Raw genomic sequence first — 70,651 nt, 5'->3', positions numbered from 1 at the left:
GTTACTATTTATTTGCATGTAATATCTTTTTTCATCTTTTACTTTATCCTTATTTGTGTCTTTGGATCTAAAGTAAGCCTCTTGTAGACAGTATATAGTTGGATCATGCTTTTTCATCCACTATGCTAATATCTGCCTTTGGAGGGTTTAAACCATTTATAATTAATTACTGATAAGGAAGGATTTACTTCATTTTGCTATTAGTTTTTGATATCTTTTATCTCTTTATGTCCCTCATCTCCTCTATTACTGTCTTCTTTTGTGTTATTTTTTGTAGTTTACCATTTTAATTTTCTTCTTTTTCCTTTTATGGATACTTTTTTTTTTTTTTTTTAAAGATTTTATTTATTTATTTGACAGAGAGAGAGACAGCGAGAGCAGGAACACAAGCAGGACGAGTGGGAGAGGGAGAAGCAGGCCTCCCGCCAAACAGGGAGCCCGATGTGGGACTCGATCCCAGGACCTTGGGATCATGACCTGAGCCGAAGGCAGACGCTTAACGACTGAGCCACCCAGGCGCCCCCTTTTATGGATACTTTAAAGATATTTTCTTTTAATGGCATAATGGGGATTACAATTAACATCCTAATACCCTAAAACAATGTAGTTTGATCCCCCCCATCACAGCTATTTTAGTTTTTATTCCTAAGCTTTACTGAAATATAACTGACATACATCATCGTTAAGTTTAAGGTGTACAATGTAATGATTTGTACACCGATACATGTACACTGTGAAATGATTACCATCGTAAGGTTAGTTAACACATCCATCACCTTATATAGTTATTATTATTATTTTTTTAAGTAATCTCTACACCCAACATGGAGCTCAAACCCATGACCCAATATCAAGAGTGGTATGCTCTACCAACTCAATCAGCCAGGCACCTCCTTTTTTTGTGTTAAGAATTTTTAAGGTCTACTATCTTAGCCATTTTCAAATACATAATACAGTATAACTGTAGTCACCATGCTGTACATTAGAACCCCAGAATAAAACCATCAAGTTTGAACTGATAACAACTTAGCCACAACAGCATACAAAAACTCTGCTCTTATACACCTCTGCTCCCCACTGTCATGTTGTCACAAATGTATCTTTATATGTTGTGTGTTTAATATAGATTTATAATGATTTTTATTGTCTTTTAAATAATTTAGGAAATAAAAAGTGGAGTAATAAACCAAAAACACATTAATACTAGCTTTTATAGTTACCAACGTAGTTACCTTTACTAGAGATTTTTGTTCGTTTATATGGCTTTCAGTCCCTACTTAGTGTCCTTTAATCTTAACCTGTAGGACTCCCTTTAGCATTTCTAATAGGGCAGGTCTACTGGTAATAAATATCCTCAGGGGCGCCTGGGTGGCTTAGTCAGTTAAGCGTTTGCCTTTGGCTAAGGTCATGAACTCAGGGTTCTGGGATTGAGCCCCAAGTCGGGCTCCCTACTCAGCGGGGAGTCTGCTTCTCTCTCTGTCCCCACCCCCTGCTTGTGCACATGCACGCTCTCTCTCTCTCAAATAAATAAATAAAATCTTAAAAAAAAAAGTCCGCAGCTTTTATTTATCTGGAAATATCTGGGAATATCATTTTGAAGGGTCATTTTGCCAGATATGGAATTCTTGGTTGACAGTTTTTTCTCTCTCAGCACTTTAAATGTCATCCCACTGCCTTCTGGCCTCCATGGGTTCTGATCAGAAACTGGCTGCTAATCTAATTCAGGATCCCTTATATGAGATAGGCTGCCTCTTTTGTTTTCAAGATTCTATCTTTGACAATTTGATTATAATGAGTCTTGATGTGAATCTCTTTGAATTTATCCTAGTTGGAGTTTGTTGAGCTTGTTGAATGAATAGATTCATGTCTTTCATCAAATTTGAGATGTTTGGGCCATTGTTTCTTCAAATATTCTTTCTGCCCCTTTCTCTCTCTCTTCTATAATGTGTATGTTGGTTTGAGTGATGCTATCCTACAGGTCTGTTAAACCCTCTTCACTTTTCTTTAACCTTTATTCTTCCTGATTCTCAGACTGAATAATTTCAATTGTCCTATCTTCAAATATGCCTGCTCAAATCTGCTGTTGAATCCCTCTAGTGAATTCATTTCAGTTATTGCACCTTTCAACTCTAGAATTTCTGTTCTAGTTTTTTTTTTTTTTTTAAAGATTTTATTTATTTATTTGACAGAGAGAGACATAGCGAGAGAGGGAACACAAGCAGGGGGAGTAGGAGAGGGAGAAGCAGGCTTCCCCGCCGTGCAGGGAGCCCAATGTGGGGCTCGATCCCAGGACCCTGGGATCACGACCTGAGCCAAAGGCAGACGCTTAACGACTGAGCCACCCAGGCGCCCTCTAGTTCTTAAAAAAAAAAAAAGATTTATTTATTTGAGAGAGAGCGAGAGCACACAAGTCGGGGAGGGGGGAGGAAGAGGGAGAAGCAGACTCCCCACTGAGCAGGGAGCCTGATGCGGGGGTCGATCCCAGGACCCCAAGATCATGACCTGAGCTGAAGGCAGATGCTTAACTAACTGAGCCACCCAGGCGCCCCTGTTCAGTTCCTTTCTATAATTATATAAATTGTATACTTATAATTGTATAAATTTAAAATCTCTTGATATGCTCATTTTGTTTGTACATTGTTTTCCTGGTTTCTTTTAGCTCTTTGAACACATTTAAGACAGTTGGTTTAGTTTGTCAACCATCTGTGCTTTTTCAGGGACACTTTCTGCCAAATAATTTTTTCCCGTTGAATGGGCCAGCCTTATTTTCCTTTTTCTTTGTATTCTTTGTTATTTTTTTTGTTAAAAACTGGACATTTGAATATTTATTGTGGTAACTCTGTAAATCAGTCTCTCCCTCCTCCAGGCTTTGCTGTTATTGATTGTTGAAGGTTACAGTCAATTGTTCATTTAGTGACTTTCCCAAATAAGTTTTGCAAACTAAAACTAGTCTGTCATGTGTGGTCACTGAGGTCTCTTTCTTTAGCTTGTGTTCAGCTAGTGTTTTGACAGAGATTTCCTTGAACACTAACAGTAAACGAAAAGTAATACACCTCTCCCAGCCTTTGTGCTAGGGTACTACCTTAACACTACATATAACCATCTTAGCTTCCAGCTTTTATTGCCTTAGATATGAGCCAGAGGTGAAGCTATGATCTTCAGAGGTCTTTTCTGAGCATATATCCTGTCCTGGGCATGTATGCAGTTTTCTAAATTCTCTGATATACAAGGGTGCTTTTGAATGTCCTCGTTTCCCCAGCTTTCCCTCCTAGGCTTTAGGTGGTTGACTGTACTGTTAACTGATGTCCCAGGTGGCTGTGGGGTTTTAGTTCCCCTACAATGTTTCTGAACCCAGGGCTTTTGTGCCCTAAGTTCTGAGTATGGCAAAACAGAGACAAGCATTTTGCATCAATCCTTTATCCAATCCCACGCAGGTTAGGACAAACAATAATTTTTGAGTAATATATTCTCTGCTCCCTTTGGAATCAGGGACCACGATCCCACACTGGGAACACAAGCTGCTCACTTTAAAACTGCCACTGAGCCAGGGAGTGTTTGGGGGCAAGAGCAAGTAAAAACACCACAAAGCTTTCCTACCATTTTTAAGTGGCCTTTTTCTTGATTTAGCATTTACCTGGTTGTTGTAAACCTGTTTTCTAGATTTAGATTCTTGACAAAGTTGGTCCTGGCACTTTCTGCTTGGTTATTTTTTTTTTTTTTTTTGGAGGACTGGGTATTTGGAGCTATGTACTCCACCATTTTGTTCCACGGTGGCTTTTTAAACATTACCATCAATCCAGTTTTTTTTTTTTTCTTTCTTTTTAATGGAATAGGGCCTGTCCTCCCACACCATTCTCTGCCCAGCATACTGTTAACCATTTGGTTCACATTCTGCCTCTGCCTGGGGGCAGTCAGCAGGCCTGTCTCTCAGGGCGACTTCTTGGGACCTCATCATGTCTCTATCTCCTAACACTCTCCTGCTCCAACATACCCAGGACTGCCTTGTACTACCTCTGCCTGCTGGGGGAGGTCATCAAGAGGATGTGACCACTGGTTGACTCATGAGCTGGATCCAGGTGACTGGAGGCTCCTCATCCTTTTCCCTGTCCTTGAACGTACATTCTGCTTGCTGTCCCTGCTCCCAGAAGCTGCCCCAAGGACACAGCATTGAGATAGTGATGTGGTGCTGTGACCATCAAGACAGTATGTGTAACTAAATCCAGTTAAGGCCACTATATCAACTTTTAAGATTTGGCAGGTGGATGCTAGGGTCTACTCGTATTGCAGCCACCCAAGACAAGCCTCTTAAATAAGTTCCCTTGATTATTAAACTGTCATCTACCAACCTGGGTGGCCTGCCTTGTTCTTCAGACTCTCCCCTCCATGTACAGAGGCCAGTTTAAGTTATACCTGGGAAGTTCGTGAGGTATGCGAACAAACACTGCCATTAGCCCAAACTTCTCTGGCCACAGAGTCTGACTAGGGTACTCTGCCCAGAAGTCCTGAGTATGACCACAGGTCCCATGTAGTTAAGAGTGTCCTCTTGTAAAACAGCCATCAAATAGCAGTAAGGAAAACTAACACTGAGTAACCATCCTAATCACTGCTGAGGGGTCCACAGAAAAGCCAAGCTAGTTGAGGGCTCTTCAGGAAAGGACTCTCTAGTAGAGCTCCAAAGTGGATGGGAGTGGCTAGGCTGTGCGAATGCAGACAGAAGGGAGTAGATCACGGCCTGAATTAGGGCTGTACCCTAAATGCAGGGGACTACCACCAGCCTGGTAGTTGGGCTGCAGGGCTCAGCTGGCAGCCATCATATCACACCCCTCTATGTCAGGTGGGGAAACACAGTGTCCTGCTCAGGCACCAAGACACCCTGGGGCCAGGCCAAATTCCTCTCTGATCTCTAGCCTTGGTCCTCAAGTCCATGGGGCACCCTATCCCTAATGATGACATGGATGCCTCCTGGGGGTAAGCACAGGGTGACACGGACAAAGTCCCTCCAGAATGAGGGCAACCAGTGGGGAACTTGCTCCCAGTACCTGGCTGCTGACGGTGAGGGGGAGTGGTTCCTGGCTCAGTGTAGCCACAGCAGTGGGGATCATGGAGTGCAGATCCAGCGTGGGTCACAACAGGAGCATCATTCACACAGGCCTGGGCTGCAGGGATCCAAGGGGATGGTCCAGGAACTGAGGGCTCCATTTCTGCCTCTTCAGAGCGAGCTCTGAGGCTGGGCATGGCTGGGACCTGGAGACCAGCAAGGATACAGGTGAGTGTACAGAGGAGCTAGCTCCAGGGATCCATACTCCCACCAGGCAAGGGTCTCTTCCACCCCTACAGCCTGAGACCTGATGTAGACCTGGTGCTAGGTCTCAGGGAAGGGGTAAGATGCTGACCTCAGGGCAAGGTGAGCACACAGCGTCCCATGGGCACCCCTAGAAGGGCCCAGGGCTGCCATGATAGGAGAACAGCCCCACAGAGCCTGCACCCATGGTGGGCCCACCCCTCATTCCTGACACAATGTCCTGAAGGTGGAACATCAGATCCATTCACAGTGGAGCAGCAACTCCAGCAGTTGGGCAGCTAGGGGCAGCCTGTGCCTCAGAGGTGCACATGGTCATCATGGTGTCTGAGTTGTGGGTCCTCCCCCCCCCCCCCCGGCAGCATCCACACTGAGGTCTCCACCATCCTGAGCCGTCTTCCCACTGCACCAGTGGCTCCCTCCTAGGCTCCTCCTTATCTCCCTCTTCATGTTGGTACATCAGGGTTCACTTTTGAACCTACACCAACTTCCTTGGTTAAGGAAGGCATCAACACCCTTATCCTGTGAAGATTCCCAAGCTTGGGCTCATTTCCAGTTCTAAATGCTCCTTCTGAGGAGATACAATACTCCCACTGATACATGATGGGTTCCCCACAAGGACCAAATTAGTGATTCCCCCACCCCTCCTACTCTGCCCTGTCTCTGCAAATGCACCATGCCCTGCTCAGTGGCCCACCCATACTGTGGCAATTCCCTTTGGCCCCTTATTCACACTGCACTACTGACAGAAGCACACAGCGGACACCGCCTGCCTACTGGGTAGTGCGTAGTGTAAGCCCTGACAGTTGTTTTGTTTTTTTGTAAAGCAAGTGCCTGAATTAAGCTTTGATGCCGAAGCATCCACTGCAAACAGGCATCCGTTTCAAAGATGGAATAAATGCCAGCCACTGGACTAGATAAAGAGCCAGGCCACCTCCCCTGACAGCCTCCTTTGTCTTGGAAATCTTGTTTGATTCTGATTACTGGCCATTTGGACCACTTGTTATTTTTCTCTTCCTGTGCTTTAAATTCCCACTCTTATGTTTTATTTATTTTATTAAGAAGAATTTCTTTATTCATTTGAGAGAGAGAACACGTGCGTGAACCAGTGTGGAGGAGGGGCAGAGGGAGAGGGAGAAGCAGACTCTCTGATGAGCGGGGAGCCTGACTCAGGGTTCAATTCCAGGACCCTGAGATCATGACCCAGGTCTGAAGTCAGATACTTAACCAACTGCCAGGCACCCCTCCACTCTTATGTTTTAAATTCACCAATAAAGAGTGAGCCCCTGAAACCCTAGGTCTCTACCCTTGACCTCAATCAAAGCAGAAATCCAGGCCAGTGCTCTCTCATTACTGGAAACCTCACTGTGTGGCCCCAGGTGTGCTAATTTGCAGGGCCTGTAAGTAATAAATCTTTACTTTTTGAAAATTTCCTAATGAAAATTTCCTTGTTGCTGAAGGGCATTTTGCAATCATCGTAAGAACCACATGGGTTGGTCCAACCAAATCACTGGTTTTTGACAGGCTGAGACCAGCACGAAACAGAGGCAGCAAGGAAGGAGCGGAGCCCTGGGGCAGGCAGGCACTTAAACCAGGCCCAGGGAAGGGGACTTCGGCAATGCCTGGTTAGAAAGGTAGAACAAGGGGCAAAGGTGTGGACAGAGCTCAGAGACAGGGTCACTGGGGTACAGACTATCAGAGGCCACGGCTCCTGACAGTGAGGCACTGGCCACATTTCTCTATTAGGACAGACGGAACTAACCTGACACGGATGCTCACAGGAACGTGCAGACAAGATTCAAAGCAGGTAGAGCACTGACTTAAGGTGTCTGTCAGCAGAACGAAGCAGATGTTGCTTCCATGGGGGGGGGGATGTCCGTCACTTTCCCTCTCCCAAAGGGACAGTCATTTGCAATATTCATTCACTTTGTTTTAAAATTCTTTAAATTATTATCACTGTCACTGAATGGGGGCAGTCACATGGCTCAAAATTCAAAGGCAGAAGACTTATGGTGAAACACTCCCAGCCAGCTACTCTGCTCCCCTTCCCAGTTGCTAATGTACCCTTCCAGAATATTCTATGCTCATTTTACATCTTGTTTTTCTCACCTCAGTATATGTGGCATCTTGCCCTGGAGGACACAGGCCGAATCTGTGGTAAGCAGAACGCCCCTCAACACCCATGTGCACAGCCCAATCCCTGGAGCCCGTGGACATGGTATGCCACACAGCAAAAGAGACCTTGCAGAGGGGATTATCTTGGTGGACCCAATCTAATCACACGAACCCTTGCTGACTCCGGGGTGCCAGGTCCCTGTGCAAGGACTGGGGCCTCAGGAACTAAGGACAGTCAGCAAAGAAACACACTTCAGTACAAGAACCTCAAGGAATTCGATTCTGCCAGCGAGCCTGGAAGCAGATTCTCTTGGCTAAGAGCTCAACAGGGTGCTAAGCAGAGACACCAGCCCACTGCAGGCATCCACGGGGTGGGCATGGCTCGTCCCTCAGCTCCACTCACACGGGGGAGAATAAATTCCTCCCTGTCCCCAGAGCCTCGTCGCCACCTGGAGGGTGACTGCACCACCCGGGGCCTCCAGGCAGGACACCTGCGCGGAACGACCACCTCATTTCTCACACAGCTCAGTACAGCTCCGACGTTCGCACCCAGTCCTGAGGCCCCTCCTCCACCCCGACCCCCACGCGCCAGACACCACTCACCGCACACCTGCCCCGTCGCCACGCGGTCCTGCGGCCAGGCTCCAGGGCGAGTCAGGATCCGCCGTCCGGAGGATGCCCCTCACGCCCGCTCCCGGAGGCGCCCTCCGAGGCCCCCAACCCCGCCCAGGCCGAGCAGCCCCAGCCCCTCTGACCACGACGCCCTGCCTAGCCCACTGGAGGCCGGCACCCACCGCGGGGTCTTCGGGGTCACGCGGGAGCGCGGTCCGCAACGTGCAGGCTTCACCTGCGCGAGCTCCTTCCCTCCCGGGGGTCGCTCCGGACACCGCGCGACGCCGCGGGACTACCGCGGCTGTGCCCAGAGACGGGCCCCGGAAATCCCTCCCCTGACCCTCCCCGACTTCCGGGCCAGCGTCGCCGCTCTAGGCGGCGGAGGCCCGGCGCCGTGGGGTTCCCTCCCCCTGGGGGCGCGGAGCCGGAGCTCCCTGGCTCTCACGGAGGTCGGAGCGCGCTGGTGACTAGATGTGGAAAGGCGAGGGTTAGAGATGCAGGAAAAGGAGAAATGCCGCTGTCGTGGGGCTTGTGTACACAGTTCCTGGAATCGGAACAGACTGCAGCTTGATGAAAACGTGAGGGCTCACGTGGGAGAACCGAATCCCTCAATCAGTGATTCGGCAGACAGATGGAAAAACTCAAATTCCTTAAATAGGTAATACACATTTCGTGGGATTGCTCATGGAACATTTACCGAAACTGATGATACACTTAGATATAAAGAATACGAATGTTTTAAGATGCATTTGACAGGAAGATTATCAAAATTAGAAATATATAATAAAAAGCTGACAAAAACCCCTTAAGTATTGGAATTTACGAAACACTGTCTACATAACCTTTTAATCAAAATGATAGTAGCTGGAAAATTACAGACTATTTATAAAGCAATCGAAAGCAAAACACTTCATTCTCACACCTATGGAACCCAGTATAAAGTGTAAAATATACAAAATTCACTGAATGTTTTTCAGAGAAAAATATATAATGTATTCATAAAATAAAGGAAATTTTCAACTTCTAATGTTTGTGGGCCCTGCTTGGGCTCTCGGGGAAGCTATACTGTAACATTTATCAGAGTCATCAAAACGTCAAAGCATGGGCTCAATTTCTACTCGGAGCACATTATATATCTGTGAGTAAGGGACAGGCGGGGCTAGGTAGGGAGAGATAGGTAGGGGGCTATGGGATCAGGCTTACCAAAAATCCCAGAAATGCTGAGGCGTAAAGAAACCAGAGGTAAGGGAACGTAACTAGACCACCTGGTTTGTCTTAAACACCAGAGAGGAGATATTCAAAGGAGAAGTAATCATGGTGCTATCAGTGGTGACATCAAGAAGATTTAAATTCCCTGGTCAGTTTTCTATAAAAGACCATAAAAGCCCTCAGTGGCAACCCGTTGGGGACCCCTCTCACTCTAGAGAGCTTTCTTTCTGTTCTCACCTTCACTTAATAAGCTATGACTTCACCCTTTTGTGCAAGATTCATTCTTCGACTCCTTGAGACAAGAACTCTGCAACCCTATAACACTTCCTTCATTTATAAATAACCTAAAAGGGAGCATTCCATACATAAAGAGAAGAGTAAAACAAAAACAAAACCTCCCTGGTTCCCATGAGATTAAGGTCCTACAGCTCTGCATATACTAAAAGCTTAAGATAACCGCTGTAACTCTCTGAAATGTCTTCTAGTGATTTGTTACTTCTTATGTAAAAAAAAGTATATAACCTTGCAACAAATGTTCCTCCCCCCTCTCCCACTCTCTTCTTTGTTGTTTCTGTTGTTGCTTTTTTTTTTTTTTTTTAAGATTTTATTTATTTATTTGACAGAGACATAGCGAGAGAGGGAACACAAGCAGGGGGAGTGGGAGAGGGAGAAGCAGGCTTCCCCACGGAGCAGGGAGCCCGATGTGGGGCTCGATCCCAGGACCCTGGGATCACGACCCGAGCCGAAGGCAGACGCTTAACGACTGAGCCACCCAGGCGCCCCTCTGTTGTTGCTTTAAGTAGTTTCCACGCCAGATGTGGGACAGAGCATTCTCTTCTTTATGGATATTCTGTACGGGGGAAGCTGTCCTAACTTGGGCTCAAATAAAACTCTCTTTAAGAGACTCTATAAGTTTTGTTAATATTGCATCAACAGTATAAATATATTGCCTTAAATTCTTTTTCATTATTATTATTTTTTTTTTTAAAGATTTTTTATTTATTTATTTGAGAGAGAATGAGAGACAGAGAGCTCGAGAGGGAAGAGGGTCAGAGGGAGAAGCAGACCCCCTGCTGAGCAGGGAGCCCGATGTGGGACTCGATCCCGGGACTCCAGGATCACGACCTGAGCTGAAGGCAGTCGCTTAACCAACTGAGCCACCCAGGCGCCCTCTTTTTCATTATTAAAGAAGACAAAAGGGTGTATCTTCAGAAGTTAGAAAAAAGAAAAATACATTTCTCTGCGCCAGCAATAACCAACGAGATAATGTAACAAAAAATGAAATGTACTCCGTGATAGCAACAAAAACTATAAAATGCTGGGTAATTAATAAAGAGCACTCAAGACTTCTGTGGAGAACACTCTGAAACTCCAGTAAAGGACACAGAAGATGATCTTAGTAAATGGAGAGACATTTCTTGCTTTTGGATTGGGGAACTTAATATATCAAAGATGTAAATTTCCCCCCAATATAACCTATAAATTCACTGCAATCTAGTCAAAGTTCTACTTGGTTAGGAGGAAACTCAAAATGTTTGTGGAAAAAGAAAAGTCGTTGAATAGCCAAACCAACCTAAAAAGGGAAAAGGAGGGTATGCTATTACTCTTGACAGAAGAATCGACTGACAGCAGAAGCGGGACAGCAGAGAGATCGGTGTCAGACTTTTGTGGAGGCAGAAATTCAACAGATGATAAATGTGGCACAACAATCAATGGCAAAAGAGTAGATTCTTTAGTAGAAGTATTGAGAAAGTGAGCTCACTCAGAGAAAAACAGAACCAGATCTCTCCTTAACACACACAATGGTAGTCTCTAAATGAACCAAAGACCCGATAGGAACAGAAATGAGATTAGCAGGAAAAATACACAGGAAATATTGTTGAGACCCTGGGGTGAAAGAGAAACTCTGATGATTAACCATCAGAGAAAGGCAAATTAAATGTCAGTGAGCTAAAACTTCACACTACTGGGCTGGAGAAGTTAGAAGCCTGGATATCACCAGTATTAGCACTTGAGATTCAAATATTTTTCTCTCATGTAAAATCACAAATTTGTATGGCAGGTTCCCTAGGCAGTGATTGGGGACCCAAGTCCTCCCCAACTGAGGATGTCCATCAGCTGACTTGAAGGAGAAGAGGAGAATGAATAATAGGGATAATGCGCTGTGTTTGCCCAGTCTTTCCATAGGGTCACCTGCTGCACCAGGATGCAGCCCCTGGTCAGGAGGAACAAGCCAAAGTCCTGTCCAGTCCTGAATGCAGCTCAGTCCAGTCCCTCTGGACAAGGTGCAGCCTCTCCATCAGGTCCTATCATTGGAGGGCAGGTCGTGTGCCCACACACACCCAACCCAGAGGGTGGAGAAGGAGAATGGGACACATACAGCAGCATTCAAACTCTGCTTGGCAGGGCCCAAAGCTAAGTCTGACATGTGGTTATTTAAATAAAACGGTGTGGTATTTGAATGAAAAGTTTTCACACACTTGTAAGCAAGCTTTGCAGTCATCTCTGCGCAGGGTCTGCAGAATCCTCCCATGGGCATCTCTGCATGAATGCTGGAGACCCTCTCCCTGGCAGGGAAGGGAGCTCTGGGATAGCAACCTGGTACCCAGACACAGATCTGGCAGGAGCTCCCTGGACCCTGGGCCACATCAGGTCTGACTTGGCTCTCTGAGGCGGCGGGATGGGGGGGTGTCCTTGTCCATAATATGCATGCCCAACTGCAAAGGAATGTGAGAGGCTACCCTAGCTGCAGCTTCCTGGCTTTGCAGGGGCTTCCTGATTGATAGCTGGGTCCCTGGGTCAGTTTCTTACATACACACTTCCATTCAGCTCCACATGGAAAGGCCCCATCTAGTCATGGGTTTAAGTGTGAGGACGCTTTTTTATTTGTTGGCCTCTATGTGCTCACCATTCTTCTTTCTCTCTCTCCAGCTCCAGGTGACTACCTTGAGGCCACTTGCACCGCCATATATCCCTCAAATATTTATAGAATGACCTTCCAGAAATGAGACACAGGCCCACTCTCTATGGGCTGGGCTGTCTTCATGTCCTTTGGATCTGTGAGGTCACAAGGGTTCTGTGCTTAGAAGGGCTAGCACTTGGTTTAATGCTGGACTGACCCCTGTCATATGGCTAAAGAGTATTTGAGAGGAATGTGGGGCACAGGATTGGCTGCCTCTTCAGAGCCTTGCTTTCTCAAAGCTTCATGTGGGGTTCAGAAGAGGATGGCATTTTCAGCCTTGTGGGGCCTTCTTAACAGACTCACAGATCACAGGCCACAGACAGAAGGAAACCCCCTTGTCCAGCTGTCGTCTCCTCCATCTGCCTTCCTCTAGCCCAAGTCTCTCTAGGTGGGCTCTGCTGAAAGTGGCAAGAAGTAACCAACACTCGCCAACATTCTGAACTATTTTCAACCATTTCCTCTAGGGCTATAGTTTTAGTCACATGCAATCTATTCCTAATATACCACAAGCAAGAGTCATACCAAACGCTTTTTCATGCATAGCAAGGGTCACCAGCTTTCCACCTGTAAAATCTCTGTCCTGACTGGCTGATCTTTAAGCCAACTCCACATGTATTAGGTTCTGTTTTGGCACCAGCCTGCTCCCAGGTATCAAGTTCTGAATTAGTTAGAATAAAGCTTAGTTGATGTAAAGAGGCTCAAAACCAACATTGGCTTCAGCAAGGCACAGGGCTGTTTCTGTCTCCTGTGACAGTCCATGTGGGTGTGGTGGCTGTCCTCCTGAAGCTGGAAGGGCACAGACACCTCTACCTGAGGATTCCACCCTCCTCAGGGCATCTTCATGGCTAAAGATGATGCATTACCATGTCTCATTTCAGCCAGTGGGAAAAGGTGTTTTTGAGGACACACCAAGAAGATGTGCACATTCCTTCTGCACATGGCCCACATGTCACACCTCACTGCAGCACAGCTCAGAAACATCATTTTTTGCTTGGATGGGCAAATGCTCAGCTAAATTTCCATCTCTATAAGGGACAGAGAGAAGGGACACTAAGGGACAACGAGCAGGCTCTGTGCAACTACTATGAGAGAAAATAACACAGTAAATACTAAACCAGGAAGCAACATCAGAAAACATTAGAGGGAAAAACTGAGAAAGATGCCGACACAAGGTCTTATGAAAACACAGTAAAAACCCACCATAATGTGTCCAAGGGAAAGAACATTTGTATAGAATATGATAGATCACTGGTCCCATGCTCTGCCCAGCTTTCTTCTCGAATGGGCCTCAAGTTCTTGTTGGGAGTTGGAGGTATAGGTTGGTGGGTAGGAAGTCACTATCTCATGGTCATTGGGAGTTTCTCAGTTCAGCAACTGACCATCTTTTATAGTGTCAACACATTTATCTGTGTGGTTTGTGTGTGTGTGTGTGTGACAGTTCAGATTGACTGAAAAATTATGTTTTTCATCAAACTTGCAATAAAACTATTTCATTCTAGACCAATTCATGAGACAGTGTCATTTTTACTATAATACATAATAGGCAGACCTCTAATAAATTTATTGAGAATAAGTTATCTAATAAATTTAGAAAGAAAAGAAAGGGGGAAAAACTGAAACTAAGAATGGACCATAAGAACTGCTGTAAAGTGTGTTTCACATGACAAACTACATACTGAAGCCTGAAATTTTCTTTTTTTTTTTTTTTTTAAGATTTTATTTATTTATTTGAGAGAGAGACGGAGAGATAGTGAGAGAAAGCACAGGCAGGGGATTGGCGGGGGAGAGGGAGAAGCAGACTCCCCACTGAGCAGGGAGCCTGATGCGGGACTCGATCCCAGGACCCTGGGACCATGACCTGAGCCGAAGGCAGGTTAACCGATGGAGCCACCCAAGCACCCCTGAAGCCTGAAAATTTCTGTTAGTGGTTGATTGGGACAACAAAAACAAAAAGCCATAAAACCAGATAAAAGCAAAAAATGAGGAAGAAATCGAGGAAAGTATAGCTAAAACTTGTTATGGATTGAATGTTTGTGTCCCTGCCCCCTAGATTCATATGTTGAAGCCCTAAACTCCAACATGATAGTATTTGGAGGTGGGACCTTTGGGAGGTGATTAGGGTTAGATGAGGTCATGAGGATGGGCCCCTATGATGGGATTAGTGCCCTTGTAAGAAGAGGAAGAGAGACCAGAGTGTGTTCTCTCTCTCTTTCTCTTTCTCTCTCCCTCTTCCCCTCTCTTTCCCCCACTTCTCCTCTCTCTCCCTCCCTTTCTGCCACCCAGGTGAAGACAATGAAAAGCTGTCAGACTGAAAGCCAGGAGGAAAGCCCTCACTGGGGAACCAAATTGGCCAGCACCTTGACCTTGAACTTCCCAGCATCCAGAACTGTGAGAAATAAATTCTGTCTTTTAAGCCAGTCAGTCAATGGTGTCAAGTTATGGCAACCCAAGCTGACTAAAAAAGATTTTGGGGGGCACCTGGGTGGCTCAGTCGTTAAGCATCTGCCTTCGGCTCAGGTCATGATCCCGGGGTCCTGGGATCGAGCCCCACATTGGGTTCCTTGCTCGAGAGGAAGCCTGCTTCTCCCTCTCCCCCTCCCCCTGCTTGTGTTCCCTCTCTCGCTGTGTCTCTCTCTGTCAAATAAAATAAAATCTTAAAAAAAAAAAAAAAGATTTTGGTACCCAAGAGTGGGGTGATGAGTAACAAATACCTAAAAATGTGGAATTGGATTTGGAACTTGGCAGTGGGAAGAGTTTTGCTAGAGATGTGGATGTTGAGGGTGATTCTGGTGAGAACTCAGAAAGAAAATGGGAGAGATGTAGAGAAAGCTTCCATATTCTTGGAGAACACATAAATAATCATGAGTAGAATGATAGTAGCAATATGAATGGTAGAGGCCATCCTGATGAGGCCTCATACGGAAACAAGGAACATGTTATTGGAAACTGGAAGAAGGGTGATTCTGGTTATAAAGTGGCAAAGAACTTGGTTGAATTGTGTTCATGTTCTAGTCTTTTGTGGAAGATGGATTTGTGAGGAATTAAATTGGATATTTAGCTGAGGAGATTTCTAAGCAAAGTGTTGAAAGAGTGGCTTGGTTCCTCCTGACTTCTTATAATAAAACGCAAAAAGAGAGAGATGAATTGAAGGAGGCATTGTTAAGCAAAAAGGAACCAGAACATTAAAAAATTGGAAAATTCCCAGCCTGTCCATACTGCAAAAAATGAGAAAGTGTGTTCAGAAGAGAACACCAGGAATGTGGCTGGATTGTTACTTGATAAAGAGATTATGGGACATGAGCAAAAACATTGCCAATTTGCATTGAATGGGACAGAGATTGGACAAAATGAAGGAAGGCTGTCAGACTTCTAAGATCCTACAGGACTGAACCACAGAGCTACTAGGTTACAAATGTGCACCATTCTGCAAACAAGGGAAGAATGACCCTAAAGGTGATACGGAGATCACTACGGCTGCCTTCTCAATTTCAAAGGGGGCGCCCATTGCCTCGGTTTCAGTAGGCCTAAGAGTGGCTGCCCGGAGCCTTGGGGAGCCCTCTGCAGAGCTTTCTGGAGCCTTCAGGATGCCACTCCGCCTGGCAGAGCCACAGAGGGGAGACTGCTGTCCTGGTGGATCTAGAAGGCAGAGCCCTGAACCCATAAGGATTATTCTTGTGCCTTAGATCTAATGATATTTTTCCTGCTAGGTTTTCAGTTTGCTTGGAACTCATCACCCCTTTCTTCCTTCCAATTCCCCCTTTTGGAATGGGAATGCCTATTCTATGCCTGTCCCACCATTGTCTTTTGGAAGCACATAGCTTATCTGGTTACACATGTTCTCAGCTGGAGAGGAATTTTGCCTCATAATAAGTCATACCTCAGTTCTCACCTATATCTGACACAGATATTTAGATGAGATTTTGGAATTAGTCTTCAGAGTTGATGCTTGAATGAATGAAGACTTTAGGGACTGTAGGGATGGAATGAATGTATTTTGCATGCAAGAAGGACAAGAATTTTGGCAGGCCATGGAGGGAATGAATGCTAAGGACTGAATGTTTGTGTGCCCCAAATTCATATGTTGAAGCTCTGACCCCCTATGTGATAGTATTTGGAAGTGAGAACTTTGGAAGATGATTTGGTTACATGAGGTCATGAGAATGGGACTCCCATGATAGGACTAGTATTCTTATAAGAAGAAGAAGAGTATGCTCTGCTCCCTCTCTCACTCTGTCTCTCCATCTCCTCTCTCTCTCTCTCTGTCATGTGAGGACATGGTGACAACGTAGCCATCTTCAAGTCAGGAAAAGGGCCCTCATCAAGAACCTGATCGTGATGGCACCCTGATCTCAGACTTTCCAGCCTCTAAAACTGTAAGAAATAAGTGTCTATTGTAAGTCACCCAATCTGACTAAGACACTAGTCAAATTTGCTTCAAATCTGGTTCTTATAGGTTTGCCACATTTAACTATCTTTCACAGACTAGAGAATTTCATATGGCATAGGAGTCACCACACCTGAGTTCACCAGTCCTGAATTTTCCATATAAATGATAAGTCAGCCTTCTCGAGTTGGGAGAGCCAATAAAATGATGAATATGTACGGAAATGAACATCTAAATTGATAACCCTTTAGCTATACTGACTAAGAAAAAAAGAAAAGACTCAAACTATTAAAATTAGAAACAGAAATGGGCAAAAAGAAGAAGAATGTAGCAGGAGGGGAAGAATGAAGGGGGGGAAATCGGAGGGGGAGAAGAACCATGAGAGACAATGGACTCTGAAAAACAAACTGAGGGTTCTAGAGGGGAGGGGGGTGGGAGGATGGGTTAGCCTGGTGATGGGTATTGAGGAGGGCACGTTCTGCATGGAGCACTGGGTGTTATGCACAAACAATGAATCATGGAACACTATATATAAAACTAATGATGTAATGTATGGGGATTAACATAACAATAAAAAAATTAAAAAAAAAAAGAAACAGAAATGGGGATATTACTTCCAATTTGACAGAAATAAAAAGGATTATGAGAGAGTGCTGTGAACAATTGTATGTCAACAAACTGGATAACCTAGATGAAATGGAAAAATTCCTAGAAACACACAATCTACTAAGACTGAATCATGAAGAAATAGAAAATGTGAATAGACATAAAATAGGAGATGGAAACACTAACAACAACAACAACAAAAAGCTCTGGACTTGATGGCTTTACTGGTGAATTCTGCCAAACATTCAAAGAAGCATTGACACCAATTCTTCTTAAACCTCCCAGTACATTGAAGAGGAGGAACCACATCTTAGCTTATTCCATGATACCAGCCTAGCCAATCTGGAAAGACTACATATAGCATGATTCCAACTATAGGACATTCTGAAAAAGGCAAAACTATGTAAACAGTAAAAAGATCAGTGGTTTCCAGGGATAGAAGGGGGAGGGGTAAATAGGGGCAGCATAGATTTTTAGGGCAGTTAAATTCTCTATATGATACCATAATGATGGATATATGTCATTATACAGTCGTCCATATCCAAAGAATGTACAACAGCAAGAGTGAATTGATATGTAAACTATGGCCTTTGAGTGAGTATGATGTGTTCTTGTAGGTCCATCAATTGTAACAAATGTTCCAGTCTGTGGGGGATGTTGGTACTGGGGGAGGCTGTGATGTGTGGGAGTTTGAGGATATATGGGAACTCTCTGTACCTTCACCTCAACTTTTCAGTAAACCTAAAACTGAGCTAAAGAAACACAAACATCACTCAGCGAAGGGAAACTAAGGCCCAACCCACAAAAGATAGACTCTTGTCTTTGTCCCTTTCTTTCCCTCCCTCCCTCCCTCCCTCCCTCCCTCCCTTCCTTCCTTCCTTCCTTCCTTCCTTCCTTCCTTCCTTCCTTCCTTCCTTCCTTCCTTCCTTCCTTCCTCCTTTCCTCTCCTCTCCTCTCCTCTCCTCTCCTCTCCTCTCCTCTCCTTTCCTTTCTTTAAGCAGCCTCCATGCCCAGCATGGAGCCCCTCATAGGGCTTGAACTCACAATTCCAAGATCAAGCTGTCTGAGCTGAGATCAAGAGTCAGGTGCTTAACTAACTGAGCCACCCATGCACCCTCCATTCCCTTTTCTAAAGCAATTGCTGGTGCAGAGGACCATTCCCATCAGGGATTCTCAGATGAAATGGGAACATTATCAACCTACGAGAATGGGTTGGTCGGGGCACAGGGTCAGATGTAGCCTAGGGCTTCTACCCAAAACTCAGAGCCCATAATCTTAGTGTGGTGGAGAGGTCCAGGGTAAAATCTGAACTGTGGATGGACTTCTTAAGAGAGTTCAGGACACCTAGTGGACAGGCTTCACACTGGTTCACCTTGGTATTTCAGGTGTCTGTGGGCCAAGCTTCTCCTGGGGTCAGGGCTACCTGGAGGCCAGCACTGAGCCTGAAAGACTGGCCACAAATGACTCCATCTGTCCCCAGGGAGCAGAATCCATAGAATGCAGCTCAGATGTTGCCCCAGATCTGACATCTGGGCCCCTTTTCAGTAGGGGACATGGAAACGTCAAGTGAGGACCAATGCAAAAAATGCTCCCTTACCTGGGTTGGACAGGAAAGGATCAGTAGAAAGAGTTTTCATCACCTTTAAAATGAGTAACATGGAAACAATAGAGATCTCAACTAAGTTAATGTAGACAATCTTATGATTGCTGCTTGATTAGAATGAGGACAGCAAGAAACAGGCTCCAAACTCTCTTTTTGTCTGTTTTTTTTTTTTTTTTTTTTTTTTTTTTTTGGTCTTTCAGCAGGAACAGAGAGGCAGGAAGAAATGAGTGGGGGCTTTTAAAGGTGAGACTCTGCTGGCCAACCCTGGGCTCCCACAGGTCTGACCTTCGTCTCCCTCTCCACCAGGCCCAGGTCCCTCAAAATGGAGGATGCCAGTTCCTAGAGCCAGTCCTTCTCAGAAATCAGAGCTCCCTGAGGAGCTCATCAGGGGAAGAGAGACTTGGCACTCAGCTTGCTCTGCCCTGTCCTCTGTGGGAATAACACAGTGATGGAGCTGGGAAGGGGTCTTACCCTCTAGGGACAGTGACACATAGTGGAAGAATTCTTGGATGTTTCAGAGGCAAAATTTGGGGGTCCTGGCTTTGGACAAGTTGTTCAGGTCCCTAATTTTTCAGACTCCTCCTTTGAGAGGGCACTTAGCCCCACATGACCACTTGGGATATGTGTGTGGAAGCACCTGTCCCATGACCCAGCAGTCACAGACTAAGCCTTACTGTTGTGGCCATTGACCCTCTGACCTTGAACACTAATTCCCAGGGGCACTCAGGGTTGAATTTTCAAGTAGCCTATGCCCAAGAAGACATTCTGCTCAGGCTCCGACAGGGTCCCATTGCTCCTCCTTCAAAACTACGAACTGTTCTCTTATTTCCCAGCTGTAAGGCTCACCTGAGAGGTCCTAGAGTGGCAGCGGACAGGCTTCCACCTCAGAAGAGTCATTTGTGCCCTCTGTTATTCCAGGGCTCCTCTCCCTAGCTTCCCCATGGATTTCCAGGGCCTGTGCAGCATGTGGTTGACCTGGGAGAGAGAAGCACAGGGAAAGGGAGGTGCCAGGAGCCATGAGGCAAGGGATAGAAGGACTATCAGAAATCAGGGATGTGGGGAAATGGGATACTTGCTAGCACTGTTGGGCCTGTCTGCCCCCTTCTCTCCAGGATGCTCTTCTCTTGTCTCTTACGGGCACCTGTGCATGTGCCACTTTGAAGGTCAGAAGGTGGGAAGGTCTATTGGGGGAGTGCCTGGGTGGCTCAGTCAGTTAAGCATCTGCCTTTGGCTCAAGTCATGATCCCAGGGTCCTGGGATCGAGCCCCGCATCGGGGTCCCTGCTCAGTGGGAAGCCTGCTTCTCTCTCCCACTCCCCTTGCTTGTGTTCCCTCTCCCTCTCTCTGACAAATAAATAAATAAAATCTTAAAAAAAAAAAAAGGAAGGTCTATTGGGTGGGGTCACTGCGCACTCCTCATGGCTCCATTTTGGGGAGCCCCTCGCCTTTTGGCACCAGGAGTGAGGCTCCCTCATAGTGTCAGTTGTATCACCACAGCCCCTCTCAAGAGCACCCCATTCTCGGTGTGGGGCCTTCAGTGTTCCTAGTTGCAACATCATGCTCTCCTCAAGCAGTTCCTCCTTTTGAGGATTAGACTCCATCACCCCAATGTCCCCACTGTGCCTCCAAAACTTCACTGCAGGTGTATGCACTTTACCTATCAGACCGCAGAGCCTGAGCTTTGTGATCTCATGCCTTCCTGTGGACTTTTCTCAGCTCACTTCCCTCTGCACCCTCCCTCTTTTTTTTTTTTTTTTTTTTTAGGATTTTATTTATTTATTTGAGAGAGAGAGCAAGCAAGCATGCATGAGCGGGGGATGGGGAGGGGCAGAGGAAGAGGGAGAAGCAGACTCCCTGCTGAGCAGGGAGCCCGATGGGGGGCTCCATCCCAGGACCCTGAGATCATGACCTGAGTCAAAGGCAGATACTTAACTGACTGAGCCCCCCAGGCGCCCCTGCACCCTTCCTCTTGACCCTTACATAACCTTGCTTCTAAATTGGCCCTAACCCTGTCAGCTCAGGGTGTTCTAGAAGCCTGTCTGCCCCCATATGTGATCATGCCCAGTGCAGCCCGGCTCCTGCCCCTATCCCACTCCCCATATGGCTTTGCATGCAGTTCCAATGGATATCCTGGGTATCAAATCCTGGGACACTCTTAGCCCTTATTGTAAAGGATTTCTGTAGTATTTGGTACAGTTATCACCCCCAGCCTTCAAACTTCTCTTTTGCTTCAATGTTACCAGGATCCTAATTTTAGTTTGATTCCACGAATGAGTTCCATCTCTCATTGATGGACTCCATTTCCTCTCTCTGCCCTCAATGATGCTTTTGCCCAGGCTCCAGCCCCTAACTTTTCACCCCAAACTTCTGCCAATCTAGAGACCCCAACATGGCCCAGAGCACCATCACTTCCTCACCGTCTTTCATATCTATCCCCATACAAGAAAACACCAACTTTACCTTGGTTGATGTACTCGGACACTTAAATAAGAAATGAGGGGTCATCCTTCATCTTATTTCTTCCTCACTGTCTAAATCTGTGAGCACCTAGTCCTTCCAATTTTACCCCTTAAACATTTCTGGCATTTGTTCCTTCTTTTGCATGCTTATCACGAATTCAGTCCCTTATCACGTTTATCCTGGACAATTCCTATCTCTTTCAGTCTTAAGCAAATCTATCTGGCATTATCCCTTCACCTTGCTTATCCATTTCTCTACCATAGGTTCAGTTCTGTATCACCTTCACCTGAATTGACACATTCTCTTTGTCCATTTCCCTTCCACCAGTTAAATCCCATATACCTTATGTGGATCATCCCTACAACCTCCTTATTCTTTTCCCCACCACTAAGCTGCAACAGCCACTTCCCTGCCTCTTATCTTGGCTGATTAAAACAACTCCATAAAACTAGTTATCTGTCCAACATCCTGACATGATACAGCTTAAATACTCTCAAAGCTTTCAGTGCCCACCGCCCCCCCCCCCGCCTTTTTTATAGCTGGTGCCCGACCCTGGTCCACAGGGTCCTGCATGGTTGGGAGCCTCAGCCTCAGCCTCTGCTTGCCTGGGACTCTGCACCCAGCACGAGAACTGTCCCTGTGCCCACACTCACCTGTGGTCATGACTGTCCTGGCCCCTTTCTCTCCCTTACTCCTCACTGCTGGCCAATGCCCCAGGCCCACTGAGACTTGGTCCTCCCTCCCTCTCTTACTCTTTACTTAGGGATGGAGGAGAGGGGAGGTGACATTACTGCTCCAACAGCCACAGATGGTACTCACTTTGAAAAATAAGGGAATGGGAGCTGTAAATTCCCACGTGGGTGCAGAGGGAGGGCTGGGTTCTCAGAATGTGTTTTTTGAGGAGTGGGAGGTTGTTTTTAGCTATGAGTTTGTCCACTTGAGTGGTGTTTCCTTCATTTTGGTGGTTTGTAGGAAGTCTTTGTGTATGTGTTCTTTAAATTTTTTAAAAAAGATTTTATTTATTTATTTGTCAGAGAGAGAGAGAGAGAGCGCACATGAGCAGGCTCTCTGCTGAGCAAGGAGCCCGACGCGGGACTCAATCCCAGGACCCTGAGATGGTGACCTGAGCCGAAGGCAGGTGCTTAACCAACTGAGCCACCCAGACGCCCCTGTGTGTGTGTTCTGATGAAGAAATTTGGAACAGACTATCAGGACCAGAGAAACTGTTGGGGGAAATGGAGAGATCTTGGTCAAAGGGTATAACCTTATAGTTACAAGATGAGTCAGTTCTGGGGATCTAATGTACAGCATGGTGATTATACTTAATACTGCATGTTGTACTTGAAATTTGCTGAGAATAGATCTTAAATGTTCTTATCACACAAAGAAAGGTGTGGAAAAACTGTGTGAGGTGATGGACGTGTTAATTAGCTTGATTGTGGTAATCATTTAACAATGTATAGGTATATTAAATCATCACATTGTATACCTTAAATATATACTATGTTTGTTAATTTACCCCAATAAACATGAAAGAAAAAAAGATCAGAGAAACTGCCGTGAAAATGCAGGGAGGCTTTTTGGGTGCAGTACAGACCTTACTATTGGGGAATTGGGCAGCATCATAGATGTTTTAATGTGGCAGGGAATCACCATCCCCAGAAAAAGGGATTCTCAGCACAGCTGGGGGCCTCTTAAGGCCCCTTTAGTTCTAGGTTTCTGGAAAAATGGGACTGTGAATAATACAGACAGCTCCCCCGATCTCATTCCTCTCATTCCGCAGTTAGAATGACAACCCTGAAGCCCAGGCAGGTGAGAAGAGGAAGTGGACTCAGGAGGAGCAAATGGAATAGCATGAGCATCTGGAAGTGTGAGAATGGGAACTCCACGAGGCTCTCTGCTATTTCCTGGGTCTTGGGGCTACTACAGTCAAGTTCTCTCTAGTTTGGCTCATAATGGATGCCCATAAGGAGGACCAGCCAGCCTGCTGTGTTGGTGAGGAAGTCGGGGCAGGTGGGCTCTGAGCAGCTTGCACTTCCTCCTGCTGCTCTGTCCTCTTTCAGCTGCTGGGACCCAGATGAGTTGTCAGTCCTTGGAGTCTGGTGCTGTGTCCTGAAACCTGATCCCTAACCTCTTCCCAAGGGCATGGGGTGGGTGTAAGGGGTGAGAAATGAGTGACTTGAGATGTTTCCATGGTTAGCCAGTGTCTGAAACATGCAATGACCACTGTTCTACCTGGAATGTTTAGGATACAGAAGCAGATAAAGACCAGTCCCCATCCTCAAGCAGGCCCCATAGCTTTGAGGGGAAAACAATTGTTCCCCAACAGGCACCCCAGCCTATAGGGCTTGGGGACCCAGGCCCTGCAGTTACTTGCCAAATTCTTCTGCGATAAGAGCTTCTAGATATTTTTCTTTGGCCACAGGATGGAAAGGATACCTCACTTCTGTTCCACAACAAGCTACTTTATTCCGTTTTTCTTCAGAGCATTCATCACCAACAGACAATTTCTCTGCTTATCATCCTTCTCTCCGTGCTAGAGTGTATGCTCCATGAGGGCAGGGATTTTGTTTTATTCACGTCTCTATCCCTAGCATCTAGAACCATACCCAGAATAGGTACTTACCTAATACATTTGTTGATTAAATAAATCCATGAATCAACTACACACTAGATGTCTTTTAAGAAAGGAAGAGAGTGGACGCCTGGGTGGCTCAGTTGGTTAGGCGACTGCCCTCGGCTCAGGTCATGATCCTGGAGTCCCTGGATCGAGTCCCGCATCGGGCTCCCTGCTCAGCAGGGAGCCTGCTTCTCCCTCTGACCCTCCCCCCTCTCATGTGCTCTCTCTCTCATTCTCTCTGTCTCAAATAAATAAATAAAAATCTTTAAAAAATAAAAAAATAAAAGAAAGGAAGAGAGTGCTATTTGGGAAAACATTACATCACAACATTATATGGGTTATTACACATAAATCTCTCTGCAGTAAGAGTTCTACTATGCCCACTTTTATGAGGAAAAGCAAGCCAGTGAGATGAAACCAAGATTGTAACTCAAGCTATCCCTCTCCAAAGGCAATGTGCTCTTTCTGTTCTTGCTACCCTGACCAGAGTGGCCCTGCTGTGTGCCCACTGTGTTCTGGGCAGCACCTTGGTCACTCTGCATACTTGGTTCTACCTAATCCCCAAATAACCCCACATGGATTGGTATTTCTTTTCCCATTTTGCATGCATAATAGCAAACTCACTCATAGAGGTTAGTTTGACCAGAGTAATCTAGCCTACAGGTGGGGAGCTGGGCTCACCTCCAGGCCTCTTTAGTCCAAAGATTCCTATTATAACACCCTGGGAACTCACATGGGGATTCTGCCAAGTGCAGTATGTCTACTTTGTGTATACATTCTCAATCTGGGTAAATCCATGGGGTGGGTTCTGGGTCCCAGTGATCTTACTGTGAGATGATCCTGAGTTAAAGATCCATTTGCCACTTGACTCCATAAGCTCCTACTCTGACTGGTAAACAACAGCAGTATCTTGAGCCAGTGTCAATTCAGAGTCAGAGCCCAGTAACTCCTGCCCTAGGCTGATCAGCCTCAGACTACCAGACACAAGCCTGTACTCCAATCACGGTCATGGACCCATTACCACGAGAGTGACAAGCATGAGATCTGTGGGGTGTCCCACTAAACAAAGGAAAGCAGAGTTATTACAAGACTTCCGGGAAGGGTGGATTTTAGGTGAAATCTATATGGAGCAGTGCTTGGATGGGTGGGCAGCAAAGCTGGGCTGTGAGTAGTGGGTCAACATCAGGTCTGGACTGAGAAGTGGACCCAGGTTCCTATTTCCTTGGAAACCGCAAAATTTAGATGTGGAATGTGGTGTCCAAAACTCCTTATCTGGTTCTAGTTGTAAATCAAGGCTGCTTCTCTGTATCAAAGTGACTTTTATCTGCCAGGAGAGTGGGTATTTCATTCTTATAATTTATAACACATTCCTGTCAGTCTGTGATATTGGAGAACAAAGTTTCTCAGTAAGAAAGCAGAGGTAGAATGTCATGACATTTTACAGCTGCACATCTTTTTTGGGAAAGTACTGTCTCCTATTAACTTTGAAGCTGGTTTCATCCCTGTCTGTGATTCCAGCCCAGTGAATAGTTTAATAGATTTTTTTCCTTTCCCGGTCCGAGCTAATTTTTACTTTCTTATCTCTATAGGTGTGGGTATTTCCTGTCTTTCAACGTGGTTACCCCATAATTGGCCACATTCCCTTTGGGGAAGGAAATAAGATATAGTATAAAATTGGGGGAGAGCATCAGCATCTTTCCTCAAGGGAATCTGGCCTTTTCTCCTTTCATGAGGTTCAGGTCTTTTCACCAAATTTAATGTTTTTTTCACTTATACTGATAGAGACTTCAGTAGGCTATCTATTTCAGTCTCAGAGACACCATCACCGTTATCCAGGGTAACTGTTCTGATTACTGCTCTGGCCCTGGGCCTGTTAAGGTGACACACTTCCATGTCTCTGAAAGGGTTATGAGCTACTGTCTGGTATTCAACCAACCCCAGTGAGTTATCGAACCCATTTTCATGACAGCTCTCCCAATGCCATTCCTAGCCTATAGAAAGTAGCCACTGAAGCATCTCCCACGGAGGTTGGTGCACCCTTGCGAATGCATTTCTCAAGCCTGGGTGACCCTCCTGGGGTGGGGGAAAGTAGGCTGGGGCAGGTGAACAGGGCATCGGTCAGCACTGCCAGTCACTACAGAATGTATCTCTCTTCCATAAAGCTTCCTTCCATCTACTGAAGAAACGGAAGTGTCTTTCTCTTCTCAATTGTAACAGTTTACTTGGTGTAGAAGCTGGGGGTGGCAAGTGGATGACTGCTCTGTGCTAATCAACAAGTGTAGCACAGAGAGGGTCTGCACCATCAGGGGAGAGTCTGGCTCCCAACTAGTATTAATGCCATCTCCAAGCTAAGGAAGAAATTGGGTAACAGAGAAACTTATGACTGGAATCGAGGAGAACATTAACAACTATGTAAATAAAATTGAATACAATTTGGATGAAGTACTTAATTGAAAACTAAAACAATGAAAAACTCATCACAGGAATTAGTCAGAAGGATGTTTTAGCCATATAAGCTGAAATAGAGGATTAGGATAAAGGTTGGGATTCTTAGTTAAGTGAAAACACCTCCCCTGTATGTAAAGATGGAATTAAAAAGGAAAAAACCCAAATATTTTTTCCTGATTTGGCATTCTAAGATTGCATGCGGTCTTGAGGAAGACACTGCCATGGTTTCCTAGTCCTTCTGTCTCCTAAAAGAACGCCAGAGATCCTTGGAGCAAAAACAGTTAATTTCCTTTCCTTCCTTCTTAAAGGTCCCTTCTCTAGAAGAAGTTGTAACTGGATAAAAAGCTCCAACGCCCTGAGAAGCCAGGAGAGCCAGGTAAGAAGGAGCTTCTGACACAACTCCAGGAAACTGAAGTTTCCAGTCACCTCAGGAAAAGACAGACATTCCCTCTCTTTTATGTGGAACATGCTGTTGGGCAATGATTAGCCAAGTCATAAGCCAGAGGCTCCTACCTTTGGACTGTTTTCTCATTTTCCTTCATTGGTAAAACACCTAAAAGACCCACGTACCAAACCACGTTTAAGAAAAGTGTACCATTTCCGATTTGGAATCAGTCAGACGGGCCGGCCTAGGGGCTGCAAGCTCTTCAATTCTCGGGGTGCTGGGGTGCAGCAGGACTCAGGAGGTACCAAGAGCACTGCCACTGAGCAGCTTCTCTGTGTCTCAGTCCCACTGTGAAAAGGGTAAGTAAAAGTACCTACTTCACTGAAATGCTGTGAAGGTTAAATGAGAAAACCCAGGCAAAGCCTTAATCACAATGCCTGGTATATGCTAAGGTAAAAAAAGTGAAGGTTTATTGACTTAATCAGAATTTTTGTTCAGCATATAACCATTATTATCACAGTAAATTCACTCCAGTTTTTATTTTATTATTTTAAGTCAAAGCTATTTGTGGTGAAATGTGCTTAGGAGGATTATCATGAAGAGGCAGATTTTCCAATCAGCTTTTCAACATTCTAAGATAAGCCAAGACCACTACCACTACTATATGGACAACAGCCTGGAAAATAAGACCTGAAGTATAGGTCAAGTCAACGTAAGGAGAAAAGATCAGTCAAATTATAAGAAAGTCCCTTTGATAAACAGGAAAACTGGAATAATTTTATTAGTGAAAAGGACACTATAAAGGAATAAAATGGCCAATTATTAAGTAATTCATTACTCTTACCTTTTCTTCTTTCTTACCCTGATTCTTATATACAAAGCATCACTCCATTATAGTTTATCCCAAATACTAACTGGCCAATCCCTTCTGAAATGATCATACATATCATATCCAGCTTGTTCATCAAAGACTTAAGCTACTTTCAGTTGTCAGATTTCAGCATCTAGAACTCTCACAGACTGCTGTTGCTGAATTTCTCATATGTACAACCTATTTCAGCTCATTTTGATGCTAATCTTTCCTCCACAAAAAAAGGAGAAAGTCCTGAAGAAGTTTCTGTAGAAAGGCGTTCGGAGGATACTGAAGTGAGCCACTCATGAGTGAATCGGGCAGAAGCACCACAGACAAGGGCAGCAACTCTGGAAACCGGGTTTAAGAAAAGAGCTCCCAGGATGTATTTCATCTCAAACATCATGAACCAAAGGACACTGAGACGCTGCTGACCAACATCACTCCAGGGGACAAAAGGCACCTTTAAAGCACGAAGACAAGAGTGCACGGGTTGACAAACAACCTGCACGATTATCTACCTACTAAAAGCTGCTCAATGGCCCTGCCTCACCAGGAGTCCTCACCTGGAGTCCTGTCCTCTGGCAGCAGAAGGACCTGCCACTCCTCACCAGAGTCTGTTCAGTGCCAGCTGCCCAGTGAAAGGGAACAGCTGTGACCTCTCCCCTTCTCTCCCTGAAAAACATGTGGAATACACCAATCTTGGTTTTGAGAACAAATCCTGTAAGTCATATCCCATGCCACAGTGTGTCTACTTTATGCTTATTTTCCTCCCAATTCACAGGGGTTTGACTTTCCAAATCACCTTGTAGAAAAACTCATTTTACACGTGTCATTTGACTTAGCAGGATCTCAAGTCTGAATCTATACACACACCTCACCTCATTCCTTAACAAACTTTGCTCCTGTTTGGATTATCTGATGCTGAAAAGGGAGAACAGTTTTGAAGTTAAAGGGACCACATCCCTCACAATAAACCCTTTTGAAGAGGCCCAAACAAATCAACAAGGAAATCTCAACCTGGCTCTTTCTGGCTTTAAAGTGCAAGGGTTCCAGTTACTTTCCTTGAATCTGAAATAGATGATGAGGAGGAGGAAGGAAGAGCAAACGGCCACATGAAATACCTCACTGCACCTTAAGGTCTGGGGCTATGAAAACACAATCTTAAGTGTAATTAAATTGTGTTCATTTCAAGTACTTAAGTACAGGGCCACCCTCTGAATCAGAGGAAAGGCATGTGACCTTGGAATTTTTACCACATAATTTGGCAGCCTGCCCTCAGTTAACAGTGCACTGGGAGATTGTTAAATCACTCGAGATGAATCTCCAAAATGAAAGCTGTAAAAGCAATGGCTTTCCCATTAGTATACTGCTCCTGTTGTAAAACAGTGAAGACTTTATCGAATAAAGCAGTTATTCTCCACTGTGAACTTTATGGTGCTGAATGAAAGCTGCCTGTGCACTAAAGAGGACCCCACATTTAATGCACTTACAGGCTTGCTCTCCAGTGTGAATTTTCTCATGACTGGTAAGAGTTATTCTCTGACTAAAAGTTTTCCCACATTCATTACACACATAAGGTCGCTCTCCACTGTGAACTCTCTGATGTCGAATAAGGTGAGAGCTTTGTCTGAAGGACTTTCCACATTCAGTGCATTTGTAAGGTTTCTCTCCTGTGTGAATTCTCTTGTGTTGGATAAGGGATAAACGTGCACTGAAGGCTTTCTCACATTCATTGCATATGTAGGGTTTCTCTCCAGTGTGAACCCTCTGATGCTGAATAAATTGTGAATGCTGACTGAAGGCCTTGCCACACTCCTCACATTCATAAGGCTTCTCCCCCGTATGAATTCTGTGATGCTGGACGAGAGAGGAGCGGACGTTGAAGGCCTTCCCACAGTCACTGCACTCGTAGGGATTCTCTCCAGTGTGAATCCTTCGATGGCGGACGAGGTGTGCGCTCTGGCTGAAGGCTTTCCCACAGTCACCACACTCATAGGGTTTCTCTCCATTGTGTGTTCTCTCATGCTTAATTAGGGTGGATATCTGCCCAAAGGTTTTCCCACACTTGTTACACTCATAGGGTTTCTCTCCAGTGTGGCTCCTTTGATGCTGAATGAGGTGTGAGCCCTGGCTAAAGGCCTTCCCGCATTTGTGACACTCATAGGGCTTCTCACCATTATGGACTCTCTGATGTTGAACAAGGGAAGAGAGCACACTGAAGGCTTTATCACACTCATTACATTCATAGGGCTTCTCACCATTGTGTGTCCTTTGATGATGAATAAGATTAAAACTCTGGCTGAAGGCTTTTCCACACTCATTACACTCATAGGGTTTCTCTCCAGTGTGAATTCGCTGATGCTGAATCAGATGTCCCTTTTGGCTGAAGGTTTTCCCACACTCACTGCATCCATAAGGTTTTTCTCCAGTGTGAATTCTCTGATGCTGGATGAGGGACAGGCGAGCACTGAATGATTTTCCACACTCATTGCAAACGTAAGGCTTCTCTCCAGTATGAATTCTCTTGTGCTGAATGACTTGGGAGCGCTGACTGAAAGATTTTCCACATTCATTACACCTATAAGGTTTCTCTCCAGTGTGAATTCTCTGATGAACAGTAAGGGTTCGGTTCAGGCTAAAGGATTTCCCACATTCATTGCATTCATAGGGTTTTTCTCCTGTGTGAGTTCTCTGATGTTGAATGAGAGATAATTGTGCACTGAAGGCTTTGCCACACTCAGTACAGTTATAAGGTTTCTCTCCAGAATGAGTTCTCTCATGCTGAAAGAGGTGTGAGTGTCTACTGAAAGCCTTCCCACATTCCTTGCACTTGTATGGTTTCTCTCCACTATGAATTCTCTGATGATGAATCAGGTTAGAGCTATGACTAAAGGCTTTCCCACACTGATTACACTCATGAGGTTTCTGCCCCATATGAATTTTAAGATGTTGACTGTAAGATGAACGTGCACTGAAAGCTTTCCCACATTCACTGCATTCATAAGGTCTTTCTCCAGTGTAAGTGTTATGGAGCTGAATGAAATAGGAATGAGCCCTGAAAGATTTGCCACACTCAGCACAAGTGTGGGGCTTCTCTCCACAGTGAACTCTCTGATGTTGGCTGAGGACAGAGCAGTGGCGGGAAATTTTTCCACATCTACCACACTCACAGGGCTTCTCTCCAGAGTGACTTCTCTGATGCTGAGAAAGTGCTGTACTCGGGCTGAAAGGTACTCCACACTCAGTACACTCAAGGGATTTCTCTGGATTGTTAACCCTCTGATTCTCACTAAGAACTGAACTCTGCCTGGGCACTTTCACAAACACATCTGTCTGACAGGCTATTTCTCCTAGATGGAAACACTGGAGATTAATGAGGTCCTGACTTTCTTTAAAGTCATCCATACATGGCACATTCTGGTGGAGACTCTCCCCTCTAGATGCTCTATGAAATCCAAAAGAGTTTGGGTCTGCAGTGCAGTTTACCTCCACAGAACTGGATTTCTGGCCTTCCCCTCCAATAGGGGTTTTCCTACATGTCAATGTCACTGGCCTGGAATTGTTCTTCTGGGAGAAGGATTTCTTAAGTCTTTCCTCTGCAGATTTTCTCCAGCAATTCTTTAACTTTCCCTCAGTTTTACTCATCTCTTCAAAATCAGGTTCCTTGGAAATATTCCTTACATGTTCTTCTGATTTTGCTCTCTGGGATCCCACTGCTTTGGAAATTTCCTGTTTTGGAGTCAATCCCTTCTTTCCCGTCCGAGACTCAAAACCTGAAAGAATGAAGAAAAATTAGTTACTCGTATTTTACTGTGGGAGAAAGAATTAGAGAATAAATAGGAACATTTATATGAAACAACTATCTCCTAGGATGATAGTGAATTTTCAGAATGTAAAACCAAAAAACGACCTCACTAGGATGAGAAGAGGAAAGAGGGGAAGAGAAGCATGCTATCAGAGCAAGGAAGGCTGGTGTGGGAAGGAAGGAAGTAAGGAGAGAAGCCCAAGGTCTAGGCTTATATCTGGGCTAACTAGGCACGGACAGAGCAGGAACAGTGAGGCATGACCCGAGGGAAAAAGAGCTCTCAGAAAGGTGACGAGGGTGATGAGGAAGACTGCTGATCATGTCACTGCTCATACTCTGTAAACAAGGTATCTTCTTCTAGCTTACTTATAATAGATATTCAAATATTTGTTTAAAAACGAATGAGGGGCGCTTGGGTGGCTCAGTCGGTTAAGTGTCTGACTCTTGATTTCGACTCAGGTCATGATCTTGGGGTTATGAGATCAAGCCCTGCATTGAGCTCTATGCTCAGCAGGGAGTCTGTCTCTGCCTCTGCCCCGACCCCCTGGAATAAATGAATAAATCTTAAAAAAAAAAAAAAAAGAATGATAAATGACTTATGATGAATAAAGTGTATACAGATTAATGGATACTGGAACAAATGATTTGATCTGGACAACTTGGCTTCACAGAAGCAAATCAGGGTGAATAGAGAATAGATACAAAGAAGCAACCTACTCATCCAAATAGCAGGTGCAGCACAAGGCAGAAAAGCTAAATGTGTGCAATAATCCACACCACACATTCCCAATGAATAAAAATACCTGAATATTTGTAAAAACTGTGATACAGATGAATTCTGAAATCCAATGAAAGGAAATTTACCAAAAACAAAACAAAACAAAACCCAAAACAAAACCACTGAATCATGTGGACACAAGGACTGTTGGAAGGATAACCAGGTCAGAACAGTGAGAGGGGAGCTCTGTTGTGAGACGCCACAGAGCACAATGGAACCTCTTTTTTGTACACTGCTTACTATTAGAGCTGTAACAGTCTGTTATCTTCAGACTGTTTAGCCAGACAAGGAAACAGCTGAAAATGTTGATTAGATGAGATCTAAAATTGGGCTAAGTCATTTTAACAGACTTCAGTGACCTACTCACTGTACTTCAAAGGGATTTACTTTACTATTTTTTACTATTTTTGACAAAGGCACAAAGGCAATACAAGTGGAGAAAGGATGGTTTTTTCAACAAATGGTGCTGGAACAACTGGACATCCACTTGTAAAAATTTTAACGTGGTTCCATAACTTATACCACACACAAAAATTAACTCAATATGATCACAGACCCAAGTACCTAAAATTTCTAAGTTACAAAATTTTCTTCTATAAGAAGAAAATGTCGGGCGCCTGGGTGGCTCAGATGGTTAAGCGTCTGCCTTCGGCTCAGGTCATGATCTCAGGGTCCTGGGATCGAGCCCCGCATCGGGCTCCCTGCTAGGCGGCGAGCCTGCTTCTCCCTCTGCCTCTGCCTCTCTCTCTCTCTCTGACTTTCATGAATAAATAAAACATTTATAAAAAAAAAAAAAATATATATATATATATAAGAAGAAAATGTTTTGGATTAAGCAAAGTTTTCTTAGATATGACACCAAAAGCATAATCCATAAAAGAACAAACTGATGAACTGGACTTCATCAAAATTTAATAAAACTTCTACTCTTCAAAAGACACCGGTAAGAGAATAAAATGACAAGGCACAGTAAGAGAATATCTGTGCAAAGCATTTATCTGATAAAGGGCCTGTATCTAGAACATTCCTATGTTCAGAAAGCAACTCTTTAAAACTTAAGAGAACACAAACTGAGTTAAAAAATAAGCAAAGATATGAACAGACACTTCACCACTGAAAATACACAGACGGAAAATAAGATATTCAAAATGTTTAACTATTAGAGAAATTAAAAGTAAAAGTAAAACCACAATGAGACACCACTACACATTTATCAGAGCAGCTAAAATGAAAAAGACTGAGCACACCAAGTGTTGATGAGGATGTGGAGAAAATGGAACTCTCACCCATTGCTGGTGGGAATGTCAAATTGTGCAACCAGTTTGGAAAACATTCTGGCAGTTTCCTAAAAGTTAAATATACACCTACCATGTAATCCGGTCATGCTATTACTAGGTACTTATCCAAGAGAAAAGGAATGCATGGTCATACAAGGATCTGTACACAAATGTTCATAGCAGCTTTATTTGTATTAACCCCAAACTGGAAACAACCCAAATGTCTGTCAACAAAATAGAAAAACAAATTGTGGCAAATCCATACAAAAAGAATACTAACCAAAATGAAAAAACGAGTTATTGATACATAAAGTAGATGAACATCAAAAGAATTATGTGCAGTCAAAAGATGTCAGACAAAAAAAAAGGGTACATGCTCTATGATTCCATTAATATAAAATTCTAGGAAATGTAATTCATATTGACAGCAGGTAGATCAGTAACTGCTTCATGGTAGAGATGGGAAGGGGTAAGAGGGAGGAATTACAGAGAGACAGCATGGTAGAGATGGGAAGGGGTAAGAGGGAGGAATTACAGAGAGAAAACTTTTGGGGGTAATGGATATGTTTGCTACCTTGACTGTAGTGAATAGTTTCACACATACACACATAATGCAGAAATGTTACCAAACTGCACATGTTAAACATGCATGGCATATTATATGCTTAATATTCCTCAATAAAGCTGTTTCTAAGAGGAGAAGAACACATGGGGTGTGGAGCCGGCACGCCAGAGTCCAACCCAGCTCCGTTCCTGAGCAGTTGTGTGATCTCAGGCCAGCAAACAAATCTCTCTGTACCTCAGAGTTTCTTGGGTACCGGCTCTGTGAGGATACTGGAGGACTGCAGAAGTTGACTGTGTCAGCAAAGTGCTAGACGTGCACTGAGCACAAACGTCCAGGCGTCGCTAGCTGCTGTGGCAGCTGAGGACTCTGCTCCACTTCCTGTTTCCTATTCACATGCCCATATCCTTTGCTACACAGGAAGAAACTCTAGCTCATGTTTTTTTCCCAAGGCCCTGAATCAGCCTGGGAACTCTGAGTGAGCAATAGCAGGAGTGAGTCTGGGCAGAGGGCATGTCTCTGGATGGTCTTTCTAAGCAGCCAAGGCAGAGCTGGCCAGCAAGGCCTGAGAAGGATGGGTGACACAGAAGCAACTGGCAGGCAGCCAGGGCAGGGAGCCAGCTGCCCCAGAGAGATACCTGAGCTCTTTTCTGGGATTGAGAGAGCATTTTCTGGGTAAGGGAAACATGAACTCATTTATGGGTATAGAATAGGGGTGTTAACAGAAAGAAAAGAGAGGTAGAAATGGAGAAGAGGGAGAGCAAAGCTCTGGTGTGACAAAAGATGTGGTCCAGAGCTCATAGAGAAGGGCCTGGCAAAGTGGCAGCACCTGCCAGCATGGGCAGGAAAGCACAACAGCATTCCTGGAGACTCACTTTCACTCCTGTGACTCCGGATCCAGCCCTCCTCAATTTTCGGTGAGTATGGGGCCCATGGCTCTTCCCCCTTCTCCAGCCTGGAGATGACATCAGGTTTGGAACCTTGAAGTCCTGCTCCAGAGAAAGGAAGCAAGGCTGACAATTCATCCAAGTCCAGGGCAGAATGGCCCCATGGGCAGCACCTGTGTCCCGTTCATGACCTCCCCTGCCACCTGTCTGTAAACCAAGGAGACAGATGCTTCCCTAGCTGAAGAAAAGTTAAACCCAGCTCTTTTGGGGTCCAAGGATAAGGGACAGAGTTGGTGCCTGAACACATCACGCTAGAAGACTCAGAGTCTTGGTGTTGACGTCCACAAGGACTAAAGGGAAGTAGCATATTCTGGTGTAAGGCAGGGCTTGAAACCAAATGGATTCAAATCCTAGATCTGCTCCTGACTGCCTGTGTGAACTTAAGAAAGTGACGATATCTATCAGCCTCAGATTCAACTATAAACCATTTAACCCAACACCAACCTTGAAGATGCATTACGATTAACTTGGGATGTGAATATACTTAGGGTTCAATGAATGATATTCTTCTTCCGTATTTCCTACAAGGAAATTGGGGGAGTCTGTGGTGCTGCCTGTCCTCTCCTCTGTGCACACCAGGCTTTCCTGGGACCAAGGTCAGAAATGCCTTGTGTTTGGGCCCAGAAGGTGAGATGCCTCTGAGCCTTGAGCCTAACTCTAGTTCTGTTCACGAGCAAGGAAACCAGAGCTGAACTTCAGAAAGAGTCTTACCCAGTGAGATCAGGTTTCTGTAGGTCTCCAGCATCACATTACTGTAGAGGCCCCTCTGAGCAGGGCCCAGACAGCCCCACTCCTCCCGGGAGAGGAACACAGCCACGTCCTCAAAGGAAACTAAGACCTGGAACGACAATATCTTGTTGCAACCCCAGGGTCAGGCCCAGGGTGGCTCATGATGTGCAAAACCCCTTTGAATGCATGTACCAGCCTGCTGTCCTCACAAGAGTGGGCTCTTTGAGACCAGCACCATTTTGACTTGTCTCTGTCTGCCCAACCCCTGCCCTCTACTATGCCTTGTGCAGGGATTGGGAAGACATTGTGCAGCATATTTCAGGGACTTGAACTCAGGGACAGAGGACATTGGTGAAGACAGGGAGCCATCTACCCGCTGGGACCAGCCCCTCATAGACAGAACCGTGGAGAGACTCTAGCCAAGAAAAGGCTAAGTCTACAGAGATACCTCCATGAGGACCACTCACCTGGGGCCCAGCAGGAAGGAGCTGCTTGACAGCCATCATTGGATCTCTTAGCTTGCCCCAGGAGGCGGGCGAAACTGCAGGGAGAGGGAAGACTGTAATGGAGTGTGACCAGCCTGCTTTTCACAGCAACACTGAGCCTTCTGTGCCTGGATCTCAAGAGGTCTATGGCAACAGAGACCAAGTTTGGGGCTGCCAGAAAGCCCTGGGAAGGGCAGATGGACTAAACACCCAGTGGTCTCTGAGACTATATCCCCTTGTCCACCATGAGGCTTCCCCAGCAGCTCCTGGTACAAACAGCATCCTAAGGCCACCACGTGATGGCCCCAGCAGTGCACCGGAGTAGACGAAAGGCTGCATCTCAGGTCCACCTTGGAGGTCCTGGAGAGTGGGCACACAGCTGAGGACAAGCAATCCAGGCTCCTACTCTAAGATGGTGCACAAACAAGTAGGGAGGTTGACAGACAAAATGCCTGTGTCAGGTGATGCTAAGGGACAGAAAGAACGAACAGCATGAGGGCAGCAGCTGGTGGTAGGAGATATTTTACACAGGGTGGCCAGAGAAGGCAACTTTGATAAAGCAACACCAAAGCAGAGGTCTAGATGGAGTGAGGGCAGACACTATGTGGATATTAGGGGAGATACATCCCAGGAAGGGGAATGCAAAAGTGCAAAGGTTCTGAAGTGATGGCCCACTTGATGTGTTCAAGTTAAGGGCAAGGAGGCCAGAGAGTGGAGTAGGGGAGGGCAAGAGAGAGGAGGGTGCGGTGCCTCATAGGCTATAGAACTTGGGCTCTTACTCTGAGTTGGGAAGCATCTGGAAGATCTGGGCAGTGATATGACCTGCCATGTGGCTTCTCCAGCTGCTGCTTTGAGAACAGACTAGGGGTGGAAGTGGGGAGTGTAAGGATTTAACAGGAAAACCAGTTGGAAGGCTCTAGCAATAATCCACCAGAGATGACAGTATCTTGGACCAGAGTGGTGGGAGCAGGTGATAAGTGATCAGATTCTAGATGCATTTCAAAGGTATAGTCAACAGGATTTGCTGAGGAATTAGGTCTGGGATGAGACACCAAGATTTTTGCGCCAAGCTACTGAGATGATGAAACTTCCATTCACTCTAAAGGATAAGACTTGCATCTGAAGGGTAAAAATTAAAAGCTGTTTTTGTACATGTTGTATTTAGGATGCCCATTAGATTTACAAGTGGAGAATCAGAGCTTTTGGATATATAGGTCCAAAATTCAAGAGAAAGGCTGAAGCTGGCTGGGTGTATTGGGAACTAGCAGTATATTTATGACATTTGGAACCACCCATCCGGTTTTACTTTAGGCTGACAGCTGACATGAGGGCTATCCCTCCCAGGAAAACCTTCCCAAACAGCCTCTGATACAAAGGCATCTCCCACCTCCACAGCCCCCGACCCCAGGCAAACGAAACGTGTATCACAAGTGGACCTGCATTCTGCCTTTGCTTCCAGACTGACCGGGAGGCATGTACCACTGCTGCTGGAAGCGTGGCCTGAATCCCAATCTTGAACACACCACCTGCTGGTGCAAACGCCTCAGGGAAGTGACTTGAGTCTCTACACGGACTTAAAATGAGACTTATCCTAAGTGACTATTTTGAGAATTTAATGAAGAAAACGTATAAGGTGTTTTGTATGGTGTTGGCAAACCACAAACAGGAGGCTGTAAGTAAGCCTTAATTACTACCATTGAGGCGATGCTTCCTGAGCACCCACCGAATGAATGAACGAATGCTCCGGAAAATGATCTCCCGCCCGTCCGCTTTCAGCCCCAGCAACCGAGGCCCCTTCCCAGACAGCGTTCACAACTCCATCCTTTCCCCTCCTCTGCGCCCGCTGTGTGCAGGGCACTTTGCTCTTTCTGAGGAAAGCACGATCTGATTCATCCGCTGACCAAGCCCCAACTTCGCCCCCTCGCTGAGGCCTTCCCCATCCGCGCGGCCGCCCCGCCTCGGCGTCCTGCGGCGCCGGGACCCCCACCCCGCGACCTTTGCGCAGGGGGCCTCCGCCGGTCCCCCGCCCGCCTCTCACCCCACGCGCCGGCGCTCCACACTCCACGCCGCGCCCGCGCGCGCTCGGGGCCCCTGTCCGCGCTCCCCGGGGCCGTTCCGACGCCTCCGCGCCCACCGCACTACTTCCGACTCACTCGCCGCGGGCTCGGGTGGAGGTGCGGCTCGCAGACGCCAGACCGCCGGAGCCCGAGCGGCCGGACAGGAAGTGCCCGCCCTGAACTTCCGCCGCGCCCTCCAGCTCGCCACCAATCGGATGCCCGTTTCCGGCGGCCGCTCTAGCCGCTCGGAAGATTCTGTGCTACTGGCAAGTTCCTGGGTCCTGGTCCCGACTTTGGTGCACCAAGTAGACCGGTCTGGTGAGAAATGTTAGAAGTTCTCGAGAGAGTGGGAACTATTATCAGTCGGAAACTCATAAAGAAAGGAAAAGGGGCAGAGAAGGAATAAATGAAGGTGAAACAAAATATTTTATTTTTCTTACTCCTAATTAAAAGATTATTGTTTTACAAAGTAATAATAGCAATAGTATATTGGATAATTATAGCACATGGATGAGTAAAATGAATGACAGCAGTGTCATAAGGGATGGGAGGGAGGAACTGGGAATAATTGGTTATAAGTACCTATGCTACCTACGAAGCACTATAGTGTTACTTGAAAGCGGACTCAGATTAATTGTAAATATATATTGCAACCATGAAAATATTTTTCAAAGAAGTATAAATAATATGCTAAATACGAGAAAAATTGGAATTAAATAAAATGCTCAGTTAAACCAGAGAAGGCGGAAACAGAGGGAAAGATTTTATTTATTTATTTATTATTTATTTATTATTTTTTTTTTTAAGTAGGCTTCACGCCCAATGTGGGCTTGAACTCACCATCCTGAGATCAAGAGTCAACATGCTCTCCCGACTGAACCAGCCAGGCACCCTGGGAAATATATATATTTTTTAAAGAAACAAATGCAATGAATAAAAAAACAGTTACAAACATGGTACATATTAATCCACACTCTTCTCAAGGTCACATGGAACAGTCACCAAGATAAACCACATTCTGAGCCATAGAACACATCTTAGCAAATTTAAAATGATAGAAATCATACAAAACATGGTCTCAAACCACAATGAAATTAAGCTAGACATCAATGACAGAAAGATAGCTAGATAATCCCAAAATATTTGGAGACTAACCAATACACATGTAAAAAACACATGGTCAAAAAAAGTCTCAAAATTTTAAAAATATTTTAGAGGTTAAGATCCAAATTATAAAAATTTGTGGATATCAACAAACAGATTCTAAAGTTTGTAAGGAAAGTCAAAAGACCCAGAACAGCCAACACAATACTGAAGAACAGCAAAATCTAAGCACTGATTCTACCCAACTTTAAAACACTCTATAAAGCTACAGTAATCAAGACAGTGTGGTATTGGTGAAAGAAGAGACAAATAGACTAATGGAACAGAATAGAGAGCCCAGAAATAGACTCCTACAAATATGGTCAATTGATCTTTGATAAAGGAGAAAAGGCTGTTAATGGAGAAAAGATAATCTTTTTCAATATATTGTACTGGAACAATTGGACATCCACATCAAAGAAAATTTTTAGACATAGATGTTACACTTTCCACAAAAACTAATTCAGAATGGATCTTAGAGCTAACTAGGTGTTTAGTTTGTTTTTAATAACACCTAGGAAGACTCAAAGTTCTAATCAAGGTGACCTTGAAATAAAAATCAGAGGGGCTGGCTGAGACAAGATTGTAATTTAGTATCTTCTCCAGGCTGCTCCTGTATGTTCCTTGTTCCAGCATAGCATCAGTCATCTTTCCATGGAACTCTGGTTTCTTGTATTGGAGAATGGTATTAGAAATCAAGATCTGGGTGCCAAGTATGCTCATTGCCAGTGAATTGTCATTGCTTCTAGGTCATCTCAGCTGACACAGCAAGGAATTACATATGTGTATACTAATCTATATACACACATATAAATATTTCTATACATATCTGTATTTATATTAAGCTAAACCTGATATTTCCAACTCTAATCCATTGCTGCATGGATCGTTCTAGTCTTTCTCCCTTGCTTGTCTGTGATCTCCCACTTCAACAGTAAGAAATCTGGCTCTTCTGTCACCCATTTATTTAATTGTTCAGTTCCAGTAGATATGTACAGTGGACTCTCACTTTTTATGTATCTCATCTGTTTTTCTGGATTTCTATCTTTTCTTACTATAGTACTTCCTTCTACAAAAGAATAAGTGATTTCAGAAAAGGCTCACTGTGCCTGAGAATTTGTTTATTGCACCATCACTTTATTTTTTTTTAAATACGGGCTTGAACTCACGTCCCTGATCAAGACCTGAGCTGAGATCAAGAGTCAGATGCTTAACCAACTGAACCACCCAGGGGTCCCCCCATCACTTTTTTTTTAAGTAGACTTTTTAGGGGCACCTGGGTGGCTCAGTTGGTTAAGTGACTGCCTTCGGCTCAGGTCATGATCCCAGGGTCCTGGGATTGAACCCAGAATAGGGCTCTCTGCTCAGCGGGGAGTCTGCTTCTCCCTCTCCCTCTGTTCCTCTCCCCTGCTCGTTCTCTCACTCTCTCTCTCCCCTCCTGTCTCCCAAATAAATAAATAAAACAAACAACCCCCCCTGCTGTTTAGTTTTAAGTTTACAGCAAAATTAAGCAAAAGGTAGGGAGATTTCCCATGCACCCCCTGCTCCCACATATGAACAGCCTTCCCTACTATCAAATTCCCACACTAGAGTCGAACATTTGCATTTATTTATTTTTTATTTTTATTATTTCTTTTTTTTAAAGATTTTATTTATTTATTTGACAGAGACAGAGACAGCAAGAGCAGGAACACAAGCAGGGGGAGTGGGAGAGGGAGAAGCAGGCCTCCCGCTGAGCAGGGAGCCCGATGCGGGGCTTAATCCCAGAATCCTGGGACCATGACCTGAGCTGAAGGCAGACGCCCAACGACTGAGCCACCCAGGCGCCCCTATTTTTATTATTTCTTGAAGATTTTATTTATTTATTTGAGAGAGCGCGAGTGAGAGATCACAAACATGGGGAGCAGCAGAGAGAGAAGGAGAAGCAGACTCCCTGCTGATCAGGGAGCCAGATGCGGGTCTTGATCCCAGGACCCTGGGATCATGACCTGAGCCAAAGGCAGCTGCTTAACTGACTGAGTCACCCAGGTGCCCCTATTTATTTATTTTTAAGTTAAGTAGGCTCCATGCCCAACATGGGGCTTGAACTCACAACCGCGAGATCGAGTCACATGCTCCACCAACAGAGCCAGCCAGGCACCCCTAGAGTCAAACATTTGTACAATCTATGAACATACATTGACACATCATTCTCACCCAAAAGTCCATAGTTTACATTAGGATTCACTCGTGCTGTTGTACATTCTATGGGTTTTGAAAACTGTATAATGATATGTATCTACCATTAGAATGTTGTACAGAATAGTTTCACCGCCCTAAAAGATCCTCTGTGCTTCAACTATTCATCTTGTACTATCACTTTATTTGTTAATTTTTACATTTATTTATTTTCTATTTTTTAGAGAGGGGGAAGAGAGAGCATGTGAATGGGGTGGGGGGAGAGGCAGAGAGAGAGAGGGAGAAAGGTAATCTTAACCAGGCTCCACACTCAGCACGAGCCCAATGTAGGGCTGGATCTCACCACCTGAGATCATGACCTGAGCCAAAGTCAAGTACACTCAACTATCTGAGCCACCCAGACATCCCTGTACCATCACTTAAAATGATAGCCCAAGTTTACCCCAAGTATAAAAATCTAGGTGCAAAATTATTTTCTTTCAACGTTATGATTATATTATTTTATTGTTTTCTTGTTTCCAGTATCATTATTGACAAGTCTGATGTTAATTAAAATATTTTCTTTTGTAAGTAATAATCTCTGCCTAAAAGCTTTTGAGATATCATTTTTTCTTTTTATATTCTTAAATTTCACTACAGTGTGTCTAGTGCATGTGTTTTTTCTTTCTTTCATGTTTAACACTCAAGGAGCCATTTTAGTCTGAGGTTGCTGATCCTTTATTCCAAGTCACTTTAAAAATATTTCTGTCTTCCATTTATTTTTTCCTTTAAATGTCATTTTGATACTTCTATTTTCATCTTTTATATCACCCAATTTTTTTTTTTCTTTTTTAAGTAGGCTCCGCACCCAGCATGGAGCCCAGCACAGGGCTTGAACTCAGGACGCTGAGATCAAGACCTGAGCTGAGATCAAGAGTTGTACACTTAACTGGCTGAGCCACCCAGGTGCCCCGGCACTAGTCTTTGGAAAGAACTTATTCCCTATAGCTGGAATCACCTGATGTTAGGGCTGTGGCCATCAAGAAGGTGGTATAGAATACTCAGGGTTAACTAGGTTCTGGTGACTCCTAACATAACTCCACTGGACTGCATGCTGCTAGGATTGTGTTTGCGTGTATCAGCCTGCTATGGGCTGAATTGTGTCTCTCCCCCAACCCCAGAAGTCCTAGTCCCAGTACATCAGAATATGACCTAATTTGGAAATAAGATCATTGTAGATATAATTAGTTAAGATGAGGTCATACTGAAGTAGGGTGGACTCCAATTTGATGTCCTTGTAAGAAGATAGCCATCTGAAGACAGACACAGGGAGAAGATCATGGGAAGACCAGGGCTGATATTGGAGTTATACAAGCCAAGGAATGCCAAAGACTGCCAGAAAACCACCAGAAATTAGGAAGAGGCAAGAAAGGATTTTCGTATAGGTTTGAGAGAGAGCATGGCCCTGTTAACAGCTTGGATCTGTACTTTTACCATCCAGAGTTGTGAAAAATATATTCCTATTGCTTTAAGCCACATGGTTTGTGGCACTCTGCTATGGCAGCCCCAGGTGGCCAATATATATTTTCACAGTGGTGAGGGCACAGGTAGCGATCTTCCCAAAGGCAGTGAGATGGGGGAGTTTCCCACTATCCCCCTTCCACCAGGGCTCACTACCCCAGGGTTTCAGTTCTCTCCAAACCTTTCCTCTCCCAAGATAGTTCTCACAGCACTTACTTTTGCCCTCCAGTGCCATATACTTTTTGTTTACTTCTGTGGTATGAAAGTAAGATCTTGGACTCAGAATTTAGAATTAGACTGTGCTTCTAACCAAAAATATACATGTAGAAAGAAAATGGGCTCCCAGTCAGACATTGGGAGGTCGCCACACCTGTTTCTTAGTTCATCAAAATGATGTTACTTTTACACACAGCTACAATCTAAGACAAACCCCCTTCCCCAAGAATGCCTTATGGTCAGTAGAGGTAGTGTCTTGTGACATTTGTATGGAGAAAGGAATCACTCAAGTAACAGGGGAGTGGGCTTCCTGACAGTAAGATCACGAACAGGAGACCTTACGTGACTTGCAGGGCTGGGGTGGGGTTGGGGGGAAGCCGTCTTGGTAGACATAAATTAACACACTTCAAAAAGACTGTTTGAAAGGGGACCTGATATTACATCTTTAAAAGGGGAAAGTATATTTTTTAAGATTGTATTTATTTATTTGAGGTGGGGAGCGGCAGAGGAAGAGGGAGAGAGAGTTTTTTTGTTTTTTTTTTTTTTAAATTTTGTGTACTTCAATAGGTAGTAATAGTCTCAAAAATCTTTCTCTTCATCAGATGTTTGATCCCCTTGCAAAACTTTTGGCCTTTGAGCTTGAACGTGGAGATTTACTCCATCAAGAATATGATTTTCTTGTAGTGCATTCTGAAGTTCTTCTGAAGAAAACTGAATCCAACCCATACCTCTGTGAAATCCAGTCTCTTTGTCAAAAGGTGCAGTGCACTTTCGTTCATGGCCAAACTGTGCAAAGTGTAGGAGAGAGAGTCTTTTTTTTTTTTTTTTTTAAGATTTTATTTATTTGACAGAGAGAGACACAGCGAGAGAGGGAACACAAGCAGGGAGAGTGGGAGAGGAGAAGCAGGCTTCCCGCCGAGCAGGGAGCCTGATGCGGGGCTCGATCCTAGGACCCTGGGATCATGACCTGAGCCGAAGGCAGATGCTTAACGACTGAGCCACCCAGGCGCCCCAGAGAGAGAATCTTAAGCAGACTACACTGAGCGCGGAGCCTGATGCCGGGCTTGATCTCACGACCCTGAGATCATGACCTGAGCTAAAACCAAGAGTCGGATGCTTAACCGACTGCGGCACCCAGGCGTCCAGGGGAATAATTTTTTTCAGGAAAACATTATAAAAATTTATCACTTGTTGAGAATTTAACTTTCTCTTACAGGTAACATGACATGTTCTACAAATTATGAGGGCAGATCTTATTCACTGACATCTGAGGTAGTTTTCTTCTATTCCTAGTTTGTTGAGTGTTTTCATGATGAAATGTGTTAAATTTTGTCAAATGCTTTATCTGCCTTGTGATGATTATGTGGTTTTCCCCTTAATTTTGTGTATGTGGTGTTTTACATTGAACAATTTTTATATGTGGAACCATACTTGCATTCCAGGAGTAAATCCCATTGATTATTGTGTATAATCCTTTTATTATGCTTTTGAATTTAGTTTGCTAAAATTTTGTTGAGGATTTTTGCATAAATGTTCATAAAGGATATTGGCCTATAGTTTTATTTTCTTGTTAGTATTTTTTTCTGGCTTTGGTATCAGGGTAACACTGGCCTCGGAATGAGTTATAAAGTGTACCCTCCTCAGTTTTTTATAAAAGTTGATCCTCGAGGGAGGATTGATACTAGTTTTTCTTTTTTCCTTTTTTTAAAAGATTTTATTTATTTATTTGACAGAGAGAGAGATAGCGAGAGCAGGAACACAAGCAGGGGGAGTGGGAGAGGGAGAAGCAGGCTTCCTGCCGAGCAGGGAGCCCGATGTGGGACTCGATCCCAGGACCCTGGGATCATGACCTGAGCTGAAGGCAGACGCTTAACGACTGAGCCACCCAGGCGCCCGATACTAGTTTTTCTTTAAATGTTTGGTAAAATTCACCAGTGACACCATGAGGTCCAGGGCTTTCTTTGTCAGGAGATTTTTATTTTATATTTCATTTTTGAAAAATATTTGTTTCTGATTCAGTCTTTATTAGTTATAGGTCTATTCAGATCAGAAAATTTTCATTTAGCCTTGGTAGGTTCCGAGTTTCCAGAAATTTCATTTCATCTAGGTTATCCAATCCATATTTGTTGGTATATAATTTTTCATAGTACTCTCCTATGCTTTTTATGTAGAATTGGTAGTAATGTCCCAATTTTCATTTCTGATTTTAGTAATTTGAGTCTTCTCTACTTTTTCCTTAGTCCATCTACCTAAAGGTTTGTCTCTCTTGTTAATCTTTCAAAGAAACATGTTTAATTTTCTCTATTGTTTTTCTACTCTCTGTTTCATTTGTCTGCTCTAATTTTTATTATTTCCTTCCTCCAGAGCTAGTTTTGGGTTTAGTTTTGGTTCTTGTCTTATTCCTTCTGGTTTGTAATTTGGAGACTTTCTTGTTTTCTAATGTAAGCATTTATAGCTATACATCTCTCCCTTAACACTGCCTTCATTATGTCCCATAAGTTTTGGTATTCTTTTACATTCATTCATCTTTAAGTATTTGCCAATTTCTCTTGTGGTTTCTTCTTTTATCCATTGGTTATTTAATAGTATGTTGTTTAATTTCCACAAGTTTGTTAATTTTCCAGTTTTATTTCTGTTACTGATTTCTAACTTCATTCTATTGAGGTCAGAGAAGATAACTTTGAATATCTACCTTTTAAAATCTATTGAGATTTTTATTTTTTTTTAAGATTTTATTTATTTGACAGAGAGAGACACAGCGAGAGAGGGAACATAAGCAGGGGGAGTGGGAGAGGGAGAAGCAGACTTCCCGCCGAGCAGAGAGCCCGATGCGGGGCTCGATCCCAGGACCCTGGGATCATGACCTGAGCCGAAGGCAGACGCTTAACGACTGAGCCACCCAGGCGCCCCTAAAATCTACTGAGATTTAATTTGTGTTCTAACATATAGTCTAGCCTGGAAAATGTCCCATGTATACTTGAGAACATGTAGAGGTTTGTTGGGTAGAGCGTTCTATATATGTCTGTTAGATCTAGCTGGTATTTTTGTTTTTAAATCCTCTACTTTCTTACTTCTGTCTGTTCTATCCATTATTGAAAGTAGGGTATTGAAGTCTCCAACTATTATTGTACCACTGTCTATTTCTCTCTTTAATTCTGTCAGCTTTTGCTTCATATATTTGATGGGTCTGTTGTTAGGTGCATAAATGTTTATAACTCTTATAACTTCTTTCTGTATTTAACCTTTTATTAATGTTAATATATTAATAATGTCCTTCTATGCCTCCTGTAAACTTTTTTTGACTTAAAGTCTGTTTTGTCTGATATTAGTACAGTCATCTGCTATCTTTTGATTACTATTTGCATGGAATATCTTTTTCCATCCTTTCACTTCCATCTATTTGTATCTTTGGATCTAAAATGAACCCTTGTAGGTAGCATATAGTTTGATCATGTATTTTTATCCATTCTGCCAATCTTTGTCCTTTGATTGGAGAATGTAATCCATTCAGATTTAAGTAACTATTGATAAAGAGGGACTTCTGTCATTTTGCTATTTATTTTCTATGCCTTATAGCTTTTTTGTCCCTCATTTTCTGTATTACTTCTTCTTTTGTGTGTTTATCTTTTGTAGTAAAATCCCTTTCTCACTTCCTATTGCATATATTTTATAACTATTTGTTGTTACCATTGGAATTACATTTAATATCTTGAAGTTATAACACTCTAATTTGAATTTACACCAGTTAAACCTCAATAAAAGAAAAGCTCTGCTCTTTTACAGCTCTATCCCCATCCCTTTGGTTGTCAGTATCACAGTTACATCTTTATACCCTGTGTGCCTCAAAACATGAACTAAGAATTATCTTAAATGCACTGAACTCTTAAATTACATAGAGAACAAAATTTAGAGTTTAAAACCAAAGTTACAATAACACTAGCTTTCAGACTAATAGCTGAGTTTGTAAAAAAAAAAAAAAAAGTTTCTTGAATCAAGTGGACAGCAAAAAGTAGAGTTACAAACCATTGTTACAATACTAGCTTTTATAATTGCCCATGTATTTACCTTTACTGAAATATGTATTTCTTCATGACTTCAAGTTACTGTCTGGTGCCCCTTCATTTCACCCTGCAGGACTCCCTTCAGCATTTCTTGCAGAGCAGGTCTAGTGGTAACAAACCCCCTCAAGCTTTTGTGTATCTGGGAATGTTTTAATTTTACTTCACTTTTGGACTGTTTGCCAGATACAGGGTTCTTCGATGACTTTTTTTTTTTCTTTCTTTTAGCACCTTGAATATATTGGCCCACTGCCTTCTGGGCTCCAAAGTTTCTGATGATAAATCTGCTAGTAATCTTACTGAGGATCTCTTGTACACAATGAGTCACTTCTCTTCTGCTCCTTTCAAGATTCTCTTCACCCAGCCAGAATTACTCTGATTATTATTTCCCAACGAACACAGAAGGCATCACAGGCTCCCTCCACCGCTGCAGCCCTGACTGCCTCCCTGCTTGAGACCAGTCCCTTGTTGAGGCGCTGAAACCCATCTCTGCTCCATCCAGTCCACCTGTTCCAGCAACTACCAGGAGGGTTTCTAGAAGTGGGGTGGGAGTAGGGGGGAGTTGTCCAATGGAGTGAGTGGTTAGGTAAGATGATTGCCATGGAACTGACCAGACTGACCAAAATGGTCATTCGGGTAATGTCGGATTGCTGCCCTTGGAAACTGACCTTTCTTTTTGACTTGTTGACTTTTACTTGTAGGGGAAACACAGTCATGGAAATCCGAAAATATGTAGCTCTTTCTCACTTCCCTTCCTCATTTCACTTAGCCCACCTGCTGGATGGTGGGAGATTTGCTGGGCAGACCCCGAGGTAGGGCTTAAGTAGGTTACCGCGGCTCCCCGACGCAGCCCGGCTCCCTGGTTCCTCAGCCTGGCCGGGCTCCCCAGCCCCACGCTTTACCTCCACCTTCTCTCCGGTGCACTGGGGCTGGGACTCGCGGGACCTGTCGGAGGTGACCTGGCCCTCCGCGTCTCCACCCTGGAAGCCCGTCCCATTCTGGCCGCAGCTAGGGAGCCCCAAAACAGACCTGGGCCGGCCCTACCCGCGTCGGTCTGGGGACGTGGCCGCACCCCGATTCCTGCGCCGCCCCTAGGTAACACTAACCGTAGCTTTCTGAACCCGCTCTGGCGGCGAGGGGGACTCGGCTACCGGTCCTCTTCTGGACCCGCCGTCCACCTCCAGGTTTCCTCCGAGTCTCCTATGCTCCTGTGTCTCTGGTTCTTTAATTGCCCCCAGTAAACAGGGCGGCCATGGATCTTTATTCTCCACCGTCCCCTCAAAGGTAGCAGCCACGGATCCCGCCCGTCCTGAGTCCCCGATAAACAAAGCCCCGGGAGTTTCTCTCCGTCCCGTGCCCGCAAGAAACAAGGCCCCGAGATAGCTCCCTGTTCTCTGCCCCCAATGAACATGGCGGTGTGTCCTTGTCCGTCCTGTGCCCCCAACAAACATGGGCCGAAGTACCTTCCGCCGGAAGTCTGGCGCAACGGCTGCTGGGTCAGCTTTCTAGTTCGGGCTTTTGGTGGGAGCCAGAAAAGTTGAACTAACACCAATAAAGGTCATCTCCGCAGGTTTTAACGAAGTCATTGTGATTGGATTGATTGTTCCCAGCCTCCTCAGCTGCACGTTCTAATCTCAAAATTACATCTACAGGTGACGAAACTCCACGGTGTTGATTCCAACTGGTTTCAGTCTTAGAGGCAGCCATACTTGCAAGTTCTGGGGTCTCTTTATATTGCCCCTCCCTGCTAACTGCATTTTTAGTGCCGTGATCAGGAACAACTAAGGATAGCCTGAAACATTTAACAACGCACATATCGTGTTGTGTGACAAAAGGGCAAAAGAAAGTGGATTACTAACCCTAACCTTTGGGCAGCTACACCAGTTATGTCATGAATTTGCTAACTGGATGGGAGTGATAAACCAGAACGTCCCTGAGGCTGTGGGAAAAGCCCAGCGGCTTCTGGCATGTGGACCAGGCTCTTCTCTGGTGGCCCTTAGATGACTCCAACAGCTAGGCAAGTTAGTGAATTAAAGGGAGTGTTCAGAATAGTTTGGAAGGAGGTTGGTATTGGTGAGTATTATTGCCCAGGACCATGTGAGGACAGGAGATGAGAGGGACCAGGAGGCTGAGCGGTAGGAAAGGGAAGTGGGACGAGGGAAGTGCAGGTGCCCTTTCCTCTGTGCTGCCTCACCCACTGGCTCTGATTTACCCTCCAAGGATGCAGACCTGCTTCCTCTCGCTCTGTGCTCCAGGCTGAGATGAACTTCAAAGACTGTGTCCCTCTCCTTGATGGAGTGGTGCCTTCTAGGTCCTGCTCAGTGGGGCTTCTACAGGGACATGATGCAGGAGACCTGCAGGAACCTAGTCTTGCAGGGTAAAAACTGCCTTGCAAATCTTAAATGCATCTTAGCTTCATTCTCTCTAAGCATAACTGTGGGTTCTGAAGCTGAGTGATGTTTGGACTTAGGATCCATCAAGGCTTAAGACAAGAGAAAGCCTCATCTCTCAGGCAGTTTAGTACACCGGGAAGACCATGGATTTGAAGTCAGACCTGGGATGGGGTCAGTTCTGTACTTAGAATCTTGTTCAAGACATTTAAATTCTCTGAGCCTTGGCTGCTGCTTCTTCTTTTTTTAAGATTTTATTTATTTATTTGAGAGAGAAAGAGTGAGCGATCGAGAGAGCATGAGTAGGGGGAGAGGCAGATGGAGAGGGAGAGGCAGACTTCCCCACTGAGCAGGGAGCCTGATGTTGGGCTCAATCCCAGGACCCTGGGATCATGATCTGAGCCGAAGGTAGCCTCTTAGCTGAGTGAGGCACCCAGGGGCCCCTGAGCCTTTGTTTCTATTAAGAAGAGAATAATTCCTTATAGAGTTGTTTAAATTAAATGAGACAAGTATATTAAGTTCCTAGTTGAATACCTAATAACTTGTAGTGAATTAAAAAAAAAAAGTTCAGTTTCCTTTTATCCATTGTTAAGGAGAGTTTGAAATGGGCTGTCTTCTTTTGGGATCCCTGATTTTACACTTTCTTCCTCTTTGAGCTCCTTTGATAACCAGCCTAAACACTCCAATTCCAGGACTCCTTCAAAGGTCCAGCATGAAACCCACACCCAGTGTCAGCTGATTTGTAGCATCACCATTGTTTTATCTGGGATTCTTGATTGTGTGGAAATATTGGGAAACTTGCAGAATCAACGGAGGTGGTGTAGGAAACAAGGATGCTTTGGAAGAACAGGGGCAGCAGGCTCCACATAGCTGGAACTGTCTGCTCTGCTAAGTGAAATTTCTACCAATGTTCCCTCTGCCTTTCTCTGATTCACACACATAGGTCGCATATGTTCTCCCTGACTGGACTGTGACAGGGAGAGGAAGCTTATGACTCAGCTTCCCAAGAGGAAACCTTGAATTAATGTTCCTCCAAGATTACACACGGTGGGGCTGAGTCAGTTCCCCCAAAAGAACCTGGGTGCTACTAAGAAGGGGGCAGGTGTTAGAGAGCTAAAAACCAGCAAATGCCAACCATGTGAGGCACCTTTATCCAAGTACTGTGCCAAGCTCTTCACATAATCTCACTTAATTCTTGCAACAAACCAATGAAGGCGGGTGCAACTACTCCCCCCACTTTACAGACGAAGAACTGGATGACCAGAGAGGTTAAGTACCTGCTTTAAAGTTACACAGTAAATATTGGAGCTGAGATTTGAATGCAGACATTCCCACCTTCACAGTAGTGCTCTTGACCACTGCGCCATACTCCTTTTCTGCTTTCCCACTGAGGAAAGGAGACACAAGTTTGTTATTTCTCTATACCTAAATATTACCCTTAACCCACTATGTGAGCCTGTACCCTGGACTGTTAAAATTATGGCTTCTCTAGAAGTCCCTGTCTCTAACAACATGCCTTTGTAAACCTAGAGACTGGCACTGGTGCAGGTATGTTCTGTATGCCCAAGATACATCATTTACTTTCCCATGAGCAGGAATCCCATGTTCTGACCTGGTCGTCTCAGCTTACTAGCAAAAACACTGACTGTAAATAAAAATTATGTCTAATTTGGGAGGTTTAAAAACCAAACAGAAATAAAGTCAAGATAGGAATAGCAGATGAGTCAGGAAGGGGTGAATAGAACTGGAGTATTCAAAGTTCTTTATGTCATTCAGGAGGAAGGTAAAAATACTGACAAACCTAAGACTTTTATACATTAAGAAGGCATGTTAAAATTTCAAGATTAACCATAAAAGCATAGAAATAGAGTGTGTAGTTTCCAAGCTTGTAGACAGGGAAACACTGAACGAAAGAAAAAACCCTAATCAATTCAAAGTAAGGTGAGAAATGAGAAAAAGTGATAAAAAAGCAGGATACAAGTCATAAAAGTATCGGTAGGTTAAGTTTTCCTGTTATAAGGCAAAGATTACCAGACTGGATTTTTTAAAATCAGGCTATATGGAGACCTATGTAAAACCTGAGAACACAAAGTTTAAAGTAAGAAGATGGAAAGAAGAAAGCTATTGAAGCTGTATAAGTATGAGATGAAGTATAAATTTTAAGATCAAGGTCATTACAATAGATAACAGAATGCCATTACATAATTCTGTAACATTTATTTAACCAGGAAGAAAAAAATATTTTAAATTTACAGTTTCAAAATACTTCAAAATTATAGAATCATAAAGAGCAATACACATATTCACCATTATAGAAGGGTGTTATATGCCTCTTTCAATAATGGATAGACCAGACAGACAAAAAAATCTAAGGATTGAGTCTTTTTCCCTGCTGACACCAACTATGTGGTGTCTTCTCCAACACCAGCTAGAGTCCTATAATTCAACTTAATTTTGACACTAACTACCAGAGGTAGAGCAGACCACACAGGTTAAGGGCTCACCCATAAGACTGCCCACACTTCAGACACTGGTCACAAGCATCAAGTGCCAAGGATACTCACACTTTTGTGTGACTGAGATATCAAATCAGGGGTTCCCACAACCCCTGCCCCCAAGTTCAACAGTTTGCTAGAAGGACTTTACAGAACCCAGGAAAATACTAACTTATGATTGCGATTTATTATAAAAGATACAAATCAAGAGCCAGATGAGGAGGTAAGTAGGGTAAGCCTGATAGGATCCCAAGTACAGAAGCCTCTGTCTCTATGGAGTTGGGGTGCACCACCTCCCAGCACATGGATGTGTTCATTAACTTCAAAGCTACCCAAACCCCCTCCTTTAGGGGTTTTCATGGAGGTTTCAATATGTAGGTATGGTTGTGTTCATTGATGATTAGCTCAATCTCTAGCCCCTATCCCCTCCCTGGAGGTTGGGGGATGGGGCTGAAAGGTAAACTTCTTTTTCTTTTCTTTTTTTTTAAAAGATTTTATTTATTTGACAGAGAGAGACACAGCAAGAGAGGGAACACAAGCAGGGGGAGTGGGAGACGGAGAAGCAAGCTTCCTGTGGAACAGGGAGCCCGATGCGGGGCTCGATCCCAGGACCGTGGGATCATGACCTGAGCCGAAGGCAGACGCTTAATGACTGAGCCACCCAGGTGCCCTGAAAGGTGTAAACTTCTAATCAAGGCTTAGAATTTCTACTGACCAGCCCCCATCTTGGAGCTATCTAGGCGGCCACAATGCTATCATCCTTATCACTTAGGAAATTCCAAGGGTTTTAGGAACTCTGTGCCATGAATCAGGGACAAAAATAAAATATTTTTCTTATTATATCATATTTTTTAGATGATTTGTGTTCCACTTTGAATCCTAATAGCAATTAAACAATAACATATGCAGGATTAATTACAAAAAATGTGAAAGGCCTTTAGGGACAAAGTTTTGAAACTTTATTGAAAAATATAGAGAAGACCTAAATAAATGAGAGGTATTCCAGGTTCATGTTAGATTCATGATTATTTAATATGGAGAGTCAGTTCTCACAAAATCCTTTATAGAATTAATTCTAACAAAATCCCAAAGGAGTTTTTAATGGAAACTGACAAGCCAATTTGAAAATGTATATGGAAAAACAAATGTCCAAGAATAGTTGAGGTGCCCTTGAAGTAAAAGAACAGGGTGGGGGGATTTACTTTATCTGTATTAGCCTTATTGTATATTTTTTAATTTTAAAATTTAAATTCAATTTAATTAACATACAGTGTATTATTAGTTTCAGAGGTAGACTTCAGTGATTCATCATTTGCATATAACACCCAGTGCTCATTCCATCAAGTGCCCTCCTTCATGCCCATCACCCAGTTACCCCATCCCCCCACGCACCTCCCTTCCAACCAATTTCCTATAGTTGAGTCTCTCATGGTTTGTCTCCGTTCGTCTTATTTTTCCTTCCCTTCCCCTATGTTCATCTATTTTGTTTCTTAAATTCCACATATGCGTGAAATCATGTATTTGTCTTTCTGTCTTATTTTGCTTAGCAGCATACCCTCTAGTTCCATCCACATCATTGTAAATGTCAAGATTTCATTCTTTTTGATGGCTGAGTAGTATCCCATTGTATATATAGACCACATCTTCTTTGTCCATTCAACTGTCGATGGACATTTGGGTTCTTTTTTTTTTTAAAGATCTTATTTATTTGACAGAGAGAGAGAGAGAGAGAGAGCACAAGCGGGGGAATGGCAGAGGGAGAGGGAGAAGCAGGCTTCCCGCTGAGCAGGGAGCCCGATGCGGGGCTCGATCCCAGGACCCTGGGATCATGACCTGAGCTGAAGGCAGACGCTTAACCGACTGAGCCACCCAGGTGCCCCGGACATTTGGGTTCTTTACATAGTTTGGCTATTGTGGACATTGTTGCTAGAAACACTAGGGTGCATGTGCCCTATGAATCACTATGTTTGTATCCTTTGGATAAATACTTAATAGTGCAATTTCTGGGTTGTAGGGTGCTCTAGTTTTAACTTTTTAAGGAGCCTCCATACTGTCTTCCAGAGTGGCTGCACCAATTTGCATTCCCATCAGTGTTAAGAGGGTTCCCCTTTCTCCACATCCTCGCCAACATCTGTTCCCTGAGTTGTTAATTTTAGCCAGTCTGACCCATGTGAGGTGGTATCTTATTGTGGTTTTGATTTGTATTTCCCTGAGGCCAAGTGATACTGAGCATTTTTTCATATGTCTGTTTGTCATTTGTATGTCTTCTTTGGAGAAATGTCTTTTCATGTCTTCTGCCCATTTCTCGACTGGGTTGTTTGCTTAGGTGTTGAGTTTGATAAGTTTTTTTTATAGATTTTGGATACTAGCCCTTTATCTGATATGTCATTTGCAAATATCTTCTCCCATTCTGTTGGTTGTCTTTTGGTTTTGCTGTTTCCTTTGCTGTGCAAAAGCTTTTTCTCTTGATGAAGTCCCAAAAGTTCATTTTTGCTTTTGTTTCCCTTGCCTTTAGAGACATGTCTAGCAAGAAGTTGCTGCAGCTGAGGTCAAAGAGGTTCTGCCTGTGTTCTCCTCTAGGGTTTTGATGGATTCCTGTCTCACATTGAGGTTTTTCATCCATTTTGAATTTATTTTGGGGTATGGTGTAAGAAAGTGGTCCAGTTTCATTCTTCTGCATGTAGCTGTCCAATTTTCCCAACTCCATTTGTTGAAGAGACCATCTTTTTTCCAGTGGATATTCTTTCCTGCTTTGTTGAAGATTAGTTGACCATAGAGTTGAGGGTCCATTTCTGGGTTCTCTATTCTGTTCCATTGATCTATGTGTCTGTTTTTGTGCCATTATCATACTGTCTTGATGATTACAGCTTTGTAATACAGTTTGAAGTCCAGAATTGTGATGCTTCCCACTTTGGTTTTTCTTTTTCAACATTCCTTTGGCTATTTGGGGTCTTTTCTGGTTCCATACAAATTTTAGTGTTGTTTGTTCCAGGTCTGTGAAAAATGTTGATGGTATTTTGATAGGGATGGCATTGAATGTGTAGATTGCTCTAGGCAGCATAGACATTTTAACAATATTTGTTCTTCCAATCCATGAGCATGGAATGTTTTTCCACTTCTTTGTGTCTTCCTTGATTTCTTTCATAAGTGTTCTATAGTTTTCAGAGTACAGATCCTTTACCTCTTTGGTTACGTTTATTCCTAGCTATCTTATGGTTTTTGGTGCGATTGTAAATGGGATTGATTGTTGGATTTCTCTTTCTTCTGCCTCATTGTTAATGTATAGAAATATGACTGACTTCTGTGCATTGATTTTATATCCTGTGACTTTGCTGAATTCCTGTATCAGTCCTAGTAATTTTTTGGTGGAGTCTTTTGGGTTTTCTACATGGAGAATCATGTCATCTGTGAAGAGTGAGAGTTTGATTTATTTGCTGATTTGAATGCCTTTTATTTCTTTTTGTTGTCTGATTGCTGAGGCTAGGACTTCCAGTACTCTGTTGAACACCAGTGGTGATAGTGGACATCCCTGTATATCAGACTTATTGTAAAGATTGGCAGTTAAGCAGAGTGGCATTACTGTGAGGCTATACAAAAGGCCTAATGGAAGACAGTGTAGAGCTCTGAAATACATCCATGCATATGTGGAAATGAACTTCAAACAGAGGTGCACTGCAGACTTGAATTCCACAAATGGAGTTAGAAAAGTTGATTATCCATATTTTGAAAAATAAAACTAACTCCTATTTTACAAAAGACACAAAAATCACTTCCAGACAAAAAATTTGAATGATCCCAGGTTAACAAAAGGTTCTTAAGACACAAAACGGGAAAATAAAAAGATTGATACATTTAACAATGTTCAAAATAAGAATTTCTTTTCATCAAAGTATACTATAATGAAAGTGAAAAAACCCTACAACTTGGCTTTTCCACTCCTAGATCGATCTTAGAGAAATACCTGAACATCGGTGACATACAAGAATATGCCTAGTACATTGTTTATAATAGCAAAAAAAAAAAAAAAAAGTGGAAGAAACGAATGTTTGTTGGGTTTCCTTATACAGTAGAATATTATCACCAGTGAAGACAGTGAACTACAATGGTACACAGCAACATGTGTAACCCTCACAAACTTATTGAGAAAAACAAGCTTAAGAACACCTATAGGATGATTTAATGTATGTAAAGTTCAAAACATGCAAAACCAAACAGTATTATTTAGAGATACATATTTATGTTATTTTTAAAAAAGATTTTATTTATTTATTTGTCAGAGAGTGAGTGAGAGAGAGAGCACAAGCAGGGGGAGTGGCAGGCAGAGGGAGAAACAGGCTCCCCGCTAAACAAGGAGCCCGATGCAGGACTCGATCCCAGCACCCTGGGATCATGACCTGAGATGAAGGCAGCTGCTTAACTGAGTCACCCAGGCATCCCCATATTTATGTTATGTACGCACACATAAGTCCTGAAAGACATTGATAATGCTCTGTTTCTTCAACTGGGTGGTAGTTACATGCATTTTTTATTTTTACCTTCAAATACATTTATTTATACAGTTAATCTTCATTATTGTGGATTCCGTATTTGCAAATTCACCTGGTTGCTAAAATTTACTTGTAACCCCCAAAACCTCCCCTCATGCTTTCACAGTCATTCACAGACATGCACAGAGTAATGAAAATTCTGGATCACTACACTTACATGTTCCCAGCTGAGACTGAACAGGCAACACTGCTCTCATACTGTAAACCAGTGTCCTTTTCATGGTATATTCAATGTTACACTTTTTGCATTCTTGTGCTTTTTGGTGGTGATTTTGCTGTTTAAAATGGCCCTCGAGCATAGTGCTGGGGTGTTGTCTAGTGTTCCTAAGGTACGCTGTGCCTTACGGAGAAAATACATGTGCTATATAAACTTCATTCAGGTACTAGTCATCGTGCTGTTGGCCATGACGTCAATGTTAATAAATCAACAACATATATTAGATCTATATGTTAATATATATTAAATAAAAATACATAAGAAGGTGATGTATCAATCAGTTGATGAAAATGTGACTGGAGGCTCCCAGGAACCCAACTGTACTTCCCCTAGGAGTGATGGTTCAGTATTCACAAATTCAGTGTTCTCAGTTACTTTATAGAACTACCTTGAATGATAAGTGACTGCATATGAATATTGATATTTGCAGGTATGAAATTTGTAATATATTTTCTAAAGAGGCTAGGGGAGTAGGCAGAGGAAAGATCATTTTAGTGGAGACTAGTGGAGACTTATCTATTCAAGAAATAGGGAGTAGCCATGGTGATGGAGAGTGAAATGTTAGGAGTGGTTTCTGGGGTTGTTGTGGAGGTGCAGAAGCCAGGGAGAGGAAGCTGAAGACTTGTACTTACTTTTATGAGTCCTTTTTACACGCCAGGGTGGGAAGCAGTGGAGAGATGTGGAGACTTACTGACATGGAAGCTGGGTCCTCTACGCCTTCCTGTCTAAAGTTCTTCAAGGACCTGCTGTCTGGGGCTGGGGGTTTGAATAGGTGCTAGTACTGCCAGGGAAGGAAAATGAGGTGTCTGTGCAGGGCAGAGGCCAGTGGGGTTGCAGGGGCCTGTAAGGAGAAGGTCAGAAGGCTGGGAGATCAGTGGGACCAGAGCAGAGTGAGGTCTGGAAAAAGTTGTCTCTGTATGATTTGTAGGGCATGTGCTGGCCAGAAGGTCAGGCAAACCGCTGTCCATGTCAGCTAAGAAGCCTGGACTTCATGCTGGAGGAAATAGATTTCTAGGCATGACAGTATCATAGCTTTTGTTTTAGAAAGCTCACTCCCACCACAGGATGTTTCAGAACAGACAAGACGGAGTGGAAGTGCAGAGATTAGCAAGGCCTGGATTGAGGTTGTTCAGGGCAGAGATGGTGTGTGTGTGGGGAGGGGTGGAGACCATTGAGGAGATAAACTGATAGGATTGGGTGGCTGATTGCATATAGGGCTGTTGAAGAGGATAGTCTGGTGTGAGGCTTGTGCTCAGACACAGATGTCTGGGTGGAGAAAGCTTTCTGGAAGAAGCAGTTCTGGGCCAAGTCACACAGGTTGATTCACAGCCAAACAAGGCAGGAAAAAGCCCTTTTGGATCTGGAACCCACTCACCACCAAAACCTCCAGTCTGCCAGGACTGAAACACATCTAACTGTGGTAGTTTAAAAATATGTCTAAAAGTTTTTGATATTCCTCCCTTCAAGAGGGGTCACCAGAGACCCTAACTTAGAACCAAACAGCTATACTGTTGCTAGATTCCTGATCCTCAGAAACTGTACCAGATGTTTACTGTTTTCGATTTGCTAAGTTTTGTGACAACTTGTTAGGCTGCAATAAATAATACACCAGCTATCTGTGATGACCAAATTTCTACCCTCTGAGGCCTCCCAGCCCGTCCACTGCCTCAGGAAACGACACTTCTACCCCTATTTCCCTGACAGGAATATCATCAGACAGCACTCAGACTCGTGTCCTCCCGAAGCCCCTCGTCCTTCTTGCGGAGGTCTGCCGACGCCTGTGACCCCGGGCAGGGAGGAGGCACCCTGGTCTGTAGTGCTGTGTGGTGGGAGGTCTGCCCTGGGGCCAAAGGGGCAAGGTGGATTGTGGGAGGGGGCTCCCTCTCTGCCCTCTCCCCTGCCGCGCTCAGTCAGGCCACCAAGTGCGCAGGCTCTTCCCCTGTTTCTGAAATCCCTCCACATTGTCAGCCTCACCCGCCCCCAGCCCGTCCGGCCCTCGTCCCAAGACAGCGAGGGATCTTTACAACACACATCTGAGCAGGACCACATCACTCTTCGGATGAACGTCTCTTCCCCTTACGCTCAAAATCAAAGCGGACAGCAGGTATCCCTCGGCGCCTGCATGACCGGATCTCGCCCAACTCTCCGACCTCGCCTTGCACCGCGACCCCTGTCCCCGGCCTCCTTCCCGCTAACCGACCAGTCCCGCCGGCCTGGCACGGGTCTTTGCTGCTCCGGAGGTCTTTGCTGACCACTCGCCGTCCCGTTTCGGCCGCTATTCACGACGCTCCTCTGTGACGGCTTTTCTCTCCCCACTAGGTGAGCTTTGAGAGAACTCCCTCGTTTGGGGATTGTCCTTCCATCCCAGCGGTGCCTGCCCACTGCGCCGTCCGCGCCCAGCGGAACTCGGCGCCGCAGACGCGTTTCCGGAGGAGGGAATTTGGCGTCGGACCTCAGGCCCTACGTAATCTCCGGCGGCGACGGCGGCGCATGGCGGTGAGCTGAGCCGAGAAATCGTGGGGGTGCCAGGGTCTTGGGCAGTCGGCGGCCCCCCGTGACCCCTTGCTGCCCCCCCTTTCTCCAGGCCCTAGGACATTCTGCTCGGGAGAAATCAGCGGCCGAAGGCCCAGGTACCGCCCGCGCGCCCCGCAGCCCCCGGCCCCGTGGATCGCTTCCCAACGCCCCGAGTCCTTCCGCCATCAGGCCCCATCCGGTCGGTCTCTGCTTAGGGCTCTCCGCGTGCAGTGACAGCGCCCCCGGGGAGCACCCCGAACGCCGCGGAGGCGCTGCAGCCTCCAAGAAGCAAAAGAAGAAGAAAATCCGGAATGGGCCCTCTGGGGCGAATGGAGGCGGGAAGGTCTCAGAAAAGCCGGCCTCAGAGGAAGCGCCCCTAAGCGCGGAGGCTCAGGCAAGGCGGGCCTCGGTCGGGAAGGGTGGCGATCCCCGATGCATCCCGGGTGTGAGTGCGTTGGCCGGTGCGTGTGGTCTCGGAGTTTCGGAGTTAAGGCAGGGAGAGGGATGGGACGGGAGGGTGGGAGGGGTCCCTGTGAGATGGGGCTGGAGGCCGCGGGGTCCTGCTGCCGTCTCATAGCCACTCTCCCCGATTCATCACAGGCGGAGCAGCTGGCCCGGGAACTGGCGTGGTGCGTGGAACAGCTGGAGCTGGGCCTCAAGATGCAGAGACCCAGTCCGAAACAGAGTGAGGAGCCTTTCTGTCGAGTTGGGGGGGAGGGGCACTGTGATAGTGCTGCTATGGCCTGCGGGTGGTGCCACGGGATGGAGTTGTCATTGCTGTAGGACGGCAGGAGGTGAGGATAGAGGTTACTAGTCATTTGTTTTTATTTTCAGAAGAGCAGGCTATTGGGGCAATCCGAACCCTTCGCAGCGAAAGAACCCCCCTGCCCCGGAAGAGGCAGCTGATGCACTCCTTGTTTGGGGACTACAGGGCTCAGATGGAAGCTGAGCGGTGCGAGGCCCTTCGGGTACTCAGAACTGGTGAGGAGTTGATTCCAGGGGGCAGAGAGGAAGAGCCCAGGGAGTGACAGGAAGAAGGCCAGAGTAACAGGGCTGGCGGGGGCGGGCAGGGGGAGGACACCGACTCACGGAGGCCTGGGAGAGCAGGGAGAGAAGAAGCTGGGGCTGTTTTAGAGAGAGAGAGACAGAGAGCGTTTGGTGCGGAGGGGCAGTGGGAGAGAGAGAATCTCAAGCTGACTCCCCGATGAGAGCAGAGCCCTGTGCTCTATGGGGGACTGGATCTCCTGACCCTTAGATCATGACCTGAGCTGAAATCAAAGAGTTGGAAGCTTAACTGAGGCACCCAGGTGCTCCTGTCTCTAAGTGGAGTTTGATGATAATACCTTCCCTAAAATTTTGAGGAGTGCATCAGTTTTCTGTCCCAAGGGGTTAGAGTTGAATGGGCGCAGGTAATGTTAGCTGTTCTGACTGTTCTGACACCGTCTGTCCCCTCCCCCACAGCAGCCCGCACAGCACAGCTGCAGCCTGTAGGTGAGGCCACCAGAAAGAAGAGTGGAAGGGTCTGCAGGCCTCGCCAGGCGGGGGTAGCCAAGGCCACCCTGGACACTCCTGATGAAGAGTTTAGGTTCAATTTCTTTTAGCTTGTCTTCCATCCTGGAACACTTCCCCTGCCCAGGTAGTGTGGGGGTTTGTCTTGAGTGCAGAGCCTTTCCAGGAATGCTCTGTCAGACAGATGTGGGGTTGGTCTGTCCATGGCTGGTCATTCGATCTGGTGCCATGGCTGTGGGACCCATGTGAGACCAGCCTGTTGGGTACTGTCAGATAAGTACAAGACCCATTTGTAGATTTTCAGATGAAATGTTCTTCCTGTCAGAAGAAGGAGGTCCGTTTAAAAAAGCTTCTACAATAACCTGAAGTGAGTGTTCAGCATGTTGTAGAAAGAATGTTTTACTCAGTCTTTAGGCTGAGATTAAGCAGCTGTTTGTAGTAAGGACTACGGAGGAAGCTATATAACTGTATACTGGTGCTCGAATGCCCTGTCAAATGGTGTAGTGCTTTATGTCATAATGTCACGTTGCACTAATAAAACTATTTTTGGTAAAAATGGATTAGTGAATCCTTGTGAGTACTAACCCATCTGAGTACAGATGAGGCAGGCGTCTGGCATGGTGGGGTTCCAGGCTCACCACAATTCTTGGTCCTTAGTATTGCCCTCATTCCTGAGCATATGTCATCCTCAGGGAGCCAGTGTGGCTCCCAGAAGGCCAGGCTTTGTTCTTAGGGGCAGAGAGCTTGTCCTCACAATCCTGGCTGAAGACCGGGGCTGAGCCTCAGTAGATGACCTCTCCAGACCTTGGCTGCTCCAAGTGATAGTCCCAGGACTTTTCTTGCATCGCATCGGGTGGCTTAATGCAGTTGTGATGCCATCTTTGCTGGTGTCTCCCAAGCTTGCGTCCCAGACTAGATAGATAACCTGGAGCCCAGCTGCCTACCCAGCATTTCTCCTTTGATGTTTCATGGGCATTTCAAACTTGACGTGTCCAAAACATTTGATTGGCCCCTAAATCTCCCTTTGTCTTCTGATTTTGAGTGAATGGGCCTACTGCCCACCTAGTTGATTAGGCCAAAAACCTGTGTCATCCTTTCTTGCTTTCCTTCTCCCATACAAGTGTTCAATACTTTAGCTGGTATGTGAGTTCTGTCTTCAAGCTAAATCTCTGATCTTTTGTGCTTTCTCTTCATTGCTCGGCATTCTAGTCCTGGCCCTGGCTCTTCTCCTGACTGCTGTGTGAGCCTCCCGGTTAGTGTCAGTACATCGCTTTTGCCTCTTGTGTGTTCAGTGTAGCCAGTGGTCCTCCATGTATATCGGTTGGGTCCTATTTCTCTGATCTAGTGACTTTATTGTACCTAGGATACAATGCGAAGGCTGGTGGACAAGGTCCCACTTAGGGCCTGCACACATTTAGGCTCCTGACCACCTCTCTGATGTGGCCCCCTTTTCTTGTTCCCACCTTGCTGGCTTCTTGTCTGCTCCTGAGATAACCAACTCAGTCCTGCCTCAATGGTTTCAATCCTGGTATGATGTTCACTAAGAGTCCACTTGTAGCAGGTCTTGGACTTTGGGGAACATGGTGCATGGAGAATGGGGAACAGGAATCATCTGAAGACAAGAGATGGGAGGGCACTGTTTAGCCTCTGGGCCATCAACCCTGCTTCCCTCTTAGGTCATTTTTCTACTCAGGATGCTCCTTTAGCTTGTACCCAGCTGTGTTCTTGGTGGTGTTTCATCCATGGCTTGCCTGTTGGGCAACCACAGCTAAGTCACACCCCTTACCCTGACTACAGTTCACCCATCTATAAATGGGGTGGGTATAGGTGGTGCTAGGTGAGGTTAACTGGCCTACCTACACCACTCTCAGGCCTCGGTGTTCTGGTCTATGCAACAGGCACTGCTGTGTGGGGGTCTCAACAGCAGCTCCATGGCTCTGCAGCTCATGTTTGGTTCTTCCTAGTGACCTTTGCAACTACACCCACGTGTCTGATACAAATACCACTGGACGATGATCATTTGTTCTGCAAACTTTTTTTTTTTTTAAAGGTTTTATTTATTTGACAGAGCGCACGAGCAGGGGGACTGGCAGAGGGAAAGGGAGAAGCAGACCTTCCGCTGAGCAGGGAGCCTGATGTGGGACTCCATCCCCGAACTCTGGGATCATGACCCGAACCAAAGGTAGAGGCTCAACTGACTGAGCCACCCAGGCGTCCTTGTTCTACAAACTTTTATCAGCACTTGCTCAGTTCCCCATGGACTATTCCAAGGACTATATTCTTTCTAGCAGCTGGGGGTTCTCCCCCTTATTTGAGTCCCATTGTCTCCTGAAAAATAGAGGTGTATCACCTACCTTATGGGGTGTCTGGCCAGGATATGCCCATATCCCCCAAGGTTTTGGAAGCCCCTTTAATGCCCACATGCAACTGCACATGCCCCAGGTATCTTGGGGTTCCCAGGAAGCCCCCAGCTTAGTTTGCCCACTTGCTGTGCCCCTGTGGGACTCACCAAAAGCTGGGCCCTCTGGCCTGAAACTCTCTCCAGTTCTGCCCTTCCAGTCCTTGGCTCAGCTGTCCCCCCCCCCCCCCATCTCTGGTCATGTGGACACCCCACATGGGGAGCTTCAGAAACAGGTGACACTCAGCCCTTTTCCCGTCGTTTTACTTAGAAGGGGAGACAAACCATGAGAGACTCTTGGCTCCAGGAAAAAAACTGAGGGTTGTGGAAAGGGAGGTGGATGGGGGGTTGGGGTAACTGGGTGATGGGCATTAAGGAGGGCACATGACGTGGTGAGCACTGGGTGTTATGGGCAACTAATGAGTCAGGAATATTATATCAAAAACTAATGCTGTATTATGTGTTCGCTAGTTGAATTTAAATTAAAAAAAAAAGGGAATGCTAGTTTCTTAAAATTCTCAATAGTGAATTCCAGAGGAGTAGAAGATAGAAAGCTGTAAACTAACCTTTAGGAATGCTGGGAAAAAAGTAGAAAGACCTGTTTGAGACTGGAGTGTGGGAAAGACTTTTGTAAATGAGGAAAATAGGAAAGTGAAATAAAGCCTAGTGACAGAGAAGTGGTTCAAAAAATGGAACGTAAAATGAGATCACTGCACACCTGGTAAGGAGAGATTTGCAGAATTTTGTAAAAGATTGCATATCTCGGCTCAGAGTGTATGTGTCACTGAAGCCGGGAGACCTTCCTAGCCAGATTAGAGTCACTTGCATTAGGGAATGCCAGAATTAGAGGCCCCATGACACCTCACTTTCCTTCCTGGTGTGAACCTGAAAGCCATGACCACAATGATGGTTTTGGCCAAAACAATGGAAAGACCTATGGTAAACACACACTAAATGTGGATTGCCAGAGGATGCAGGTGGCTGTGTTGGGGGTCAATGAAGAGTAAGGAGCAGAGGAGGCACAGGGCGAGGGAGATGAGGAGGATGTAGCTGAGGGATTGGTTGTTGATCGACTCAGAGCTTTACAAAGACCCCCCAAGTCAAAAACCAGAAAGATCACAGTTTTTGGGGGATGGCAATCTCTCTTACTGTTTGCATAGTGATTGCACATCTCACACAGGCGTCTGTGTGATGAGAAAGCAGAGATGTAATGTCTCAGGTTCGGTAATTCTTATATATTCCCACTAAAAAAACACAGTTATATTGGAACATTTGGACATAGTTCTCCACACAGCTACAGGGAAGTTCCTTCATGCATAATTTTAGGTTTACATTGCCCATTCCCGGATAATTTTATGGAAAAAATATTTCCTCTTAAGTGTATAAGGGAGGTATTTATTTTGTCTTTCATGGGGAAATTATAATAGATTCTTAGACTTGCAAATATCATTTCTTCTGGTTATGTCTTAGGTTTGCCTTCTGATGTTGATTGGTTTTTGGAAACCCCCCCCAATCGAACACTGATGATATGTGAGAATAGTTGATTTTTTTTTTTTTTTAAGATTTTATTTATTCATGAGAGACAGAGAGAGAGAGGCAGAGGGAGAAGCAGGCTCCCAAGGAGCAGGGAGCTCGATGCGGGACTCGATCCCAGGACCCTGGGATCATGACCTGAGCCTAAGGCAGATGCTTAACCATCTGAGCCACCCAGGCACCCGAGAATAGTTGATTTTCATTAGGTTCAATAACGGTATTGTGGTTCTGTGGAAAATTGTGCTGGTATTTTTAGAAGTGCATACTGAAAGAGTTAGCTGTGCAGTGTTGTTATGTCCGTAATTTATAATATTTTACAATATAAAAATGTGAAGCAAATATAGCTAATTATTAATAATTAAGTCTAAATGATATGTACATGGCATTCACCACACCATTCTCTTCACTATATTGGAAAAATTTCCTATTATGTCAAAAAAGAAGAAAAGCCAAATCACCAATGGTAAATCCTCCCAAGTTTAAAATATATTTACCTTTACTTTTACTAGGTCAATATTCATTAATTTCTTATCCCCCATGTGAATTTCTACTGTAAGTTTAAACAATATAAATTCCTAATAAAAAACAAAACTATTTTGTCAACTTCAGTTAGTAAATTCTGCCACAAGATGGCAGTTTCCCCTCATTTATTCCTGACAGCAGTGTGGTAGTGTCCTTGTCCCATTGTCGTCTCTGAACAATGCCATTGATAGGGATTTTGGGGTGGCACCAACTTCCTGTACAGTTTGGAGGCCAATTCTGTAGTGTGACATTGTCCTGGAGGCTTACTAGGCCTCAAACCTGTTTATCTAACCCTCTTGACGCTTCTCTGAGTTTCCTATCATTTCCTATACAAAACAGACACATTTGAAAACTAATTTAAAGAATCCACGGCTGCTCTTAGGTCTCATTTAGCATATTTTTCAGTAGCTAGACAGCTCCTAGGTCTCTTCAGCCTGTTGAACCTTCCCATTTCTGAGACATTAACACCCTGCAAAACATTTTTGGTAACCTCATTGGATTTGTTAAATCAACAGGGCAAATTTTATTCAAGTGCAATAACATTTTCAAGGTGGGAAGTGAATGAGTAGGAATTAACTAGGCAAGGTAGTTGGTGAGGGCATCAAGAATCAAGGATATAGGGGGCGCCTGGGTGGCTCAGTCGTTAAGCATCTGCCTTCGGCTCAGGTCATGATTCCAGGGTCCTGGGATCGAGTCCCACATCGGGCTCCCTGCTTGGCAGGAAGCCTGCTTCTCCCTCTCCTACTCCGCCTGCTTGTGTTCCTGCTCTCGCTGTCTCTTTCTCTGTCAAATAAATAAATAAAATCTTAAAAAAAAAAAAAAGATTCAAGGATATAGGAACAACTGTGTCTTTCAGCAGGCAGTTTCTCAATGAGACTGCATGGTCTTGGAGAGTCATGTGCATGACCCAAGGACTGTGGCCTCTAGAAAACATGCCAAGTGTGGATTCTGGGCTGTGGAATAATCCTTGAGCCTCCCACTGATTCACTGAGCAATAATATCATCTGCCTCCCATCCAAAGGGTTCCAGAGTATAGACCCCCACATTCCACCCACCTTGAAGGTGGGTGTATGATCCAAGTCTAGCCAACCCCATGCTCCATCTTCTGGGTGCTCAGATGGCTTCAAGGATGAGAATGTGTCCCAAGACCAAAGATACTTAAGGCTGTGACTTTTCTTGGAACTCAAGGGAAGGAGAAACGCTTCCCAGTAGACTAGATGATGAGTGGGTGTCAGCCTGCAGTTGCTGGAGGCCGCAGATGCAGTGAAAGAGACTATGCCTGTGAATGTCCAGAACACTTAGCAGGATGGAGGATTGGAGAGAGTCCAGATCATACTGTGAGAGTGTGAGCCCCTGGTACTGCCAGGTCTAAACCCACTCTTCACTTGCCTCTTGCAAGTGATCATGTATTTCTACCATTTAAAAGTATTAATTTCTTTTACTTCAGTAAGTATGTCCAGTCCCTTGCCATCCAAAGTGCTAGGTGACACATCAGGATCAACAGTCCCTGAGACTCCCCATGCACGGTGTCCTCACTGGGCGGGCCATGGCTGGGGGAGAGGAAGACAGTAGGTGGGGTCAGGTCTCAGGGCAGTTCCAGAACAGCTCTGTCCCTGTTCCTTTTCTGTTCTGGGAGAGGAAAACCCCAGAACAGTGAGGGGAGAACCAGCAGGAGGAAGAGGCCTCTGGATGGCTAATTGGTCTGCTTGTTTTTTCCTTATTTTAGGGTCCATATTGTTGTGCATTTTTATTAGGAAATCACCCATTTCCTCTAGGCTTCCAGTCCGATGCAATAGGTTTCTCTTATTTGACCTTTGATTTCTACTCTCTATTTTTTTTCAGAATTGTCACAATTGAAGAACAAATGTTGATACATTATTACTAAAGTCCATACTTTATTCAGGTTCCTTCTGTTCTACCTTTTCTGGCTCCAGGATCCCATGCAGGGCACCAAGTGACATGTGGTCATCACATCTCTTTAGGCTCTCCTTAGTTGTGACAGTCCCTCAGACTTGTTTCAGTGACCTTGACCATGTTGAGGAGGACTGGTCGGGCATTTTGTACATAGACCTGCATTGGGATTTACTTGTTTTTCTCATGGTTAGACTGGGGTTGTAGGTTTCGAGGAATTGGATCATGGAGGTAAAGTGCTATGTCATCACTCTACAACAAGGGAACACCTGTCACTGTCCATGTTAACGTTGGTCACCTGGCTGAGGCAGTGTTAGTCTTCCAGGCTTCCCCACCATGAAGTTACTCTTTCCCATGTGCATATGGTGTGTCTTTGTGAGCAGGAAGACACTGTGCGGAGCCCACACACTTTAGGAGAGGGGAATTAGTTTCTCCTCCTTGATGGATGGCTGAGTGTCTACATCTATTATTTGGAATTCTGTTAGGACAGGTCTATTCAATCCCAATTGTAAAAACCTGTGTAATCTGTTAATAAAAAATACAACTGAGTAATTTAAAAGATCACATTGGCTTCATTGAACAGTTCATGAATTGGGCAGCAGCCCATCTAGTAAATAGAAAGGACCTCCTTTGAGCTGCATGGAAGGAAAGGCTTTTAAAAGCAGACAGGAAATTGAAAAAAGGAAATCATTAGCAAAGGATGCATTGTTTTAGGCAAGGTCACCCTCCTAAGGGGAACAGAAGGGGCCATTCAGTACATTTTCCAGGTTGACTGGTTAAAGTTTACATAGAGGTGGGGGTGTGTGAAACTGCAGCTGGGTTAGGTAGTAAGTCCTCGTTTGCTGACCTGGGTCTCTTAACATAAGTGACTCCATTTTGGGCCTGTGGTTTCTTTTTAACAAATCGTTCATTTTCACCAGCACTTTCCATTGGCTCCTGCCTTCCATTGACATAATGTCATCTTTGTGGGGTTTTTCTTGGTACTTCTTTAGTTTATGATACTTCGAGGTTATCCTGGCTCCTACATTTACTGTCTCAGTCCTAGTGTCAGCAATTTCTTCAAAGAGCTCTGGCTCCTTTTATTAGAGAATGGTGTTAAAGTCTTACCTGCGGGAACTGAATGTGCTCAGCAGACAATGCAAGGCAATATATGCATGTATTCCAGCCTACGTAAACACACCTAATCAAAGATTTCTATGTGGAACTCTCTGTGTCCATATTAAGTCAAAGGTGAGTTCATGCTGATGTCTCCAACCTGGTCATATTGTGATCTTCTCCCTTTGCTGATCTGTAACTTTCTACTTCAACAGTGACAAAGTGGCTCTCACCACCTGCCATGTATTTAATTCATTGCTCCATTGCAGATTACGGATCTGGTGTTTTCAGAACTATTAGCTACCACCCTGATGGGAAAGAACTTTATGAAATAGAGTCCACTGGGTACGTACAGTACATTTTTCCTTTAGTCTACAGATTCCACTCATTTCCAACGCTACTTAGGTCAGCATCTTTTGCCATACAACCTACAGTGAGTGTTTTTTCATACATTTCCAATACGGTTAGATTATTTGTCATATTCTGTATTTCCACTAAAGGGGCAGAAGAAATTTTGCTCATTTCAAGGTTCTTCCAGCTCGACTAGGAATTACATTGACATGAGACAGATTAATTAACAGGAGAAAAAAAGCCCACAAAGTTTAATCCTGTACACATGATTAAATGACTAAGGCAGGCAGGTTTTATACTTTGTGGACAAAGAGAAAATAAATCTGTGAGAAGTTCAGAGAAGAAAGAAAACAACCTTAGGAGCTTCAATTAGTAAGGAGTTCTAAACAGAATTTGAGCTGGGGTAGTAAATTAGTCAAAAGTAACAAGGGTTGTTTATGCAGCCTTCTGGGCTCTAAATTTCCCATCTCTGGTGATTAGGAAGTCTTTTCACTTCCTGGCACAGGGAGATCTTCATGTGGAGATGGATTTCCTGCTTCCAGGGGGACAGAGGAGGGTCTGAGTGTCTCTCTTACATAGGCTGTCTCTTAAGTAACTTTTATTTAAAATGATTGGTATGCCAAAGTGGCACATTTGGGGCAGTCTGCCTTTGGCCCAAACATCCCACATCCTAAATGTGACATTCCCACATCCTAAATAACTTAACTTGAGTAGATTATGATTTACTCTTTGGGGTGTGAAAATGTTTGGGTTTTGACATGCGCAGTGGCAGGTATCCAGCACTAAAATATCATGGCATACTTCAAGCTCCCTACCCCATGATCCTTTTGTCATATCTGTAGTTTTTTCTTTTCCAGAATGTCCTATAAATGGGGTCATACAGTGTGTAGCCTTTTCAGACTGGATTCTTTCCCTTACCAAAATAGGTGTAAGAATCATCCATGGCATTGTATGGGGTGATAGTTCATTCCTTTTTATTGCTGAATAGATAAATGGGAAAAACAAATAGAAGTTTAATAACATGCATACATCCTGTTTACATGGGAGATACCCAGGAAAACAGTAACTCCCATCACCCTAAATGCCATCTTCAGCTAAAGACATAAAAGTTTTGGGTGGTGGGAACACCACTTAAGGGACATTACCAGGCCAAGCACAGTAAAGGAGGATATGGTTGTTACGCAGATTTAAGTCTGTGCCTTCTCCTTTGGTAAGAGTGTTTTGAGATTTAGTCATTCTTCTCTTCCTGGTACAGAGAGGGAGATACCCTTATAAATGGAGCTTTCCTTTATCTGTGTACATTTCATTCACCAAATGGCAAGCTCTGCTTAGTTTTCAGAGATTCTCCTGTGTCTTCTGGTTCTTAAAATTAATCAGCCCCAGATAATCCTTGTGCCAAAGAGGCATATTTGGGGTGGCATATTCTGCCTCCTTCACATGGATGCACTCCAGTTTGCTTATGGATTCATCTATTGAAGTACCACTAGACAGATTTCTGTCAGATTTTAACCACTAGACATAGAGCTGCTGTGCATAACTGCATGAGAGTTTTTGTTTGGAAATAGCTTTTCAAAGCAGTTGTCTAAATACCAGAAGCAAGATTGTTGGATCCTAAAAGTGAGACTTACTTAGCTTTGGAAAAAAACTGCCAAACTGTCTTCTGAAGCCGCAGTAGGTACATTCCCCCAGTGTGAAGGACAGTTGCTGTCATTTCTCACCTTCCAGAAATTGGTATTCTTGTTTTTTGTAGTTTAGCATTTCTGATAGGTGTGTGTTGTTATCTCACTATTGTTTAAAATTGTAATTTCCTAATGATAGCAGATGTTGAGCATACTTCACGTGCATATTATCTGTACATCTTCTTTGTCTAGGCATCATT

At 44.6% G+C, this 70,651-nt stretch overlaps 3 protein-coding genes and 1 long non-coding RNA gene across 11 annotated transcripts in view; 2 read left to right on the top strand and 2 right to left on the bottom strand.

Annotated features, from left to right (window-relative positions):
* Positions 1-8,336, bottom strand: part of ZNF16 (zinc finger protein 16) — a 20,170-nt gene extending 11,834 nt beyond the window's left edge. The window contains exons 1-2 of one of the 3 annotated variants that reach the window (XM_036105790.2): positions 8,209-8,336; positions 5,040-5,244 (exon numbers count right to left, since the gene is read on the bottom strand). In XM_036105790.2, coding sequence (XP_035961683.1) covers positions 5,040-5,235 — 196 coding nt within the window. In that variant the 5' untranslated portion in view covers positions 5,236-5,244; positions 8,209-8,336. The other 2 variants (XM_036105788.2, XM_036105789.2) reach the window with 2 other exon arrangements.
* An 18,820-nt stretch (positions 8,337-27,156) lies between these two features.
* LOC118544152 (uncharacterized) lies at positions 27,157-38,429 on the bottom strand. 3 transcript variants are annotated; one of them, XM_036105779.2, is made up of 5 exons: positions 38,177-38,429; positions 36,121-36,194; positions 35,636-35,762; positions 34,853-34,966; positions 27,157-31,328 (listed from the first exon to the last, which is right to left on the bottom strand). In XM_036105779.2, the coding sequence occupies exons 2-5, from the start codon at positions 36,157-36,159 to the stop codon at positions 28,966-28,968; spliced, it is 2,643 nt and encodes an 880-aa protein (XP_035961672.1). In that variant the 5' UTR covers positions 36,160-36,194; positions 38,177-38,429; the 3' UTR covers positions 27,157-28,965. The 3 variants fall into 3 exon arrangements, with proteins under 3 accessions (XP_035961672.1, XP_077927930.1, XP_077927931.1); XM_078071804.1 differs by lacking the exon at positions 38,177-38,429 and having other exon boundaries at positions 36,121-38,044; XM_078071805.1 differs by lacking the exons at positions 34,853-34,966; positions 35,636-35,762; positions 36,121-36,194.
* A 26-nt stretch (positions 38,430-38,455) lies between these two features.
* On the top strand, positions 38,456-47,791 carry LOC118544185 (uncharacterized). Its single transcript, XR_004921441.2, has 4 exons — positions 38,456-38,607; positions 43,835-43,990; positions 44,449-44,504; positions 47,519-47,791. It is a non-coding gene; the product is annotated as an uncharacterized LOC118544185 (long non-coding RNA).
* An 11,192-nt stretch (positions 47,792-58,983) lies between these two features.
* On the top strand, positions 58,984-61,518 carry C5H8orf33 (chromosome 5 C8orf33 homolog). Of its 4 annotated transcripts, none has more exons than XM_036105913.2 (7): positions 58,984-59,043; positions 59,259-59,435; positions 59,524-59,569; positions 59,669-59,847; positions 60,054-60,138; positions 60,288-60,434; positions 60,915-61,518. In XM_036105913.2, exons 1-7 carry the CDS (start codon positions 58,999-59,001, stop codon positions 61,052-61,054), a joined length of 819 nt encoding a protein of 272 aa, XP_035961806.2. In that variant the 5' UTR covers positions 58,984-58,998; the 3' UTR covers positions 61,055-61,518. The 4 variants fall into 4 exon arrangements, with proteins under 4 accessions (XP_035961806.2, XP_035961807.2, XP_077927929.1 ...); XM_036105914.2 differs by having other exon boundaries at positions 59,669-59,914; positions 60,915-61,054; XM_078071803.1 differs by lacking the exon at positions 60,288-60,434.
* The last annotated feature ends 9,133 nt before the right edge of the window (positions 61,519-70,651 follow it).

Source organism: Halichoerus grypus, chromosome 5 (genome assembly GCF_964656455.1).
Source record: "Halichoerus grypus chromosome 5, mHalGry1.hap1.1, whole genome shotgun sequence".
NCBI classification, from domain to species: Eukaryota; Metazoa; Chordata; class Mammalia; order Carnivora; family Phocidae; genus Halichoerus; species Halichoerus grypus.
This window is presented reverse-complemented; position numbering and strand designations above follow the sequence as displayed.

Excerpts from the sequence above, each read along its gene's own strand:
- LOC118544152 (XM_036105779.2), bottom strand. The coding sequence starts at position 36,159 with ATGATGGCTGTCAAGCAGCTCCTTCCTGCTGGGCCCCAG. Across the intron at positions 34,967-35,635 it reads CAGAAACCTGATCTCACTGG|GACTTCAAGGTTCCAAACCT; the intron begins GTAAGACTCTTT and ends TCTCTGGAGCAG. Across the intron at positions 31,329-34,852 it reads CCGGAGTCACAGGAGTGAAA|GTTTTGAGTCTCGGACGGGA; the intron begins GTGAGTCTCCAG and ends TCATTCTTTCAG.
- C5H8orf33 (XM_036105913.2), top strand. The coding sequence starts at position 58,999 with ATGAACGTCTCTTCCCCTTACGCTCAAAATCAAAGCGGACAGCAG. Across the intron at positions 59,848-60,053 it reads CCCTAAGCGCGGAGGCTCAG|GCGGAGCAGCTGGCCCGGGA; the intron begins GCAAGGCGGGCC and ends GATTCATCACAG. Across the intron at positions 60,435-60,914 it reads CCTTCGGGTACTCAGAACTG|CAGCCCGCACAGCACAGCTG; the intron begins GTGAGGAGTTGA and ends CCTCCCCCACAG.